Here is a 72,089-nt window from a genome sequence, read left to right as displayed (position 1 = left end):
TATCAAAATAATAATAACTATCAAGGAGGAAATCCAGGTTACCAAAATAACCGGAATTTCCCAAATCAAAATCAAAGAAATCCGCCACCAGGTTATAATAACCGAAATCAACCTCAACGAAATTATCAAAATAATTTCCAACACAATCAACCACAACCACTAGCACTTATGCAACCACAACCATTAGCAATTATGCAACCTCAACCTGAGAGGAAATCTGGTTGAGAAGATCTCTTAAGATATTTTATGGTTAAGCACGAGCAAAATGCAGAGCTCCAAACTCAGCAAATCCGAAATCAACAAGCCACAATACAAAAATTAGAAAGGGATGTTGGAAGGATATCACAGTTACTATCAGAGAGACCACCAGGTACTCTCCCCTCAAATACTCAAGTGAATCCCAACAACCCCCAAACAAGGAACGAGCATGTAAATGCTATAACTACTAGAAGTGGTTTAACTACTAAACCGGAGACTCTTAAGTCCCCGGAAGTTCCTTTATGTCCTTCTGTTTTACAAATACCGGTTGATGATGAGCAAGTTGACAAAGAACAAGAGAAAGATGATCCACCTGAGGTCATACCAAAGAAAAGTGAAGAACCAACAGTAAAGGTGCATAAGGAACCCATTCCATACCCAAAAGCATTAAAGAAAGACAGACTCGCAAGGCGGTATGAGAAATTTACGGACATGATTAAGCAAATTAGCATTAACATGCCACTCGCGGAGGTTCTTAGGGATATGCCCAATTACGGGAAGTTTTTAAAGGATCTCATATCCTCGAAGGGTAAATACCATGACGTTTCTGCCACATTCCTCCATGAGGAATGTTCGGCCATTTTAAAGAAACAAAATGTACCTCCAAAATTAGGAGACCCTGGTAGTTTTATCATACCATGTATGATGGGTGATTCGGTGGTGTACGATGCACTAGCCGACCTAGGTGCAAGTGTTAACCTAATGCCTTACTCATTATATTTAAAACTTGACTTAGGAGACTTAAAACCAACCCGGATGGGTATTCGATTAGCAAACCAATCATTTGATACTCCCATAGGTATAGCCGAGGATATACTTGTAAAAGTTGGCTCACTTATCTTTCCCGTCGACTTTGTTATTCTAGAAATGCAAGAGGACACAAAAGTTCCTATCATTTTAGGACGTCCTTTCCTAAATACCGCAGATGCTATCATTAATGTTCAAAAAGAACAATTGAGTCTAGGTGTGGGAAACGAGAGAATAATTTGTCACATTGACAAAGCCATGAAAAGACCCACTTCTACCGATGACTCTTGTTTTCAAATTGATGTTATAGATCTTTGTGTCGAGAATGAATTGAAGGAGCTACTTGAAATTGATATCCCGGGGTTAGCCCCGGTAAGTGAGAATGAATACTTCAATATTGATAAAGATTTTGATGAGTTGATGAAGGTGGTCACGGATGACGAGACCATAATAGAAGAAATTCCCATGGAAGAGGAATCGTTTGAGGAAATCAAAAATGAAGATAGATTTCGTATAAAAAATTCCTTAGAAGAACCACCCGTACTAGAGCTTAAAGAGCTACCCAAACACTTGGAGTATGCTTATCTCGAAGGTACATCTCAATTACCAGTAATTATTGCTTCACATCTTTCAGATAATGAGAAGGATAAGCTAATTTTTGTATTAAAAACCCATAAAAAGGCTATAGCCTGGAAAACAACTGACATTCCGGGAATAAACCCGTCTTATTGTACACATAAAATTCTCCTTGAGAATGACTACAAACCCGTAGTACAAAGACAACGCAGGCTAAATCCCAACATGAAAGAGGTTGTTAAAAAGGAGGTCGTCAAGCTTCTTGACGCCGGGTTAATCTACCCCATCTCCGATAGTCCATGGGTTAGTCCAGTACAAGTAGTACCCAAAAAGGGGGGTACAACCGTTATATTAAATGAAAAGGACGAACTCGTCCCAACTAGAACAGTTACCGGCTGGAGAGTCTGTATTGATTACAGACGTCTAAATGATGCCACTAGAAAGGATCATTTCCCGTTACCTTTTATTGATCAAATGCTTGAACGATTAGTGGGAAAAGAATATTATTGCTTTCTAGACGGTTTCTCCGGTTACTTCCAAATTCTAATTGATCCCAACGACCAAGAAAATACCACATTCACTTGTCCTTTCGGTACCTTTGCCTATCGCCGCATGCCGTTTGGTTTATGCAATGCACCCGGAACCTTTCAAAGGTGCATGATGGAAATCTTTGATGATATGGTAGAGGATTGTATGGAAGTCTTCATGGATGACTTTTCCGTGTTTGGAGACTCCTTTGAATCGTGTCTTTTCCATCTAGAACGTATGCTTATCCGATGTGAGAAAGCAAACTTAGTCCTAAATTGGGAAAAATGCCACTTCATGGTGAAGGAGGGCATTGTACTTGGTCACAAAATATCTCGTGCGGGAATAGAGGTAGATAAAGCTAAAATTGAAGTTATCTCTAAGCTACCTAAACCATCAAATGTTAAAGCAATTAGAAGCTTTCTTGGTCACGCAGGATTCTATAGGCGATTTATCAAAGATTTTTCTAAAATCGCCCGCCCATTGACCAAACTTCTTGAAAAGGATGCTCCATTTGACTTCGATTCTAATTGCGAGAATGCATTCTCGATTCTAAAGTCAAAACTCACACAAGCTCCAATTATGGTATCTCCGGATTGGAGTATGCCATTTGAGCTAATGTGTGACGCAAGCGACTATGCTTTAGGTGCTGTTTTAGGACAACGTCCCGATAATCATTTTCTTCCGATTTATTATGCTAGTAAAACTCTAACGGGAGCCCAAATTAATTATACCACCACGGAAAAAGAACTCCTAGCGGTTGTTTATGCATTTGATAAATTTCGGTCATATTTGGTGTTGTCCAAGACCATTGTTTACATGGACCATTCGGCACTTAGGTATTTATTCTCGAAACTAGATGCAAAACATCGTCTCATACGTTGGGTTCTTTTACTTCAAGAATTTGACATTGAGATACGTGACAAGAAAGGAGCTGAGAATCTAGCTGCCGATCATTTATCCTGACTTGAAAACCCCGAATTAGATAAACTTGATGATACAATCATCAAAGATACATTTCCTGATGAATCTCTAATGAGGGTTGAAAAAGAATCTGAAATCCCATGGTTTGCCCATTTTGCAAACTATCTTGCTTCAGACATTCTACAAAAAGGACTTACTTATCAGCAAAAGAAGAAATTCTTTGCAGATTTGAAGTCATATTTCTGGGAATACCCAGACCTATTTCGTGTTGGTGCGGATCAAATAATTCGCTGTTGTGTGTACGGACAAGAAGCTCAACAAATTCTTGAGCATTGCCATCAAGGGCCAACCGGCGGTCATTTCGGACCAAACCACACTGCAAGAAAAATCCTTGAATCGGGCTTTTATTGGCCCACGATCTTTAAAGATGCCCATGATTTCGTTCGGACTTGTAACGCATGCCAACGAACGGGTAACATCACGAAAAAGGATGAGTTGCCTCAAACCGGCATCCAAGTTTGTGAAATCTTTGACATTTGGGGAATCGATTTCATGGGACCCTTTCCAAGTTCACATAAGTGCAAGTACATACTAGTAGCCGTTGACTATGTATCCAAGTGGGCTGAAGCAAAAGCTTTACCTACAAATGATGCTAGGGTGGTGGTAAACTTCTTGAAAAATCTCTTCTCACGCTTCGGAATCCCAAAAGCGCTCATATCCGACCGAGGAACACATTTTACCAACAACCTTCTTGAAAAGGTGTTGAAGAAGTATGGCGTAACTCATCGTTTCTCTACTCCGTACCACCCGCAAACAAGTGGTCAAGTAGAGAACACAAATCGTGCCTTAAAACGCATACTTGAGAAGACGGTTAATAACAACCCTAAAATCTGGCAACGCAAGTTAGATGACACGTTGTGGTCTTTTAGGACTGCATATAAAACACCAATAGGTACCACACCATTTAGACTTGTATACGGTAAAGCGTGTTATCTACCTGTTGAAGTTGAACACAAGGCATACTGGGCTATGAGAGAATGTAATACTGACCTTGTACAAGCCGGAGAAAATAGGTTATTACAACTTAACGAACTAGATGAATTAAGATTACAAGCCTACAAAAATTCTAAAACATATAAAGAAAAAACTAAAGTATGGCACGATGCACGATTAAAAAAGAAAGAATTTGAACAAGGGGATAAAGTATTGGTATTCCAATCACGTTTCAAGTTTTCACCTGGTAAACTTAGATCCCGATGGACTGGGCCATATATAATAAAACAGGTTTTTCCATCTGGATATGCAGAGTTGTATGGTAAAGACGGTGGAACTTTCAAAGTGAACGGACACAGACTCAAGTTATACTTTGAAGAAATCAATACTACGGAAAGAGACGAAATCACCTTCTACCCTAAGGACAAATAAATTCAGGGTAACTCTAAGGTTTTAAACTCCATTCTCGATTTTTATTCTTATCTTTAAGAGTGGGGTTAGATTGGTCTTTCCCTAGCAGACCCTAAAGAACTAGTCTTCTCCCTCCATTCTACCTTTTTAATTTCTTTTTGTTTTTATTGTGTAATTTCAAGATGCGCAGTCAGTATATCTACAACCATTTCATTTTAAAGTGCGATAAGATTTTACCGAGGGATGTGGTGTTAGATATAAAGAAAAGATGCGATAAGGCGAGGAAAGAAGAAAGACAGAAACTAAATGAGACAAACTATGCAAGAGGAAAATCTAAATCAGCTAAAAGGCGTCGAGCACGTCATTTGGGTAAATGTGTGAAATGTGGAAAACCGACTCACTCCGGAGATTGCCCAAAGAACCAAACGGACTCTAATTACGAGTACGTAACCTTATGCCGAGAAGGGCCTTTAAAATGTGCAGAAGAAAACCTCTTAAACCAGTGAGGTTACACCTACGAAGCAATGGGGAGCGAAATAATGCGACTCCACTACGAGGCGAGCCAACGAGGCTTCACTCTTTAAATCTTTTTCTCGCCAATTGTGTGTTTGTGCATTTTTGTGTGTAATGTTTTGGTGTGTTTGGTTTGTTTTTGTTTGTTGTATGTTCTATTAAAACGGTCTACCATTTAAAAGTGATGAACCTTGAGTTCAATATGTTTTCATTGAAAACGATAAATGTTAAGTGTTACAACTGAATTATCGTTTTTCAAATTGCACGAAATTTCTTGTTGGATTCATAAGATATCTGTTAAATAGTAAACCACGAAAACAAAATAAAAATTAAAAAAAAAATACTTTCTACTAAATTGAAGGTGAAACGCCTTGAGTTTAACTTGTTTCTTTGAAAATGAAAATGTTTAGGTGTCACAACTGAATTTTCATTCTTCAAATTGCACAAAATTTTTTGTTAAATTCTAAAAGTCTACAGTAGATTGCAAAATATACCTTTTTATCAATAACCGTAAAAATATATAACTTGTAAATCTTTGTCGTGGATAATGATAGGTTTGACGACCGAATTTATCTCTACCTAATCGATAGGAAACAAAGTTTTAAGTTTGAAAATTAGTTGATTTAAGGGTATAAACAAAAAACAGAGTGTCTTTATAATTATTTGTTTTCGAAAAACTTTTAAAACTTGAACTTTTAATGAATTGAATTTTATAAATTGAAATTAAAAATTTATAAACGGATTAAGATCAGGTGTAACAACCGAATTTCCGTTACAAATATAAATAAAAGATATTTTAAAATTCAATTGATTTTAAGTTATATAAACAAAAATAGAGTGTATTTTAACTTGTGTAAATTTTTATTTTTCATGCACTTGTTTTTAAATTTAAAAATGTTAATATTTTTAACACAAAAAAAAAAAACAGAGTGATTTAATAATAAAAAGAGTAAGTTTATTTTATTTTTAAACTTGTTTTTGAAGAATTTTTAGTAAAAAAAAAAATATATATTTAAGCCTTACGCGAATCGTGTTGACCTACACGAAACGCGTAAGGTCAAAAATAGCTGAACATAACAGACGGGCAGCAGTCTGTTCTTTACACACTCTTTTCATTATTTAGGCTGCTGTAAACGAGAGGAAACCCCAAAAATCGCCAAAATCACACCCAAAACTTAAATTAACACTTCCAATCTTCTCCAATTCTTCAATCTTTCAACATGCCTAGATTGGTAAGGGTCCTAAACCCATTTTACCTAGTGTTCTTCCAATTTTTCATTATATTTCTTTATAGCTTTAATCCGAAGTATATACATGTTCTTGTTGATTTTTGCTTGATTATTGCTATATTATTGTTGTTAGTATGATATTAAACCCGATTAGCATGAAAAATTGATGTTTAATTGGTTATTAAAAAATTAGGGTTTATACAAATTGGGGATAATTGTGAAATTGCTACTGAGGTGTGTTATTTTGGTTGTAATTAAATGTTTTTAAGTGTTTTGTCAGTAGTTATAACTCTTGAACATGATTTTGTTTGTTTGATTTTGTAATTTTTAATTTTAGTATGATTTTGATAGTTTTTGTCATTTTAATGAATCAAGTATGAACTTTAATGCTATTAAGGATTGTTTAGAAGCTGAAATACACGCAATGTGATTGAATTGAATTAGATACACTTAGATAAATTACGTGTTTTCACTTGTGAATTAAACTTTGCATATGAAACTTGATTTTTGATTTATGATTTTTGGTTTGTTTCTGTTTTGTTTTGAATCATAGAACTAAAACTTCCAAAGTTGTTGAAATAAATTGATTCATGTGGTGTTGAAAACAAGTTTGTAGGTTGAATTTAGACTCTTTGCTAACATTAACACATCCTATTGGGATGAGTTTCTTGTTTTAAAATGTTATGCAGGGACCATTTAGAATGATGGCATTTAACCAACAACAAGCACAAGATCAAGTTACCCCCGAAATGGAACAACAACTCTTGAACCTACACCCGATCCTGCAATTTCCTAACGAATTACATCAAAGGGTGCAAAAAGTTAAGGATTTACTCATTCTGGTAAATCGAACCATCTCTCCAGTTTACGTTGTTGATTGGGATCCCCTAGGAGACCCAGTCAACTTAGATACACTGATAAGGGAAATTTTAACCCAAAGTTTCACGAATGAATTTGGGGAAATTAGGTATTATAATGACTTTGAGAGATTGTTTAGATTGAATTCTCCTGTATATAGAGAATTGTGTTTGGAATTTTACTCTACCGTTAGGATGAATATAAACCCAGAAAATATCGAAGATACTAGATTTCTACAATTTCGACTGGGTGGGGTAGATAGAGTAATGTCCCTAGGTGACATGACTTTGGCTTTAGGGATTTACGACGGTAATGAGATAAATGCTCCAGGTTTTTGGGAATATATTTTTACAGGAGCTAGGTATACAGGAGATTATGATTCTTTGAGCGTCTGGCGTTCTTTTTCCCAAAAGAATACATATGTAGCAGGCCAAGAATCATACCTTAAGATCACTGATGTTCGCTATCGAATAATTCATAAATTTATAGCGAACACAATTAACCAAAGGGCATTCCTTAATACAGATAAGATTAATTATGTTGACCTTTGGTATTTGGATGCAATCAGAGATAGGGATACATTTATTAGTATACCCTATGGAGTGGCCTACTTTTTGGCCCATATAGGTAAGGGTGCTCGAGGATCCAGTGACATGTCGGGAGGTCACTATGTCACGTGTTTGGCAGCCTGGTTCGGTCTCAACCCGAACGAATTAGATCCTCCAATCCAGCCGATAGATCAACGGATTCGTACTTTAGGATTGGAGGTGTATAAGACAGCTAAGGCTATACGTGTGAGGGGTGGGGTACGTAGTTTAAGGCAACAAGAAGTTGCTGCTCACGCACCTATGGAAGAGGATGATGAACCCGTGAGGGAAGCTAGGAGGAGACGCAGAGAGACAGATCAGGCTAGCTCGTCTCATACAGGTACTTCTGATTTCGATATGCTCCAAAATTCTTTTAACGCATTGAGTTTAGATGTACGTAACTCATATCAAAACTGGGGAGTGAGATCAGAAGACCAGTATACTGCTTTGTCTCGGCAATTGGGGGATATTAGGCATACCCAACTAGATCAGTATAATATTCTGTCTAACATCCGATACGATCAGAGGGGTCAGGGAGCACAATTAGAGTGGGCGCATCATCAGGCATATTTATACGCGTCTAACCCGCAGAATTACTATCATAACCCGACCTTAACCATAAGGACGAATACAATAATATATGATTTCATCGCGAGGTATTGACCTCTATATGCGACATTTTTCAAAAACTGCATTCGTTTTTACAATACAAACCATAACTTTTATTACAAATACAAGGTTTAAACAACTTAATAAGGATTATCGTTTAGCGATAATCTTAGACTTACAAACATTACATGTGATAATAACAATACGACCTCCAACATATTTTACATTACAAATCCTCCGATATGCAGTTTTATTTTTGACACAAATATGCATACTCAAGATCTTGCTTAAATTCAACATGTTGCAGCGGAAGCTTTTAGTTATCACCTGAGAATAAACATGCTTAAAACGTCAACATAAAGTTTGTGAGATATAGGTTTAATGCCGGCAGCGTTATAAATATAGACCACAAGATTTCATATATAAACGTTTCAATAAAAATATTCTAAGTTGTTGAGCACTTGATAACCATACTTAACATTTAATCAACGTCGCATATTCCCTTTATTATGAAATCTTACTACACCGTACCAAGTGTAGTCACCGAAACGAAGTACTGTGCAACCGTTGAATACTGGTCGTCCAGTCCGGTTGGGGTTGTCAGGCCCGATAGATCTATCAACAGGATTCGCGTTTACAATACCGCATGTAAATAGTAGTTACCAAGTTACAGGGAAGTATGCCAGTGGTACAACTCAACGTAGAATATATTTTTAAGTACTTGTGTCTATAACGTAAATCATAAAATGCATGTATTCTCATCCCGAAATATTTAGAGTTTAAAAGTGGGACTATATACTCACTTTTGCCTTGAAGATATATATATTTTGACTTGGTCTCCGGTTGATATCACGAACCTATCCATATATAATATATCAATATATTTTCATTTTAAACAATCGTCACATATATATACTTATTATACTTTTAATAGTTTTAATAATTTCTTAGTCCGTAGTTAGCAGTCCGATGTTAGTAATTCAATTTTAATGGTTCATATTTAGGTGTTTAATAAATAAAACCCCCATCGAAATAAATAAAACCCCATCGTATTTGTATTGGTCGGGATTAATCTTGACCCACGGTACCGGTGTTGTCAAATGACGTGTTGCGTACATAAAGTACCGGTGTTGTCAAATGACGTGTTGCGTACAATCATGGGATCTTATGATTAATCTTCTCGTATTGTTTACGGGTGGTCCTGAAATATATAAAATTAAATTATGAGTACATATATATAAAATATCATGTTATTTTAGAAAGATGTGATTTATTTAATTTTTCTTCAATTATTTTCGTGGCTAAACTAGTTGTGGATATCCGATCTTGTTTTGGTCATAGTTTCTTCGTTACAACTCCGTTTTCGTTGGTTCAACTTGCCACTTCCTTGGATCGAGTCCTTCTTTAAGAATATGAACTGTAAATACCTTAGTTTGTATTCGAAATCACAGGTCATAGGTCAAACTTTGGTGAAACTTATGAAGTTAATCATTTTCCCTTATGCAAACAACATTAAATGATTATTTTTCTAAAAATACTTATACTTTGAGTTAAATCATGAAATTTTTATGTGTTATCATATTCATAGTAAATATCATTTTTCCAGAAAATAAACCTCCAATTCAAGGTTCAAAATAGTTTTTAATTATCCAACCCAAAACAGCCCCCGGTTGCACTCCGACGTCGTAAATTCAGTTTTTTAAGGTGTTCTTTGAAAAACCAAGTTATACCTTGTTAAATTAGCATATATTTATGATATATTACAGGTCTTGAAGTATTTTAAAAGTTAATTTAGAAGGATCTATTTAGTTTGCAAACAAGTTTGAAAACATTCAAACTATGTTCTTGTTGTTAAAATTTTATACCATAAAATAAGATAACTATATATATATGAATCGAATAAGGTTATGAACAAAGTTACTACCTCAAGTTACTTGGACAAGATTGCTGTAAAAGAGGAGTAAAAACCTAGAACCAAAAGAGTGATGGAGTTGGATGAAAGATTGGAAGCAACTTAAGACATAAACTTGAATTGAAAGTTGTATTTTTGTAGTGTTTTTGTTTGATCTTGTTATGGTGGTGTTTAAGGTGATTCTTGAGAGGATTTTTGCTGGAGTTCTTAGAGATACATGAGGCTAGTAAGTGTGTGTGTTTAGCTAGAGAAATGATGTATCAAAAATTGAAAATGGATGCATGTATAAATGATGGTGGTGGCGTGATTTATGATGAACAAAGACAAGATTTTAGGTTGTTTTCTTGTATAATTAGTCATACTAGATAACAAAGTAGTTACCTTATACATAAGGCATGAACAAGGGCTGGTTGGTGGTGATTTGATGTGTATATACCAATAGTAAATATGTATAGAAGCTAGGTATGATACGAGTACATATACTCTAGATATACGTATAGAAATCTTGTGAAAACGGAACGAGGATTCAAATATAGCTATCTTTTGTGAATACACTTATATTGTTTTATGTATTTAAGTCCTTAAAAGTGATTAAATACATTACATATACGATATATGTATAAACATTATATGTCATAAGTATTTATGTCAAATAACGTTACGTATGGTTATTGTTTTGAAAACTTAAGTTAGTAGTTTCAAAATATACTTATAACTTATTGTTATTAATACAAAATGAGGTATTACAACATCCTTAGATCATGTTAAATATGTATATATACATATATATACACAAACGTATAATTATCATATGTTATATAGTTCGTGATATCATCGGTCAACTAGACGGTCAAACGTTGTGTAAAACTCTTTTCAAAAACATAAGTCTCAACAATTTGGATTGCTTATCATGTTGGTAAGGTTTAATTTATGTAAATATTAATCTTATAAGTATAGATCGATCGAAAAAGTCCGGGTCATTACAGTACCTACCCGTTAAATAAATTTCGTCCCGAAATTTTAAAATCGTACCTATTTTGCGTCATCGGGAAACAAATGCGGGTATTTTTGTTTCATTTGATCCTCCCATTCCCATGTAAACTCGGGACCCCTTCGAGCATTCCAACGAACCTTAACGATCGGTATATTGCTCTGCTTGAGCCGTTTAACTTCACGATCCATGATTTCGATTGGTTCTTCGATGAATTGTAGTTTCTCGTCGACATGGATTTCTTCAAGAGGAATGGTGAGGTCTTCCTTTGTAAGACACTTTTTAAGGTTTGAGACGTGAAAGGTATTATGTACTCCGGCGAGTTGTTGCGGTAACTCGAGTCGATAAGCTACCGGTCCAATGCGTTCGATGATCTTGAACGGGCCTACATATCTTGGGTTTAGTTTACCCCTTTTTCCGAAGCGTATTACACCTTTCCACGGTGACACCTTTAACATAACCATGTCCCCGATCTGAAACTCTAATGGTTTCCTTCAGACATCGGCGTAGCTCTTTTGGCGACTACGGGCTGTTTTCAATCTCTCCTTGATTTGTACTATCTTCTCAGTCGTTTCGTGTATGATCTCGGGACCAGTTAATTGTCGATCTCCTACTTCATTCCAACAAATAGGAGATCTACACTTCCTTCCGTACAATGCTTCGAATGGCGCAGCTTTAATGCTCGCATGATAACTATTATTATGCGAGAATTCTGCTAATGGTAGATATTTATCCCATCCGTTTCCAAAATCGATCACACATGCCCTGAGCATGTCTTCAAGAGTCTGAATTGTTCTTTCACTCTGCCCGTCGGTTTGCGGATGATATGCGGTACTCATATCCAAACGAGTTCCTAGGGCCTCCTGTAGTGATTGCCAGAACTTTGATGTAAATCTACTATCACGATCGGATATAATGGAAATAGGTATTCCATGCCTTGAAACTATTTCCTTTATATATAATCGTAATAATTTCTCCATTCTATCCATTTCCTTTATAGGTAAGAAATGTGCAGATTTGGTAAGACGATCAACAATTACCCAAATGGTGTCGTATCCCCAGGCAGTCTTTGGTAACTTCGTGATGAAATCCATGGTAATACCATCCCATTTCCATTCTGGAATTTCTGGTTGTTGAAGTAACCCTGACGGCTTCTGGTGTTCTGCTTTGACTTTGGAACAAGTTAAACATTCCCCAACATATGTTGCAACGTCTGTCTTTAAATTAGGCCACCAATAATGCGTCTTAAGATCTTGATACATCTTTCCAACTCCAGGATGTATCGAGTATCTTGTCTTATGTGCCTCATTCAATATTAACTTCCTTAATCCACCCAACTTTGGTACCCAAATACGGTTTGTAAAATATCGAATTCCATCTTCCCGCATAATGAGTTGTTTCCCATACTTCTTCATTATTTCATTTCCTATGTTTTCTTTAGTAAGAGCTTCTCGTTGAGCCTCTTTGATTTGTGAGTTGAGATTCATGCGAATTTTTATGTTCATTGCTCGTACTCGAATTGGTTCTCGTTCCTTTCTGCTTAAAGCATCGGCCACCACGTTCGCCTTCCCGGGATGATAACGAATCTCACAATCATAGTCGTTTATCAGCTCGACCCACCTACGTTGCCTCATGTTCAACTGTTTCTGATCAAAAATATGTTGAAGACTTTTATGATCAGTAAACACAGTGCATCTAACCCCATATAAGTAGTGTCTCCATATCTTCAACGCAAACACGACTGCTCCCAGTTCTAGATCATGCGTCGTATAATTCCGCTCGTGAATCTTCAATTGTCGGGATGCGTATGCAATAACTTTCTTTCGTTGCATAAGAACACAACCAAAACCTTGTCGCGAAGCGTCACAATATATTTCAAAATCATCGTTCCCTTCAGGTAACGATAAAATAGGCGCCGTAGTTAACTTCTTCTTTAGTAATTGAAATGCATTCTCCTGCTCCGAGGTCCATTCGTATTTCTTCCCTTTTTGCGTTAATGCTGTCAACGGCTTAGCTATTCGGGAAAAATCTTGAATAAACCTTCTATAATAACCGGCTAAACCCAAAAATTGGCGTATCTGCATTGGTGTTTTAGGAGTCTCCCATTTTTCAATGGCCTCAATTTTAGCTGGATCAACCTGAATTCCTTTGCTACAAACAACGTGACCAAGAAATTGCACTTCTTTCAACCAGAAAGCACACTTAGAAAATTTAGCGTATAGCTGTTCTTTTCTCAACAACTCTAATATTAAACTTAAATGCTGCTCATGCTCTTGCTCACTCTTGGAATAAATAAGAATGTCATCAATGAAAACAATAACAAACTTATCTAAATATGGACTACAAACTCGATTCATGAGGTCCATGAATACAGCTGGCGCATTCGTCAATCCAAACGGCATGACCAAAAATTCGTAATGACCGTAACGTGTCCGAAAAGCAGTTTTCGGTATATCTTCTTCTTTGACGCGTAATTGATGATAGCCCGATCTTAGGTCAATTTTTGAGTACACACATGATCCTTGCAGTTGATCAAATAAGTTGTCAATTCTCGGTAGTGGATACCGATTCTTGATAGTTAACTTATTTAATTCACGATAATCTATACACATCCTAAAAGATCCATCTTTCTTCTTAACAAACAAAATTGGAGCTCCCCACGGTGAAGTACTTGGTCGTATGAATCCACGGTCTAGTAATTCTTTTAACTGACTTTGAAGTTCTTTTAATTCGGACGGTGCAAGTCTATATGGCGCACGAGCCACTGGCGCAGCTCCTGGTACTAAATCTATTTGAAATTCTACAGATCTAAATGGAGGTAATCCTGGCAACTCTTCCGGAAAAACTTCAGGATAATCTCTTGCCACAGGCACGTCGTTGATGCACTTCTCTTTTTCTTTCTTTTCGACTTTATTAACATGTGCTAGAATAGCATAACATCCCTTTTCTAAACACTTCTTGGCTTTCAAACAGCTAATGAGTTTTAACTTTGAGTTCCCTTCTCTCCATAAATCATCACCGGCATTTTATCCTTACAAGGAATGCGAATTGCCTTCTTGGCACACACAACTTCAGCTCCTACTTTGGACATCCAGTCCATGCCGACTATTACATCAAAACTTCCTAATTCTACGGGTATTAAGTCAATTTTAAATGTTTCTCCGGCTAAATTTATTTTACAATCACGGCAAATTTTATCGGCTTTAATTAGTTTACCATTAGCTAACTCAATCATGTACTTAGAATCTAGAGGTAATGATGAACAATTCAATTTAGCGTAAAAGCCTCTACTCACGTAACTTCTATCGGCACCAGTATCAAATATAATAGATGCGGATAAGTTATTAATGGTAAACGTACCCGTAACAAGCTACGGGTCTTCACACGCCTCTCTAGCATTAATAACAAATGCTCTTCCACGTGCAGATCCATTATTCTTCTCTGGATTCGGACACTGGCTCTTATAGTGACCTTGTTTTCCACACCCATAACAAGTAATGGTAGCCAAAGCAGTTCTATTTGCATTGGTGGCAGGAGTCTTGGTACCATTTGTATTTGTAACGAGAGCCCTACAATCTTCCGCAAGATGACCCTTTCGATTACATTTGTTGCATACCACATTACAGTAGCCAGAGTGATGTTTGTGGCATCGGTTACATAAAGGATTTTGTCCTTTGTAACCAAAGCTTAAACCACTACCCGCACCTTGCGTGATTTCTTGTTTCTTAAAAGATTGTTGTTGGTTACCTCGATCATAATTTCCATTCCACTTTCTTTTGTTACCTGATACCTTCACATCAGTATTGGATACTTTCTTATCCATGATGACCTGATCCATTAGCTCGTTTGCCATGGTTATAGCTTCATGAATTGTCTTAGGTTTCGATGCTGTAACATTTACCTTGACCTTTTTGGGCAAACCATCTTTGTACATTTCAATCTTCCGTTCTTCGGTTGAAACCAATTCAGGACATAGCAAAACTAATTCCATGAATCGCTGATTGTAGTTGGTGATTTCAGTACCAACAACCTTCAGACTTCGTAATTCATCTTCCAACTTCCTAACCTCGTTCCTTGGACAATATTCGTTGATTAACATTGTTTTCAATTCTTCCCATGGAGTATCATAAGCTACATCTCCTCCTACAGCCTTCACAAAATTTTTCCACCACGTGAGTGCACTATCTTGTAAAGTGCACGATGCATACTTGGTCATGTCCTTTTCAACACAACCACTGATTTTAAACACAGTCTCCATCTTTTCTATCCACCGGGTTAAACCGATCGGTCCTTCCGTTCCACTGAATGATGAGGGCTTGCAAGCTTGAAAAGTTTTGTAAGTGCACCCCACACGAGGATTTGGGTTAACTGCAGCACCTCTTGCAGCCTCGACCCATAACATTCTGTCGTTCACTCGCTGATTGATGAGTTCCTGGATTTCTTGTTCCGTCATTCGGTTCAATCGCGCCATAATCTTCAATAAGAATGAAAAAAAAAAATAATTATTCACATGGAATATTATAGATGTACTGTATATTTACAGTACATTATAGCTTGTTAATAATATGAACCAAGTATTATTATAAAAGCCTTTTCTTCTTATTAGCATTTTATAATTATATCTAGGGTAGTACCTACCCGTTAATGTTCATACTTAATAGCTTAGTACAGAACCAATTACTACAATCTAAATAATACTTAACCATGGAAAATTATTGCATTTCATACTTCACTATTTTACATATGCTTATCTTACATTAAACATTAAGCAAACCACACTAATAATATTATACAAAACATTATATGATCCCATGGTTTAATACGGCAGCGAATCGTTTGTTCTATTTTCTAGGACGTTTAGGTTCAAAGAATCGCTTAACGCTTATCCTGGCTGTCTGCCTATATTTTGGCGGTGGGGCTGAAGAACTGGATGCCGGGATAGAACGAATAGGAATAGCAGGAATAGGGGTGGTAGTGTCTAGTGGAGTTGGTGCCACATCATCCTTACTAAAATCGGGATTTGAATTTTCTAATTCATTAGCCTTTCGTTTCTTTCCTAGTTCAAACTTGTCTTTTGTAATTTCCTGTATTTCTTCCTCGGGTTCACTTTCCTCCTCGGGTTCACTTTCCTCCTCGGGTTCACTTTCCTCCTCGGGTTCACTTTCCTCCTCGGGTTCACTTTCCTCCTCGGGTTCACTCTCCGGGTTCTCTATAGTCGGTTCATCCGAAATTTGTGAGTCTTCCCCAAAGATATTATTTTCGTCATCGGATAGGTTAATGACTGGAACACCATCTGAAGATTCTGGTTCGGAGTCGCTGAATGTGATAACAAGTTCTAAGCCAGACATCTATCACATAACAACTAGCACGTTAATACTACATAATATTTACATATTAATTTTTAACCAACAAGGATAAGCAATAGTTTTCGAAATCAAACACGGTCAAAGTCCAGACTCACTAATGCATCCTAACAAACTCGATAAGACACACTAATGCAAATTCTCTGGTTCTCTAAGACCAACGCTCTGATACCACATGTCATAACCCGACCTTAACCATAAGGACGAATACAATAATATATGATTTCATCGCGAGGTATTGACCTCTATATGCGACATTTTTCAAAAACTGCATTCGTTTTTACAATACAAACCATAGCTTTTATTACAAATACAAGGTTTAAACAACTTAATAAGGATTATCGTTTAGCGATAATCTTAGACTTACAAACTTTACATGTGATAATAACAATACGACCTCCAACATATTTTACATTACAAATCCTCCGATATGCAGTTTTATTTTTGACACAAATATGCATACTCAAGATCTTGCTTAAATTCAACATGTTGCAGCGGAAGCTTTTAGTTATCACCTGAGAATAAACATGCTTAAAACGTCAACATAAAGTTTGTGAGATATAGGTTTAATGCCGGCAGCGTTATAAATATAGACCACAAGATTTCATATATAAACGTTTCAATAAAAATATTCTAAGTTGTTGAGCACTTGATAACCATACTTAACATTTAATCAACGTCGCATATTCCCTTTATTATGAAATCTTACTACACCGTACCAAGTGTAGTCACCGAAACGAAGTACTGTGCAACCGTTGAATACTGGTCGTCCAGTCCGGTTGGGGTTGTCAGGCCCGATAGATCTATCAACAGGATTCGCGTTTACAATACCGCATGTAAATAGTAGTTACCAAGTTACAGGGAAGTATGCCAGTGGTACAACTCAACGTAGAATATATTTTTAAGTACTTGTGTCTATAACGTAAATCATAAAATGCATGTATTCTCATCCCGAAATATTTAGAGTTTAAAAGTGGGACTATATACTCACTTTTGCCTTGAAGATATATATATTTTGACTTGGTCTCCGGTTGATATCACGAACCTATCCATATATAATATATCAATATATTTTCATTTTAAACAATCGTCACATATATATACTTATTATACTTTTAATAGTTTTAATAATTTCTTAGTCCGTAGTTAGCAGTCCGATGTTAGTAATTCATTTTTAATGGTTCATATTTAGGTGTTTAATAAATAAAACCCCCATCGAAATAAATAAAACCCCATCGTATTTGTATTGGTCGGGATTAATCTTGACCCACGGTACCGGTGTTGTCAAATGACGTGTTGCGTACATAAAGTACCGGTGTTGTCAAATGACGTGTTGCGTACAATCATGGGATCTTATGATTAATCTTCTCGTATTGTTTACGGGTGGTCCTGAAATATATAAAATTAAATTATGAGTACATATATATAAAATATCATGTTATTTTAGAAAGATGTGATTTATTTAATTTTTCTCCAATTATTTTCGTGGCTAAACTAGTTGTGGATATCCGATCTTGTTTTGGTCATAGTTTCTTCGTTACAACTCCGTTTTCGTTGGTTTAACTTGCCACTTCCTTGGATCGAGTCCTTCTTTAAGAATATGAACTGTAAATACCTTAGTTTGTATTCGAAATCACAGGTCATAGGTCAAACTTTGGTGAAACTTATGAAGTTAATCATTTTCCCTTATGCAAACAACATTAAATGATTATTTTTCTAAAAATACTTATACTTTGAGTTAAATCATGAAATTTTTATGTGTTATCATATTCATAGTAAATATCATTTTTCCAGAAAATAAACCTCCAATTCAAGGTTCAAAATAGTTTTTAATTATCCAACCCAAAACAGCCCCCGGTTGCACTCCGACGTCGTAAATTCAGTTTTTTAAGGTGTTCTTTGAAAAACCAAGTTATACCTTGTTAAATTAGCATATATTTATGATATATTACAGGTCTTGAAGTATTTTAAAAGTTAAGTTAGAAGGATCTATTTAGTTTGCAAACAAGTTTGAAAACATTCAAACTATGTTCTTGTTGTTAAAATTTTATACCATAAAATAAGATAACTATATATATATGAATCGAATAAGGTTATGAACAAAGTTACTACCTCAAGTTACTTGGACAAGATTGCTGTAAAAGAGGAGTAAAAACCTAGAACCAAAAGAGTGATGGAGTTGGATGAAAGATTGGAAGCAACTTAAGACATAAACTTGAATTGAAAGTTGTATTTTTGTAGTGTTTTTGTTTGATCTTGTTATGGTGGTGTTTAAGGTGATTCTTGAGAGGATTTTTGCTGGAGTTCTTAGAGATACATGAGGCTAGTAAGTGTGTGTGTTTAGCTAGAGAAATGATGTATCAAAAATTGAAAATGGATGCATGTATAAATGATGGTGGTGGCGTGATTTATGATGAACAAAGACAAGATTTTAGGTTGTTTTCTTGTATAATTAGTCATACTAGATAACAAAGTAGTTACCTTATACATAAGGCATGAACAAGGGCTGGTTGGTGGTGATTTGATGTGTATATACCAATAGTAAATATGTATAGAAGCTAGGTATGATACGAATACATATACTCTAGATATACGTATAGAAATCTTGTGAAAACGGAACGAGGATTCAAATATAGCTATCTTTTGTGAATACACTTATATTGTTTTATGTATTTAAGTCCTTAAAAGTGATTAAATACATTACATATACGATATATGTATAAACATTATATGTCATAAGTATTTATGTCAAATAACGTTACGTATGGTTATTGTTTTGAAAACTTAAGTTAGTAGTTTCAAAATATACTTATAACTTATTGTTATTAATACAAAATGAGGTATTACAACATCCTTAGATCATGTTAAATATGTATATATACATATATATACACAAACGTATAATTATCATATGTTATATAGTTCGTGATATCATCGGTCAACTAGACGGTCAAACGTTGTGTAAAACTCTTTTCAAAAACATAAGTCTCAACAATTTGAATTGCTTATCATGTTGGTAAGGTTTAATTTATGTAAATATTAATCTTATAAGAATAGATCGATCGAAAAAGTCCGGGTCATTACAATTACGCACCCTCAGCCTATCCTTCATATCCCCAATGGCAGACACCCAATGACCCTCTACCTCCACCATATGACCATAACGCCGCCATAGCCGCGAGTCAGGATGCATATAGGCGTTTCTACGAGGAAAAACGCCTAAACGAACAACGGCAGCGACAGCAATAGGAAGAAGGCGAACAGGGAGGCCCATTTTGGAATCCATTTAACTAGTTCTATTCTTTAAAACATTTTTATTTTTATGGTTTGTAATAACATAATAGTATGGTGTGTATTGATACTTTTAATGTTTCTTATGTTTTATTATATATTAGCAAGAAAGTAGTGTGGGATAAAATTGTTCTGTACGATTGAAGTACAACCCCATGTTTTGTATGTTTTTAACATGGTTTTGACAGGTACAGAAGAAAATGCAATTAGACGAAACGAAACATCGAATTACATTGTGATACAAACATTGGATATAATCATAGGTAAAACAATTTGAAAATCCAAAATGGTTAACAAAGGAAGTTCCAAATACTTCACACTTTTTGTACTCTCAATTTATACATTATTATCTAATTTTATGTAATGAGGGCATTACATAATCTTAAGTATCGGGTGGGAATATATAAATTCTCGAGAACTTATAAGTTATTGATTTTTATGAAAATTTGAAAATCTTTAAACAAATATAACAAATAAATTTTTAAGGTAACTACGAGCAATTAAAGATCAGGTGTCAAAAACCGAAATTGTTGTCTCAATACATTAAAAACGCATAAGTTTATTTGTTTAAAACCTATAAAAGAAAAACCATTTATAACAAGAATTTATAAATACTTATGTTGAGAACCATTTATCACATGTTTCTTTCAAGTTATTGCAGATATTATTGCTTCGGAATGTAAAAACCTGAATATTCCATAATTACGAGTAATAGAGGATGAATCAAGTCCATCCCGTAAGGAAGTAAAGTCTTCCAAATTGACACACTTGCTAACTTATGTTAGAAGATGTAGTCCAGAACAGCTGTAGGTTGACGAAAAATCTTGAAAAGTCATCCCTAAAATCGGCTGGAAATCCACCTAACCTCAGCATCAAACAGGGTTTTTGGTGGTCAGACTTATCCTAACCATGAGATGGATCTGTCTCGTACAATGGGGGGCACAATGCAAATTAGCTTTTAAGACTAATGAATCTAATCCCCAGATGGATGATCTCCGTAAAGATCAACTGCATCTATGTTTAACCGCGGTCAACATACATATGCCATAACAAATTGAGGTGTACAAACTCATGGTTCACCGATGATATTTGGACACGATATAATTTTGTTCTAAAACTTATGCTATTTTATGAATTATATTGTGTAAAACTATTTTTTGGACATTCGGCTTCAAGTTCCATGATACTACAATCATGGGGGCGAATAGCTTGCTAATCGCCGACTGAGACTTCGGTTTTTAGTTACCCTCAACCGGAATTTGAGGTTAAAACCGGAAAACGTGTCTAGTGTAAAAACTAGCATGACATTTTATAAAATCATAAAACGTTTTCACAAGGTCCAATTTTCCCTAAGGATCCAAATTTTTAAACCTTAATCACGAGTTTCATGTTTGTTTCTGTTGTCAGAATTTCGTTTCGTGTGGTGTGCGTGTGATTCAATAAAAATTGTGTAGTGTGCAAAACTTATTCCATATAGCGTGTGTTTCATTTCGTGTAGTGTGTGTTGTGTGATCTAATATTCAATAAGGAAAAATATGTAATGTTCTAATTCTGTTCAAAGATGTAATTGCTTGAGGACAAGCAACGTTCCAGTGTGGGGTATTTTGATATTGCTCTAAACATACATATTATTCGACGCAATATCAGTTATATTTCATCAGCTTTTATCATTTAAAAAGACATTCAACGTATAATATTCAAGAAAAATGACAAAAGTGGACAAGAGCTTGCTATTTGAAGAAACGACGATAAAACGATAGTTTTAACCAAATTTATATCAAGAAAAGTTTATCCGAATGAAAGTACAAGATAGATGAAGAAAAGAGTTCAAATGGAAAGTGCCAAGTCAGTACACGTCGATACGAGGTCAACAAAGAACAAAAGAGAAAATAAAAATATGAAAACTGCCATTTACTCCTACGCGAATCGTGTGAGTTTACACGAAACGCGTAGTAATTTGTTCTTACACGAATCGTGTAGCCTCTACACGAAACGCGTAATGTTAGGCCGAGTTTAATCATGGATCAGAAATGGGGCGGCTGCTTTTGAGATTAAAAACTATTCTTTTTCCTAGTGCTACAGCAAATGGGATGGCTTTTTGACCAACTATATCACTAATCCTCAATGTTAAATACGGAGTAGCAGTCAGTGTACAGGGTGAGAGTACAACAACACATACAACATATTATTACTATACACATACTATTGTCATTATTATTATCTGTATTATTTTCATTTCAGTTTCAAAGTTCAAATATTAGGATTAGTTTCAAATAGTAAAGGTGTACTGTTCGTGATTAAGGGTGTTATTGTACGCGTGAAAAGGGTGTTATTATTGTAATTTTCTACCATTTGAAGTTAATGAAAGTGAAGAATTTTTAGTAAGTTTACCCTGTTAAAATTATCGTTGTTATTATGTTTGCATATCTATATTTTTATGTTTACCTTAGTGTAATGAATAGCTAAATTACATTAGTGTTTGCTTAGATGTAGAGCCCCTAGTGAAATGGATTGTTATCATTTGTAAAAGTTAAAATGTAACTTTAGTATTTTTAATATTGAGCCTAGTTAAAAGAACCATTATTGTGTAATTAGGTATTTAACCCTTGCCACTTAATTTATTAAATTTAAATAACGAAAGTTGTTTTTATTTACATAAATTAAGCTTCAACATTAAAATGATCTAGACGAATTTATGGATAAGTTATTAACACCAATTTAGAAATAAACTTCGGTGGTTTGGGTAATATCAATAATTATATGACAGTGAAATTGTAAAAAGGGAAACCGTTACGATTTGGGTATTGGCGAAAGTCAAAACTAGGCTAGGTCTCAATTTAAATACTTAGGGAATAGTAGCTATCTAAAAAGAATCCGATGAAAATTAGATTTATTTTAGTTAGTTGTAACCTTATATTTATTCGAAAGAAAAATATAAAGTTTATTACTAAAACATTTTAAATAGGGCTTAAAACTCAAAACAATCCATGAACCTAGGGGTGACACATTTAAGTAAATACTCCCATTTATCCCATTTATATTTTTTATAAAAGTATTAATATTATTATTTACGAATTATTATTATAAAATATAAAAGATTACATAAAAATACTTAAAATTCGTACCAGACATTATTTATACCATACGCGAAACGTGTATGATTACACGAAACGCGTAAGCCTGTTTATCAAACTGTACGATCAGATCTACACAATTCGTGTAAGGTTTAAGATATATGCGATACGCGTATAAATACGCGAAACGCGTAGATAGCAGTTAGGGCAAAATTAGGGTTTTAGTTATTTAATTATTTATATTTAGGTTATTACTATATAATTTGTATTAGTTATTATAAAATACTTTAATACATGTTAAATCCTAATAATTAGTGTTAATTATAATACTTTATAATTAGAAATTAGTTTACAATTAGTTAATTATTTTAATTCCTTTTAATTTGTATTAATCTTTTTAAACATGTCATTTAGTTAATTTAAATAAGTTTATATTATAATTGCTCAAAACAAAATTCTAAACATATAGTTTTATTAAAAGTTACTATTTTACTAATTACCATTTAGTAATATAATTAATGCATCATAATTAGTGTAATTTCATTTAGTTCCTTTTTAAGTTAATTATTGTAATCTTGTAATTTTATTTAGTAAATTAGTTTAACTTATTTTCTTTTACTGGTATTTTATAAATTCCTAATCCAAAACCCCCTTTAATTAAGTTTGACATCAAAGACTATTAAAAACCATTAAACACTCCATCTCCCTGTGGAACGAATCGGATTTACCGACAAACTAAACTACACGGATAGGACTAGTTGCCTATATATGTGTGAAATCAACCTGAATTCAATAAAATACCACATATACAATAAATCAGTTCGTGTAACAAAACAACTCAAATCCGTTCAAAATAAAGGTTACGTTTCACCATCATCATCATATATATATATATATATATATATATATATATATATATATATATATATATATATATATATATATATATATATATGTATGTATATATCATAAATGGAGATAATGAGACATAAATAATTAAGTTGTTATTAATCTACAAATATAACATATGATTTCTGTACATATTTATTATTAGGTGTATGATAAATTGTAAAATTTATACTATTAACCTAACTTTAATTATAAATGTTAATCTTAATATTTGTATTATTAAAATATATAATATAGGAAACTTGTGATGTACAAGTATTGTTATTAATAATATTATTATCATTATTATAAACATCATTTTTATTAGTAATATTTGATAATATTAATATTATTATTATTAATTCTATTATTATTATTATTATTATTAATGTTTTAATATTATTAATATAATTATATCTATTATTTATTAATAAAAATTTATGTATATATTAAATTAGATTAGATTCAGTTACACGTTCCAATCAGATTTTATTTGATTTTTGTCTATGTCTCTAAAAATCACTTTACATCAATTCGATCGTACCAATCAATTTCATTCTTTTTATTATTTGTATTTGTTTTCTTCCTGAGTGATTGATTCCCTGTCAAGCCTCTTTGCTAAAATACAATCAATGTACTCATGAGTTTAGTCATAAAACCAATTTCTTGAATCTCCAAATCCATAAACAAACCACTGCAACGATCACCTCAATCACACCCTCTATCCTCTTTTCTTCAATTCATGACCATTACCATTAAACCACCATCTCCACCACAACCCCCACATCTTCAAACACACACTTAAATATGTTATCTTACAAACTAAATAAATATTGGCCCTAACTACTATTTTGTTACGGGTTGAGAACACACCACGAACCATCATTAAACCATCTTCGTTTGTATTTTGCTCTCGCTCATATGCAAAAATATAAACTATTATCATCACTGTTTTCTTGGACTGTGGCTATCGATTCAAACACTCACCCAACTGCATTTTTTTTTGTTTTGAGCACAATACCAAACCAAACAATCACAACTACTTGTTTCGCATATGTTAAAACGAAAACCAAACAGACCACCATCCTTGCTGCTCACTTCTGGTTACCGTACAGTCACCACCGCCACCTTACTAACGTCACCCACACCACCATATCATCCTCACACCACCACCTTCACTCTCCTCATCATCTTCCATAAAAATCGACACCAACAATCATCACGTTTCTTTCTTCTTTCTATTTAATACCGTTTCTGTTTGAAAACATACAAGGCAGACAAGGTGATATATTAATATATCACTTATTCAACCTTTTAGAAAAGAGTATGCAAGTGGAATGGCCGAAATTTTCAAACATTTAACCCCACAATCTATTTTTAAATGATAAAGGATATATGATAATGTAATGGTAGGACTAGGATGACGGTAAAGTTGATGGTGGCTATTTTGGATCGTTGAGACATATGTGTTGTGTATATATTTTTTTTTATTTTGGACTTGCAATTTGGATTTATTAAATCGCTAGTTGGGTCAAAAACTATTAGTTGGGCCGTGTAACTGGATCATGACACCACTTATGTTGCTGTTGGTGAACGTAGCATTTTTTTTTTTGTGATAAAGATGATAGATTAATTGATGAAGAAGAACATACGGGAGCTTGTTTGTTCTTGCTGCTACTGGTGCTTTCTGTTCTTGTTTCCATTAAATCACGATTAAATTATGAAAATGATGATATACGGTGGCTACAAGATAATTAAGAGATGATGATTAGGAAACATGTTTATGTTATTGATGATAACATGATACATGAAATCATGAAAGTAAGATTTATTGGTGATGACAAAATTATAATTTTGATTAGGATCAATCGATGTATGATGGCTGTGAAAGAACTCGATGGTGATTAGGTTAGTGAAGTAGAAGATGATAAAGGGAAACAGATAGAGTATAGATAAATATAACTCAGATGCTTTATAATTGAGAAAAACAGAATGGATCAGTTGGTTGGGAGGATGTGTTGGTTTTCGAGAGGTCTCGGGTTCAATCCATTCTTGGTGCAATTCTTTTTAAATGGGCTTTCTAAGGTAGTAACATTGTTAATTGTATTATTATTATTATTATTATTATTATTATTATTATTATTATTATTATTATTATTATTATTATTATTATTATTATTATTATTATTATTATTATTATTGTTATTAATCTGATTATTATTAATGATATTATTATTAGAATCATGAATATTAGTATTGTTATCAATATTATTATTATTAATATTATCATTTGTAACAAAGTTATGATTATTAGTAAATCGTTAATATCAAAACTAATATTTTTAAACAAATAAATATTTGGTACATAAAATATATTTATTATATATACTATACTTATATTAAAACTTCACATAACTATATATATAAAACCTACTAAAATTATTTATATAAACACTTGCAAACAACAAATTTTTGATTTTAAATATAATATTAAACAAGTATATATATGAATATGTTAATATAACTATAAAAATATTAACCATTTGAATGAACATACAAATTAAAAATATATGTTATTAATTTAAAAATAATGTAATTAATAAATTTATATGTATATTCATTCGAATACGATTATGTGTATTAATAAACATACAAATGATATAGGTTCGTGAATCTGAGGCCAACCCTGCATTGTCCAGTTGTTCAATATAGTCATATGTATTTTTACTACAAAATACATTAGGTGAGTTTCATTTTCCCTTTTTACTCTTTACATTTTTGAGCTAAGAATACATGCAATGTTTTAATAACTGTTTTGCATTATTTATATGCGTGAGTTTCATTTGCTCCCATTTTAAATGCTTTTGCGATATATATATTTTTGGGACTGAGAATGCATGCGCTTTTATAAATGTTTTACGGAATAGACACAAGTAATCGAAACTACATTATATGATTGAATGATCGAAATCGAATATGCCCCTTTTTATTAAGTCTGGTAATCTAAGAATTAGGGAACAGACACCCTAATTGACGCGAACTCTAAAGATAGATCTATCGGGCCCAACAAGCCCCATCCAAAGTACCGGATGCTTTAGTACTTTGAAATTTATATCATGTTCGAAGGAGGATCCCGGAATGATGGGGATATTCTTATATGCATCTTGTTAAGGTCGGTTACCAGGTGTTCAATCCATATGAATGATATTTTTGTCTCTATGCATGGGACGTATGTTTATGAGAAATGGAAATATGAAATCTTGTGGTCTATTAAAATTATGAAATGATTATTTATGTTAAACTAATGAACTCACCAACCTTTTGGTTGACATTTTAAATCATGTTTATTCTCATGTAAGAAAGAAATCTTTCACTGTGTAATTGCTCATTTTAAAGATATTACTTGGAGTTATTCATGAGATATTTCAAAAGTCGTTGCATTCGAGTCGTTGAGATCATCAAGATTATTATTAAATCAGTTATAGTTAGATATATTATAAAATGGTATGTATGCCGTCAACTTTCGTTGTAATGAAAGATTGTCTTTTCAAAAACGAATGCAATGTTTGTAAAAATGTATCATATAGAGGTCAAATACCTCGCGATGTAATCAACTGTTGTGAATCATTTATAATCGATATGGACTTCGTCCGGATGGATTAGGACGGGTCTCTACAGTTGGTATCATAGCGGTGGTCTTAGCGAACCAGGTCTGCATTAGTGTGTATAACTGATAAGTCGTTAGGATACATTAGTGAGTCTGGACTTCGATCGTGTCTGCATGTCAAAAATTTTGCTTATCATCTTTGTCAGAAATCATCAGTTTATCATCCTTAGGAAATTACCTGCTTATCATTCTTAGTCTAGACACATTTTACTGCAATGATTGCATGAATAGTGTATAGATAAAATCCATATCTTAGCGTATCTATCACTGTAGACCTTATCTGACACGTTTCCTTAATTTTCTCCGTAATTCACGGGATCTTTGGAAGTATGTATAGATATTCTATATATAATTAGAATATCATTCGATACTCAAAAATCATTTCATATCAAAATCCTTTAACTGATCGTGAGAGATGGATCCTACACCTAGCTTGGATTCCATTAGTTCCGGAAGCGATTTCGAGATGTATATTGAAGCAAACTCCGAAGTCAATGAACCAGAAGTGCCTCAACCATTTAGTTATTTTTCTTTCTGGAGGAGATGGGGGTGGGTCTGAGACTTACTCACTCGATGGAGAAATGAAGAAGGCGAGCCCTACCGCGAACCAAACTTACCTCCTAACATCGGTGAAAGCGATGTACTCACCGGTGAACCTATGCGCAACAATGTATTCACCCTTCTTGCTAAAATATTCCGCCTTGAAGGTCGCATTACTGCAATCTCAGAAAATATTCAACCTCTACTTCCGAATACCAATCGAAGGGGAATATTAGAAGAAGTTAGGGAACTTCGAATTTATAATCAAGATCTATCGAATCAGATGAGTGGATGGATAGAAATGATAGAGGGTAGGATAGAAACCCTGACAAGAATGGTGCGTGATCTACAAGCTATATTTACTACACCAACCTCAGCACCAACCACACTTGTAACACCGACAGCAACAGTACCACCATCAGCAACATCAACAGCATCAACAATACCACCAGCAACAACATAAACCACAACAACACACGCCTCAACATCACAATCTATACCTCGAACTTAATCATCATTCTACGTATCGTTCTACATCAATTATCTTCGTTCAGTATGGTGATTATGTAATCTCTAATGTTTTAGAGATTATATATTCTTGTTCTAACAATAAATCAAATGAGTTTAATATCATATTGACTCATTAAATCCATGATTATATCTGAAGAAAATATATATGTATATATATTTTCATAAAGATTGTAATTAAAAACTCTTTCGTACAAACTGTTAATGATGAAAATATTTTAACGGGTAGGTAATACCCTAGAAATATTTGGATTTCGCATTAATAAGTTACACTGTACATTCTTCGAATTTGATTCAACGATCATTTACTATCCTATTTACAACCACCGATATACGTATCCGTTCACCAAAGAATAACTATTTTCATTTAAATTCAATTTCATATTTGGATTTTGACCTATCAGAATCTAACAAGTGGCATAATGAAGAAATAATGGACACAATAAAAATTGATTAGAAACAGACTAATTAACAATATGAAATTTTGTTAAGAAACCACGCTAACAAGATCCTAGCTAACTGTTCCTAGCTAAATGTTAATTCCGTATTACATTTTATTTTATCGCAATTTATTTATAGCAATTTAATTATCGCAATTTATTTATCGCAGTTTATTTATCGCAATTTATATTCTCGCAATTTTATTTATCGTCATTTAATTTCTGTTATTTATTTTACGCACTTTAAATATCGGGACACGTATACAAGGTTTTGACATATCATATCGACCCATCTATATATATTATTTGGAATAACCATAGACACTCTATATGCAGTAATGCGGGAGTTAGCTATACAGGGTTGAGGTTGATTCTACAATAACATATATAGTTTGAGTTGTGATCGAGTCTGAGACGAATACGGGTCACGATACGTATTAATTAATTCGAATATTATATATATTAAGCTATATATGAATTATTGGACTGTCAACTGTGGACTATCGACTGTGGAATAAAAACATTGGATAATTAAAATGAATTAAAATATTGATTATAACATATGAAACTAAACATTTCTTCAAGTTTGCCACTTGATTTCATCTTAAACCTCATTTGTATCTTGACGATTACAATCCGCGTTCAAACCTTTCATGATTTTTGAAAACACCTCAAACGAGAGGATGAACCAACCACACTTCATCTACAGAAGGAAAGATTTATGCATATAGTATTGCACCTGAAAAACTCTCAGAAACTGAGTAAACGTTTAATGCGTAGCTGTGCTCATTCCTTTGGCATTACTAATGCCGAAAATAACTTTGCGATCCCTTTTCAAAGTAGCCAATTTTGTCACAGCTCCAGCAGGTCAACTTAAACTTTTCATTCGAAGTAGCCTTATTATAAATCCTGATATATACGATTACCCTTTTTATACCGGAGAATTCTTTTATATTCCACCATATTACCAGCAGACGTACCAGCAACCTCGTTGCTTCTTGGCTTAAATCTCTCTGACAAATCATTATATTTATTCATTGAAACCCTATCACATACTCATCCGCATCTTGTAACGAGAACTGCCATACCAATTACCGGGAATCAGCAATCAGTACTTTGAAAACTCACTGCATATCTACATCAACAGTTATATGTATGACATCTATCTCTTAGAATTATGATCTCTCATTCTGAAATTCTGAAAAGCACTCAGTCACAAATCAATACTCTGAATGTTGAAAAAGCTAAATGAAGCAGCAGAAACCATAGACAACCATAAACGCCCTTAATCATCGAAAGTTTGATGATAAAGAATAGTATGTTGGAAAAGCTCAGAAAAGTTGGAACTGGAAAACAGATTGAGCTAACCACGAAGGAGACCAAGGACAAATACAAGGACCATACCATATATTCAAAGAATCCAGGTAATTCTGGATCCGATGAAACCTTCAACGAATATCTTGCTCCGTACTCATGTTAAAATCTTGCGGAAAATCTTCCTCATCAACCATCGAACTTAGAAATTCCAAAGTATCATCATCAATATCTTCGATATTTCTGAGGATATTTTCAAAAATATTCTCGTCCGAAATTATATACCTCTTCGTGCTTCCTGTGTATCATTATATTGGGAACATTCAAGAGAAAATTTAGTACCGAAAAGCAGATTATGCGAAACTATGAAGAAAGCCGTGAACAAATCACAAAGAATATGTTTGACTTCAAAGAATCTAAATGATTCAATGGCTGCTGAAGTCTTTAGCGAATATCTTGCTCGTTACTCTAAACCCTTACAGACAATAGTCTCCATCATTCTCTGATCTTAGATATTCAAAGATATTATCATATCTTTCATTATAAATATCCTCCATATTTCTGAAGATATTTTTATAATTATTCTTATCTGAAATCATTAATCTCTTCGTGCTATCAGTGTTACATCATATAGAAACTGTTAGTTTCTATATTCTGTAAACTTTCTAGTCTAAAATATGAATGTTTTTGAAGTAGTGTTGGGAACTGATGCACGAGTTAGTATAATATAATAACACTTGATCAACATGATTATATTACATTAAGTCATGCTGAGTTTTTAAATGGAACGTGATGATTCACAGATCATAACATTATCATGTGCCATGTTACACGACTCTTACGTTCTGTCTAATCTATAAACATATCAAGAAAATATTTTCTTGATAGTTCTATCTTTTCTTGAATTCTGGTAATTTGACAAGTCAAATTGTGCTATTACCGTCTCTTTCTTAGAACATTAACAATATTCATTCTGAAATTTATATCTACGACTTCTGGACCATTACAAGAGATGCCCAATCGCTAGAAGAAGAAACGAAGGGACAAAGCTCTAAAATAGAAATTGGAGTATAAATCGCAGCAAATAGGGGGAGTATTAACTGGGAATGACAATGATTATAGAAAAATAGAAGCAAGGACTTCGAAGTATAAGAGAAAATATAAAGCCCAATGACAACACCGAAATTACAAACTGTGGATATCAGTGCGCATAGCAATATAAAGACACGGGAGGATTATAAATACAATAATCCCTAGAGCATAGTAGAAATAAACAGATTCTTCCGGTGAGAATTGGAAAAGAAGAAAGATCATTGCGATAGTCAGAATAAGAACAAGGATTAGAACCAAATTAAGCATTATTATAATCCTTTTGGATATATGAACTGAGAAAGAAGGTATAGAAGCGGTGGAAACTAATGGAACGGAAAAGGTAAATTTATAATGGAAATATCAGACAAAGTAATCGAGGCAGATCACCGTATTCAATTATAGAGATCTTAATTCCCTTATTCGCCGAAGAATCAAATCTTTTAGATTTTGAAAAATTTTCTTTAAATCCCTTGAATTCCGGAATTCAACCCTGACTCTGTCAAAAGTTAAGACGAATCTTTACTTTTCCTATTTCAATCTTTTGCGATAACTTCGTTCGTATTCTTAGAATAATCTAATTATTTTAGCATTATTATTCAATGCTGATAAAACTCTATTTATCAATTCATATTCGTCATGAAAACATTTTTATTGATAACCATGACCACCTCACTCAAATTTCGGGACGAAATTTCTTTAACGGGTAGGTACTGTGATGACCCGGGAATTTCCAACTAAATTTAAACTTTAATCTTTATATGTTTCCGACACGATAAGCAAAAGTTTGTAATGTTGAAGTCTCATAAACTTTGAACTGTGTTTGTGCATACATTTGACCTTTGAACTAATTATATGGATTCAGTTGACCTTTGATTATGCCCGACGATTCACGAACCATAATTTGCAAATAAATAGGTATATATATAAGTATATATATATATATATATATATATATATATATATATATATATATATATATATATATATATATATATATGTATTTATATATCATAAATGGAGATAATGAGACATAAATAATTAAGTTGTTATTAATCTATAAATATAACATATGATTTCTGTACATATTTATTATTAGGTGTATGATAAAATGTAAAAGTTATACTATTAACCTAACTTTAATTATAAATGTTAATCTTAATATTTGTATTATTAAAATATATAATATAGGAAACTTGTGATGTACAAGTATTGTTATTAATAATATTATTATCATTATTATAAACATCATTTTTATTAGTAATATTTGATAATATTAATATTATTATTATTAATTCTATTATTATTATTATTATTAATGTTTTAATATTATTAATATAATTATATCTATTATTTATTAATAAAAATTTATGTATATATTAAATTAGATTAGATTCAGTTACACGTTCCAATCAGATTTTATTTGATTTTTGTCTATGTCTCTAAAAATCACTTTACATCAAATCGATCGTACCAATCAATTTCATTCTTTTTATTATTTGTATTTGTTTTCTTCCTGAGTGATTGATTCCCTGTCAAGCCTTTTTGCTAAAATACAATCAATGTACTCATGAGTTTAGTCATAAAACCAATTTCTTGAATCTCCAAATCCATAAACAACCACTGCAACGATCACCTCAATCACACCCTCTATCCTCTTTTCTTCAATTCATGACCATTACCATTAAACCACCATCTCCACCACAACCCCCACATCTTCAAACACACACTTAAATATGTTATCTTACAAACTAAATAAATATTGGCCCTAACTACTATTTTGTTACGGGTTGAGAACACACCACGAACCATCATTAAACCATCTTCGTTTGTATTTTTCTCTCGCTCATATGCAAATTATAAACTATTATCATCACTGTTTTCTTGGACTGTGGCTATCGATTCAAACACTCACCCAACTGCATTTTTTTTTGTTTTGTTTTGAGCACAATACCAAACCAAACAATCTAAACTACTTGTTTCGCATATGTTAAAACGAAAACCAAACAGACCACCATCCTTGCTGCTCACTTCTAGTTACCGTACAGTCACCACCGCCACCTTACTAACGTCACCCACACCACCATATCATCCTCACACCACCACCTTCACTCTCCTCATCATCTTCCATAAAAAACGACACCAACAATCATCACGTTTCTTTCTTCTTTCTATTTAATACCGTTTCTGTTTGAAAACATACAAGGGAGATAAGGTGATATATTAATATATCACTTATTCAACCTTTTAGAAAAGAGTATGCAAGTGGAATGGCTGAAAGTTTCCAACATTTAACCCCACAATCTATTTTTAAATGATAAAGGATATATGAAAATGTAATGGTGGGACTAGGATGACGGTAAAGTTGATGGTGGCTATTTTGGATCGTTGAGACATATGTGCCGTGTATATATATTTTTTTTATTTTGGACTTGCAATTTGGATTTATTAAATCGCTAGTTGGGTCAAAAACTGTTATTTGGGCCGTGTAATTGGATCATGACACCACTTATGTTGCTGTTGGTGAACGTAGCATTTTTTGTGTGTGATAAAGATGATAGATTAATTGATGAAGAAGAACATACAGGAGCTTGTTTGTTCTTGCTGCTACTGGTGCTTTCTATTCTTGTTTCCATTAAATCACGATTAAATTATGAAAATGATGATATACGGTGGCTACAAGATAATTAACAGATGATGATTAGGAAACATGTTTATGTTATTAATGATAACATGATACCTGAAATCATGAAAGTAAGATTTATTGGTGATGACAAAATTATAATTTTGATTAGGATCAATCGATGTACGATGGCTGTGAAAGAACTCGATGGTGATTAGGTTAGTGAAGTAGAAGATGATAAAGGGAAACAGATAGAGAATAGATAAATATAACTCAGATGCTTTATAATTGAGAAAAACAGAATGGATCAGTTGGTTGGGAGGATGTGTTGGTTTTCGAGAGGTCTCGGGTTCAATCCATTCTTGGTGCAATTCTTTTTAAATGGGCTTTCTAAGGTAGTTACATTGTTAATTCTATTATTATTATTATTATTATTATTATTATTATTAATATTATTATTATTGTTATCATTATTATTATTGTTATTAATCTGATTATTATTAATGATATTATTATTAGAATCATGAATATTAGTATTGTTATCAATATTATTATTATTATTATTAATATTACCATTTGTAACAAAGTTATGATTATTAATAAATCGTTAATATCAAAACTAATATTTTTAAACAAATAAATATTTGGTACATAAAATATATTTATTATATATACTATACTTATATTAAAACTTCACATAACTATATATATAAAACCTACTAAAATTATTTATATAAACAATTGCAAACAACAAATTTTTGATTTTAAATATAATTATAAACAAGTATATATATGAATATGTTAATATAACTATAAAAATATTAACCATTTTAATGAACATACAAATTAAAAATATATGTTATTAATTTAAAAATAATGTAATTAATAAATTTATATGTATATTCATTCGAATACGATTATGTGTATTAATAAACATACAAATGATATAGGTTCGTGAATCTGAGGCCAACCCTGCATTGTCCAGTTGTTCAATATAGTCATATGTATTTTTACTACAAAATACATTAGGTGAGTTTCATTTGCCCTTTTTACTCTTTACATTTTTGGGCTGAGAATACATGCAATGTTTTAATAACTATTTTGCAATATTTATATGCGTGAGTTTCATTTGCTCCCATTTTAAATGCTTTTGCGATATATATATTTTTGGGACTGAGAATGCATGCGCTTTTATAAATGTTTTACGGAATAGACACAAGTAATCGAAACTACATTATATGGTTGAATGATCGAAATCGAATATGCCCCTTTTTATTAAGTCTGGTAATCTAAGAATTAGGGAACAGACACCCTAATTGACGTGAACTCTAAAGATAGATCTATCGGGTCCAACAAGCCCCATCCAAAGTACCGGATGCTTTAGTACTTCGAAATTTATATCATGTCCGAAGGAGGATCCCGGAATGATAGGGATATTCTTATATGCATCTTGTTAAGGTCGGTTACCAGGTGTTCAATCCATATGAATGATATTTTTGTCTCTATGCATGGGACGTATGTTTATGAGAAATGGAAATATGAAATCTTGTGGTCTATTAAAATTATGAAATAATTATTTATGTTAAACTAATGAACTCACCAACCTTTTGGTTGACACTTTAAAGCATGTTTATTCTCAGGTACGAAAGAAATCTTCCGCTGTGTAATTGCTCATTTTAAAGATATTACTTGGAGTCATTCATGAGATATTTCAAAAGTCGTTGCATTCGAGTCGTTGAGATCATCAAGATTATTATTAAATCAGTTATAGTTAGATATATTATAAAATGGTATGCATGCCGTCAACTTTCGTTGTAATGAAAGATTGTCTTTTCAAAAATGAATGCAATGTTTGTAAAAATGTTTCATATAGAGGTCAAATACCTCGCGATGCAATCAACTGTTGTGAATCGTTTATAATCGATATGGACTTCGTCCGGATGGATTAGGACGGGTCTCTACAGTATTAAGTAGCTGACACGCTACTTGTTCAGACTCTTTATATTATGTTTATGTTCAGTATGATTACCATGCGTAGTTAGATATTGCCATGCTAGTTAGGACGATTGCATGACTGTTTATCTATGATATTATGTGCGCACTGTTAGTTGGACACCAACCGAGGCGGTAAGGTTGGGAACTCACTGAGGCGGCACGGTAGGGTTGATGTGAGGTCGACCGTGGCAGCCTGGTCGGGTCATGATGTTACTGATTGTTCAGTATAGCATAGAAGGATGCATGTGTTGCATCTGGATAGTTATGCAGTGGAATCAGTAAAGCGGACTATCGGTAGACTGTAGCTTAATCAACTAAGTCGTGTGCTCGTACAAGCCGCCGATCCTCATATTGTCAGTTGTTGTAGTATGCTAGTTCAGGACGTTAGCATTTTTGTGACCCCTTGCATGTTCAGTTGCTTATGCTTGGTCTGTTAGATAGTATCCATTCACCTAGCATTGTGCTAATTCTCTCACATTTTCACCCCTTGCAAGTTTAGGTACTGCTGGTTAGGACGGGTGTTGCGGAAGGGTTGAAGACATGTTTGACTATGCGTTGACTCTGATGTTTTCTAATTTAAATATGTTTTCATGTAACACTGTTGTTGTATAAAGTTGGTTTGTAAACAATGTTATGTAAACATTAACTAAGGTTACTTTGGTAATTAAATATTTACTTCCGATGTGTTTAAAAATAAAAATAAAAATCAGGGTGTCACAGTTTATGTCTAATCTGTGTAAGGAGCATTGGGAAGGAATAAAGTGGCTTTTGCGTCACTTGAAAGGTACATCTAAGATGTGGTTTCATTACACTAAATTTTATTCCTTGTTGAGAGATTACGTTGATGCTGATTTAGGTGGATGTGACTTCGGGTAAAAGCATTACGGGTTTTGTTTTTGGGGTTGAAAATACCGCGGTGAGTTAGATGTCTAAACTTCAAAAAAGTGTCGCGTTGTCAACATGGAAACCGGATATATGGCTTTTGCCGAAGCTAGTTGTTAAGTCGATACAATGATGCACGTTTGACTAGACATTTGACCCGAATATGAGACGTAAGGTAAAATGATATGGCATATAAATACCATTTACTCAATAGAATGGCCAAGCCTTTTGTCATAACTCACATTCATCTTAGTGTGTTTTTAGGTCTTTTCTCTCAAAATGTATTTTCTCCAATTATTGTAAATCGATCAAAAATCTCAACGAAATCATGAATTTGTTCTTAAATCTGTGATTATCACTAGAAAGGAACTTATTTGGTTGAAGAAAATATGGTGGAGTTAGGGCGAGTACAACAAAATTGCATATTGTACCGTGATAACATAGCTAATCATCTAGGTAAGAATCCGGTGTTTCATGGTCGTACGAAACACATTAAACTTAGGTATCATTTTATTTGCGAATTCACAAATGATACTACCTCCGTCCCATTACAAGTGTCCACTTACTTTTTGCACACAGTTTTAGGAAATCCCACTAACTTCATTCTCCACCAATCAGAAATCTTCTCTCTCCAGAATAACCTCTTCTCATTGGTTAATATACAAAGTGGACATTTGATATGGGACGTCCCAAAATAGAAAGGTGGACATTTGAAGTGGGACGGAGGGAGTAGTACTTTAGTCGTTGCAAAAATTCCTGGTATGGAGAGTCCCGCTGACATGTGTACCAAGGTGGTTACGATCGGTAAGTTAAAGCTTTGAATAACTTCAACTGGTCTTCTTATGACTTGAAGAGATAACACACCAACTATAGAGTTAGAGGGTTATTAATTCAATTTCAACACACCAGTGTTGGAGACCTTATATCGAATGTATGCTCTTCTAGAGATGTTGAGTTTGTGTGTCCCATGTTTAATTGACGCTATGTATGGTGGTTCGACGTTCTTGATTGGAATGGTTGGGCTTGATATTTTGGTTTCTCAAAGTCTTAAGTGTGTTGAAGTGTGAAGAAATTGATCAAAAGAAAGAAGAATATGGGTCGGACATTGGCTCGAAGATCGCGATCCAAGTCTCATGGATCGCGAGGCTAGCAAAATGCTAAAGGGATGTTTAAAACGCAAGAATGTTGTTTGAGGATTGATCTTGGTCCTGTTTGCGATTGGGTATGTTGGATCGCAATTGGGCACTCTCTCGCAGAATCCAAGGCCACCATTGCAAGGGGCGAGATTTTACTTGGGCCAGCAAGATGTCGAATTTTGTTTCCTTATCTGTTTTGCACTATAAATATAACTCTCATACGCTGTAACCATAAGCACGAAAAATCAATAAAAACACTCTTTAGTTGATCGTGGACTTAATCAACCAACTGATTGGATATAACACGTAATATCTAGCGCCGTTTGTTTTTCGTACGATTATTTATTTTGTTTGTCGTGTGTGGGATACTATTATTCGTTGTTTGGGCTCTAAATTTTCTAACAGCTCTATTGTCTCGTTTGTTGTTTTAGTTGGTTTATGGAGTTAGGTTTGTTGTTTGTTAGGACTCCGGTAATTCAATATGTAAAGACTAACTCCATGTTTCTTGCTAAACTAATCTTTAATGAAATCTATTGGTCAAAGTTTTTTTGAAGCTTTTATTCCTTTATATTTGTTTCTTGCTAAACTAATTTTTAATGAAATCTATTGGTCAAAAATTTTCTGAAGCTTTTATTCCTTTGCATTTGTATAGCATGCGTGTTGCTTATGTTATTTGACCTCAAGTTTGTATAGCATGTGTTTAATGTTTAAGACTATATATATATATATATATATATATATATATATATATATATATATATATATATATATATATATATATATATATATATATATATATATATATATATATATATATTAACAGCCAAAGAATGATTATATTATAATAAAACGATCCCTAGCAATGCGCTAAGGGATAATTACAACGGCATAGAAAGCCATAAGTTCCAATTAGAAACTAAATGACCTCTATGTTTAATCCAACAAAAAGTAATTAATCTAATGAAATCAAATAAACTACTTTTGTTACAAAAAGAATCTAAGAAAACAACGCCGTTCCTGAATCGCCATAAAGTCCATAAACAAGTCACCGTCACCGGAATGATCCGATATTTAGACAATGGGTGTAACCGAATACCTTCCAACCATGCCATAAAAGAATCCCATGAAGACAAATGAGGCATTCCACAATCGAGCCAAACATGTATTTTATGCCATAAGTCCCGAGCAACTTCACACTCGAAAAACAAATGATCTCTAGTCTCCACCCCATTATTACAAGACGGACAAACTATAGAAGAAACATCAATCCCCTTCGCGGCTAGGTTCCAATGAACAGGAAGAGAATCAAAACGAAAACGCCGTAAGAAAATATTAATTTTCTATGGACAAAAACGTACCAAAGTGTATTAATTTGTGAAGCCGGAAGCAACATACTATCGATAAGATCTCTAGCTTTTTTAACCTTGTAACAACCATCATTATTCAACGAACAAGTCCACGAATCCGGACGATCACACACAACAGGCTTACCAATAATCTCAAAAAGACTATTTTCATTTCTTCCACCCACATTATCTCTAACCCAAGCCAATTGCCATCGACCCATTTATCAGAGATGAACACATTCGAGTTTGAGTCCAAGTGGAATAATCTGTTAAAACGGTGCGAGAGAGGTTCGTTTCCAACCCATAAGTCGTGCCAAAAACGAATACTGCGACCATCCCCTATCAACATACGAAAGGAATCAGTAGGTAACATGTTTCTGTTCGTGGTCTTGGAACAGGCCGCAACAATTGAAGTCCAAACAAACGAGTAGCTGGAATTAGAAAGAAACACGTAACCATGTATCGACTTAACAACTTTAGTCCACAAATCGTTCGGTTTTGTTTAAGAAATGACACCACCATTTAAACACTAAGGCCATATTAAAAGCTTTAAGACTTCCAATATTAAGCCCGCCTTTGTCAAACGAAGATAAAACTTTCTCCCATTTAACCCATGACATCTTTTTGTTTAAATTACTTCCACCCCAAAAAAGGTAGCTCGTATCGATGTAAGACGTTTAAGAACTGTTTCGGGACATTTAAAGATAGAGAACCAAAAAATCCCTAAACTCCCCATAAAGGCTTTAATAAGAGTCAATCTACCACCGGCCGAATTAAGACTCGCCTTCCATGTCGAAAGTTTAGACTGAAACTTCTCACATAAAGAGTTCCAATTCGACACAATTTTCATATTCGAACCAATAGGAATACCCAAGTAAGAAGTAGGAAAAGAACCAACTCGGGTGCCGGTGGCACTCGCAAATGATTCTACCTCCACTCGGTCCACCCCAATACCAAAAACATGGGACTTATTTATATTGAGTTTTAAACCCGAGGCCATATAAAACACTTCTAAAATAAGAAGAATACACCTTAATTCAATAACATTCCAATCCGAGAATATAATAACATCATCCGCATAAATAAAATGAGAGAGATTAATATTCTCCGCCCCCACTTTAATCCCACGAATAATATTTCTTTCCATGGCCTGATTGAAAGCTAAATGAAGGTCTTCCATGACAATAATAAAAAGAAATGGGCTAAGAGGATCACCTTGTCTCAAACCCCGTTTCAAGGGAAATTCACGTGTAGGGGAGCCATTAACAAGGACAGACGTGCAAGCTAAATAAAGACAACCCCTAATCCATGAACACCATTTTTGGCCAAACCCCAAAATCGATAACATAGATAAAAGATACTCCCAATTAACCGAATCGTACGCCTTCTCAAAATCAACTTTAAACATAAGCATCTTTTTATTTTTTCTTTTGTACCATTCGATAATATCACTCAACATGAGTGGGCCATCTAGAATCTGTCGTCCAGCAATGAACGTTGTTTGAACTGGACTAATAATTTTATCGATGATACCTTGAAGACGATTCATAAGAATCTTAGTGACTGTCTTATTGAAGGGACCCGTTCATATACATTATAAACGATTCACAATAGTTGATTACATCGCGAGGTATTTGACATCTATATGATACATTTTACAAACATTGCATTCGTTTTTAAAAGACAAACTTTCTTTACATCAAAAATTGATGGCATGCATACCATTTCATATTACATCCAAATATAATTGACTTAATATTAATCTTGATGAACTCAATGACTCGAATGCAACATCTTTCAAAGTATATCATGAATGACTCCAATTAATATCCTTAAAATGAGCTAATGCACAGCGGAAGATTTCTTTAATACCTGAGAATAAACATGCTTTAAAGTGTCAACCAAAAGGTTGGTGAGTTCATTAGTTTATCATAATCAATCATTTTCGTAATAGTAATAGACCACAAGATTTCAGTTTCCATAAATATCCGTACACTCGCAAGTGTATAAAAGTATTCTATAAGTTGTTGAGCGCCTCGGTAACCATACCTAACAATTAATGTAGCATATTCCCTTTATTATGAAATCTCCCTACACTGTACCAAGTGTAGTAAACAAGAAGTACTATGCAACCGTTTACGATACTAGAGCGACTAGCCCGGTTGGGGTTGTCAAACCCGATAGATCTATCAATAGGATTCGCGCTTATATGCTCTTACAACATGTAAATATTAGTTACCAAGCTATTAGGGAAAAATATGCAAAGTGGTACAACTCAACGTAAAATATGTTTCTAGTACTTGTGTCCATTTCGTAAAACAGTTATAAAACAGTGCATGTATTCTCAGCCCAAAAATATATATAAAAAGGGAGTAATGAAACTCATAATACTGTATTTCGTAGCAATTATGTATATGACGGCACAGAACAAGTGCAGGGTTTGTCTCGGATTCACGAACCTATATCATATATATATATTTATTAACATATAATATTGATAAAAGAAGTTTATATATTAATTATATAATATTTTTACTTGTTTAAGTTAGTAATTAGTTGTTAGTCTTATTTTAAATCTTATATAGATTTTCTGATTTTAAATAGTCAACTCCCGATAGGTATATCTCATAGTGTGTTCGACTTCTATAGGTGTAAGAGCCGTTATTGGAAAGGTATTTGAGTCCTATAACCAGCCATAATTGGCATATGTTCTGAATCGGAGTATAGGTTAGTTAAAATTTCATTTTGTCACAGGTGCGTAAATCTGTCCGCACAGTTCAATAATTCGTCATAGGAACAGTCCGTAGGCTATGAAAAATAGCTAAACTCAATATTTTTAATATTCCTTCTATATTTTAGTTATTAACATATACACTAACAGGTGTTATCAAGGAAAATAGCCCAGGTCTTATTTAGCATAGTTTTCTAGTAAGATTGATTAAGCATACAAGATTAATCTTAGCCAAATCTTTCGGTTCATAAATTATTTGTTAAAACATGGTTTTTAATGAATCAAGTTGCTGGAGACTCCTTAATATGTTGTGTTTTCAGAACATAATTGAAAAGTTTTGGTTTCATAGTCGAAGTTAGGCTTATGCCATTAACTTGTAACGGTGGACAGATTCGGATAAAATCTGTCATCAGTCAACTAATGAATTTTTGAAAAATACTTTCACTTCGTCTAAAATCATGAAAAATTATAGAATTCTTGATTCATATATATTAACATATATCCAGAGTTATATGCTCTAAAACAAAGTTTAAGATAGCTTTTAAATTCGTGTGTCAAAACAGTTTTCAAGAACCGAAAGAGACCAATTGTTGTATATTAAGTTCTAAGGTGTTATACATATATACAAGTTATAAATTCTTATAATAACTTAATATAATGTCATAATACATATAAATAAGTGTTTTTAAAGTCAAGTTAGTAAGGTTACATTAGTTTATAAACATGCTTGGTTTCCACCAAAACAAGTTCTAGTTTTTTTACAAGTTTTATAAACTTATTAAGATAGCAATAGAGTAGGAATTTAACAAGAGTTTTAAGAAGTGTTCTACCTTGATTTTGAAGCTAGATGATGAAAAAAATGCTTGGTGATGATCTAGTATGAAGATAGAAGTATTTTGAGAGAGTAATTTAGAGTAAAGAATGAGAAAATGGAATGGAAAAATGGGGTGGTACATATGGATGAATTTTAAGTTAATAATGGAGTCATATGTTGCCAAAATGGTTAGTAAACTTGTGAGTTTTTGTCTCATGAATCATTAACAAGACAAAAGATGCTAGGATCCAAAAATGGGGCTGCTAAGGAGTGTATTTTTCAATAGTTATACATCTATAAGCTGCGTATTAGACGGGTAAAAATACTGTAAAAATACGAATAGAGTTCATGAGGAAATAGAATGCGAATACGAGTATAGCTATCTTTGTTGAATATACTTATGTTAATATATGTATTTAAGTCTTTCAATAGTGTATTAATACATCTTAATACAATACATATATATTCATTTTAATAAGGGTTATTACGTCGTTAAATGTTACATATATATATTGTTTTCGAAACCCTTAAGTTAGTAGTCTCAATTTATATATATATAACCCATTATTAATATACTTAATGAGATACTTAACTATCATATATTCAAGTTAGATATAATCCATATATCCATATATATACATAAGTATATATTTAATACAAGTTATGACGTTCGTGAATCATCGAACAAATGGTTGGTCAATTGTTTGTATGAAACTCATTTCAAAAGTTTTAAAACTTGTCAAAATTTATTGCTTATCATGTCGAAATAATTTCATCATATAAAGATTAAGTTTAAATTTTGGTCGAAAATTTCTGGGTCGTCACAGTTCCTACCCGTTAAAGAAATTTCGTCCCAAAATTTGATTGGGATCATCATGGCTGACAATAAGGATGTTTTCATGACGCATAAGAGCTGAAAATTAGAGTTTTATTATCATTGGGTAATATAGATAAATCAATTTGATTTTGTGAAGAGTACGAGTGAAGCTATCGCAAAAAAGTAAAAATGAGTAAATACATGTTCGTCTTATCCGGTGACGTAGCCACGGTTGATTTCTGAATTCAAGGAATTTTAGAGGAAAATCTTCGAAAACTAAATAAGATATGATTCTTCGGAAATTAAGGAAATTAGGATCCTCTTTGGTTAAATGCGATAATCTGTTTTGATTGCCCTGTCGGATATTTCAGTATAAATCCACCCTCTTCATTTCCTTATTTCCACAGCTCATACCTTCTATTCTTCCTCCCTCAATTCATACTTTAAAGCATTCGTCAATATACTCCATCCAGTTCTGATTCTTGATATAATCCTAACTTTCATATCTGTCATTCTTCTTTTTCATCTGTCGCCGGAAGAATCTATTTACTTCTACTATACTCTTGGTTTTCTAGTGTTTTTAGTTCTCCCATGTCTTTATATTACTATATGTATCGATATACACGGTTTGTAATTCCTGAGTTGTTGTTGTTGGGCTTTATTTCTTCCCTTATATTTCGAAATCCCTGCTTCTGTCTTTCTATAATCATTGACATCCACAGTTAATGCTTTCTCATATTTGCTGTGATTTATACTCCTATTTCTATTTCAGAGCTTCATGCTTTTGTTTTCTCTTCGCAAGTAATGGTCCAGAATTTGTAGGTATGGAGTTTCGAATGAACAATGACTAATGTTCTAAGAGAGAAATTGAAATGACACGATCTTGATTTGTCAAATTACCAGAATATCCTGGTAAAGACTGAATTATCAAGAAAATATTTTCTTGATAATTTTAGAGGTTTAATAGAATACCAGAGTCATGTAACATGGCACATGATGACGATATGGTTTGTGAATCGTCATGTCCCATTAGAAACTCAGCATGACTTACTGTAATATAATCACGTTGATCAAGTGCCATTATATTATACTAACTCATGCTTCAGTTCCCAACACTACTTCAAAAACATTCATATTTTACACTCGAAGGTTTCAGAATTTAGAAACTAAAACAGTTTCCTTTATGATGTAATACTGATATCGCGGAAAAATAAAAGATTTCAGTTTAGAATAGTTATGAAAATATCTTCAGAAATATGGAGGATATTTATAATGAAAGATACGATGATATCTTAGAATATTTAAGATAAGAGGATGATGAAGAATATCGTCCGCAAGGGTTTTAGAGTAAAGAGCAAGGTAATTGCTAAGGATTTCAGCTGACACTGAATCATTTGGATTCTTTGAAGGTAGATTTCATCTTTGTAATTGGTCCACAGTCTCCTTCATAGTTTGCTCAATCCGTTTTCCAGTTTCAAACCTTCTCTTTTTCTGAGCTTTGCCAACACACTATTCTTTATCATCAAACTTTTGACTGTTAAGGTCGTTTATAGTTTTTGCTGCTTCATCAGCATTTTTCAAAATTTCGAGAACTAGTTCGCAGTTTAGGGTGTTTTTTAGAAACTTCACATTCGCAATCTGTAAGTCTTGGAGGTAGACGTACACATATAATTGTTGGCATAGATATGCTGCGAGATTTCAAAATACTGATTGCTGATTCTCAATAATTGGTATGGCAATTCTTGTTATAAGGTGCGGATGAGGAAATGATGGAGTTTTGATAAATATAATGATTCTTCGGAAGGTCAAAGATCAGTGAAGTTGTGGATAAGTTTATTGCTAATGTAGTGGACATAAACGGTGCCCCGGTAACGTTGGCGAAAGGGCAACGTATATATCGAGGTTATAATAAGACTGTTTTGACTGAGAAGTCGAAGTTGACTTGCTGGAGCTGTGACAAAACTGTCTATTTTGAACCGGAATTGAAAAGTTATTTTAGCTAATAAATGCCAAAGGGTCTGATACGGATACGTGTTAAACTATGACTTTGCTTTCAAGAGTTTTTCAGGTACATAACTGTGGGTAACATGTGGTTGGATCATCATCTCGATTGTTCATTGTTTGAAGTGTCTTCAGAAATTTCAGAAGGTTTGAACACAGATTGTAATCGTTAATATACATATGATGTTCTAGCACAGTTTTGAAGTCAAAGTCTAGCTTTGAAAGATGTAGGAATCTAAGAGTGATGATACCGGTTATATCTTGAATTGAATTTGGCGATTTCAAAATCAGAATATGTAATTAGATTTTGAATGAGTATGGTTGTTTTGATTTCTATAAAAGAATGTATATTGTTGTGAAAGTAGGGAGTATAATGGATAATTTGCTGAATCAGATTCGAAGAATGTAACATATTAATTGTGAATTTATATATCTCTCGGGTATTACCTACCCGTTAAAAAAAAAATTTCACAATTAATATTTTGTACAACAGAATTTTTTTACAGTCTTTATGGAAATATATATGTGTATATTTCTTCAGATGTAATATAGATTTAATGAGTTAATATTAAATTAAACTCATTTGATTTATGGTTAAGGCTAGGATAGATAATTTCTAAACTTTATAAATTACATAATCTCCGTAGAATGTTTCCCCAATGAAGTTATGAATCAATACTTCATCGTTGTGGTATTTCTTGATATCTCCAGGGCATATGACGTCGATGCTCGTGGGACAGATTGTGAAGTTGAGGTTTGCGATGTGGTTGTTGTTGTTGGTGGTAATGGTACTGTTGATGTTGTTGATGGTGGTACTGGTTATGCTGCTGGTGCTGCTGCTGGTGTTCGTAACCTTTGCACCATATTCTTCAAAGCCATTACCCGAGCGCGAAGCTCGTTGACTTCTTCTATTACACCGGGGTGATTGTCGGTTCGGATGATCGGATAAATAAGATCTAGAATTTGGTGTAGTATATAATCATGACGAGATACTCTGGAAATGAGAGAGAAAATGGTGTTTCAGACAGGTTCGCCGGTAAGTGCTTCAGGTTCTTCGCCAAGAGGGCAATGTGGTGGATGGAAAGGATTGCCTTCTTCTTGTCTCCAATGATTAAGGAGGCTACGAACCCATCCCAGTTCATCCAGAATAGATGATGGCTAATTGGTTGATCCATTCTAGTCACACTACTTTCAGAGATTGAGTGGGATTCCATTTCAGAATCCGAGGGACTTGAACTAATGACGAAGTCCATTTCGTACAATTGAATAAAGGATTTTTCGATATGAAATGATTTTCTGGCTATCGGGTGGTATTCTAATTACATAGAATATATATATATATATATATATATATATATATATATATATATATATATATATATATATATATATATATATATATATATATATATATATATATATATATATATATAAAGCAAAAGGTTTCGTAGATTACGGAGGAATTTACGGATTATGTCATGCAAAGTTTACAGTAACAGATACGCTAAAATATGAATTAGCAGATACGCTAAGATATGAATTTTGTCTATACACTATTCATGCAATCATTGCAATAAGATGTGTCTAGACTAAGAATGATAAGCAGGTAATTTTCGACAAAAATGATGAGCAAAATTTTTGACATGCTGACACGGTCGAAGTCCAGACTTACTAATGCATCCTAACGACTATCAGTTAGACACACTAATGCAGACCTGGTTCGCTAAGACCACCGCTCTGATACCAACTAAAGGGACCCGTTCATATACATTATAAACGATTCACAATAGTTGATTACATCGCCAGGTATTTGACCTCTATATGATACATTTTACAAACATTGCATTCGTTTTTAAAAGACAAACTTTCTTTACATCAAAAATTGACTGCATGCATACCATTTCATATTACATCCAACTATAATTGACTTAATATTAATCTTGATGAACTCAATGACTCGAATGCAACGTCTTTCAAAGTATATCATGAATGACTCCAATTAATATCCTTAAAATGAGCTAATGCACAGCGAAATATTTCTTTAATACCTGAGAATAAACATGCTTTAAAGTGTCAACCAAAAGGTTGGTGAGTTCATTAGTTTATCATAATCAATCATTTTCGTAATAGTAATAGACATCAAGATTTCAGTTTCCATAAATATCCGTACACTCGCAAGTGTATAAAAGTATTCTATAAGTTGTTGAGCGCTTCGGTAACCATACTTAACAATTAATGTGGCATATTCCATTTATTATGAAATCTCCCTACACTGTACCAAGTGTAGTAAAAACGAAGTACTATGCAACCGTTTACGATACTAGAGCGACTAGCCCGGTTGGGGTTGTCAAACCCGATAGATCTATCAATAGGATTCTCGCTTACATGCTCTTACAACATGTAAATATTAGTTACCAAGCTATTAGGGAAAAATATGCAAAGTGGTACAACTCAACGTAGAATATGTTTCTAGTACTTGTGTCCATTTCGTAAAATAGTTATAAAATAGTGCATGTATTCTCAGCCCAAAAATATATATAAAAAAGGAGTAATTAAACTCACAATACTGTATTTCGTAGCAATTATGTATATGACGGCACTGAACAAGTGCAGGGTTTGTCTCGGATTCACGAACCTATATCATATATATATATATAATATATATATATATATATATATATATATATATATATATATATATATATATATATATATATATATATATATATATATATATATATATATATATATATATATATATATATATATATATATTAACATATAATATTGATAAAACAAGTTTATATATTAATTATATAATATTTTTACTTGTTTAAGTTAGTAATTAGTTGTTAGTCTTATTTTAAATCTTATATAGATTTCCTAATTTTAAATAGTCAACTCCCGATAGGTATATCTCATAGTGTGTTCGACTTCTATAGGTGTAAGAGCCATTATTGGAAAGGTATTTGAGTCCTATAACCAGCCATAATCGGCATATGTTCTGAATCGGAGTATAGGTTAGTTAAAATTTCATTTTTTCACAGGTGCGTAAATCTGTCCGCACAGTTCAATAATTCGTCATAGGAACAGTCCGTAAGCTATGAAAAATAGCTAAACTCAATATTTTTAATTTTCCTTATATATTTTAGTTATTAACATATACAGTAACAGGTGTTATCAAGGAAAATAGCTCAGGTCTTAGTTAGCATAGTTTTCTAGTAAGATTGATTAAGCATACAAGATTAATCTTAGCCAAATCTTTTGGTTCATAAATTATTTGTTACTACATGGTTTTTAATGAATCAAGTTGCTGGAGACTCCTTAATATGTTGTGTTTTCAGAACATAATTGAAAAGTTTTGGTTTCATAGTCGAAGTTAGGCTTATGCCATTAACTTGTAACGGTGGACATATTCGGATAAAATCTGTCATCAGTCAACTAATGAATTTTTGAAAAATACTTTCACTTCGTCTAAAATCATGAAAAATTACAGAAATCTTGATTCATATATATTAACATATATCCAGAGTTATATGCTCTAAAACAAAGATTAAGATAGCTTTTAAATTCGTGTGTCAAAACAGTTTTCAAGAACCGAAAGAGACCAATTGTTGTATATTAAGTTCTAAGGTGTTATACATATATACAAGTTATAAATTCTTATAATAACTTACTATAATGTCATAATACATATAAATAAGTGCTTTTAAATTCAAGTTAGTAAGGTTACATTAGTTTATAAACATGCTTGGTTTCCACCAAAACAAGTTCTAGTTTTTTTACAAGTTTTATAAACTTATTAAGATAGCAATAGAGTAGGAATTTAACAAGAGTTTTAAGAAGTGTTCTACCTTGATTTTGAAGCTAGATGATGAGGAAAATGCTTGGTGATGATCTAGTATGAAGATAGAAGTATTTTGAGAGAGTAATTTGGAGTAAAGAATGAGAAAATAGAATGGAAAAATGGGGTGGTACATATGGACGAATTTTAAGTTAATAATGGAGTCATATGTTGCGAAAATGGTTAGTAAACTTGTGAGTTTTTATCTCATGACTCATTAACAAGACAAAAGATGCTAGGATCCAAAAATGGGGCTGCTAAGAAGTGTATTTTTCAATAGTTATACATCTATAAGCTGCGTATTAGACTGGTAAAAATACCGTAAAAATACGAATAGAGTTCATGAAGAAATAGAATGAGAATATGAGTATAGCTATCTTTGTTGAATATACTTATGTTAATATATGTATTTAAGTCTTTCAAAAGTGTATTAATACATCTTAATACAATACATATATATTCATTTTAATAAGGGTTATTACGTCGTTAAATGTTACATATATATATTGTTTTCGAAACCCTTAAGTTAGTAGTCTCAATTTATATATATAAAACCCATTATTAATATTCTTTATGAGATACTTAACTATCATATATTCAAGTTAGATATAATCCATATATCCATATATATACATAAGTATATATTTAATACAAGTTATGACGTTCGTGAATCGTCGAACAAATGGTTGGTCAATTGTTTGTATGAAACTCATTCCAAAAGTTTTAAAACTTGTCAAAATTTATTGCTTATCATGTCGGAATAATGTTATCATATAAAGATTAAGTTTAATTTTTGGTCGAAAATTTTCGGCCGTCACACTTATAAAAATAACCAACCAAAGAAATAGGACAAAAATCGGTAATCAACAACGGGTTATGAATCTTCGGGATAAGAGAAAAGAAAGCTGAATTTGCACCTCGAGGCATGGAACATGAAGAGAAAAAACTTCGAATGTCCCTGCAAAAATCAAACTTTAATAAATCCCAAAAGTGTTTAGTGAAACGAAAAGAGATATCGTCTGGTCCGGGGGATTTTGAACTACCACAACTCCACACCGCTCGTTTAATTTCCTCATCGTCAACATCAGCTTCTAGTGTCGAAGATTTTGTTTCCGTGAGCATATGAGCAGGCCTCAAATCTGAACAAACCAGTTCGGCTTCGTGAATATCAAATATGGATTTATAATAATCGAAAAATCTTTCTTTAATAACATTGGGATCATCTAACCAAATCCCGTCAACAAGGAGGCCCTGAATATGTTGAATACGACGTGTACGCTTTAAGGAAGAGTGAAAAAATTTAAAATTTTCATCACCCTCCACGTCCCATTTAACTCTAGCTTTCTTAAGAGAATCAAGATCAATAAATTTAAGTAATTCGTTTTTTTTCGGATGCTAATGAGTTAAGTGTATCAACTTAGATATTGGTAGCATATCCCGAATCTATAATAATATCTAACTCATCAATCTTACTCGTGATATCTTTCAATCTCTTCGCTTCATTTGATCGTGTATTATGAAACCAATTTTTTAAATGACCTTTTAATAGTTGAAATTTGGCCGCGATATCAAGATTGGAATCAACATTAATCAAATCCTACGCTATTTTAACCGTATCATCGAAGTCAAGACAGTCGAACCAAGAATCAAAAATCTTAAAATACGATGGTCCGAAAAACCAAGAGGAAGAACAAGCCCTTTAAGATCGTGGATGATGTAAAGCACATTCTCGGTGATTAAAATCTATCGATCTTACTAAACTTGCTTCCCGACTTGTTACGCCAAGTGAAGTTCAAACCACCTAACGGGACATCAAATAATTCATTTTATTCTATGAATTCATTATAAAAGTAATTATCTTGAGAACAAAAAACCAATCCACATCTTTCAACCGAATTTCTAACCGAGTTCCAATCTCCCATACAAATATAATCACCCGGATGAGAAGAAATAAAATGGGAGAGTTTCTCCCATAGACTACGTTTTTCTGCTAACAGTTGAGGCGCATACACATTCACCATAAAAATATCCAAATCAAACCTAAGCCATTTACCTTTAACAATTACAAAGTTATCATCGTACCAAATGTCGCTTCTAACAAAAACTTTCGGGTCCCAAATTGATATGATACCACCAGAAAAACCTCGAGCCAAACTCAAAGCATAATCGAAATTTGGATTACCAAAAAGATTTAAGACAAAACTTCTGTAAACGAGACAATTTAGATTCTTGTATGGCGAGAAATTCAATATTATGCGTAACACAAAGATTTTTAATCCATTTTCTTTTTTCGAATAACAACGACCCGCAACTATTAATGGATAGAATCTTCATGATAAACCTAATTTTTCATGATCACGGTTCAAAAATTTCTTACTACCTTTAGAGGAAAATCCAAGAAGCTCACCAATACCAAAAATATCGTCACTTTGATCATTACTAAAGTCAGCTACTCGGTCATGATTAAGTAAAATAAACGGGGTATGACAATTAACTGAAGGAACGAAAATTCGTCACATAGAAGGATTGATTAGAAGGTTCCTCGAATTTCTAAAAATTGACATCGATCCTTCTGAAAATCGATTTTCCAGACTTCCGTTGTTTAAGAAACCATCCATCGTTAATCGGTACGTTACGAGTGTTGCCGATCATGGTGAGGTGGCGTATGAACCCGCCGAAGATCACCGGAAAAAAGTAACAATCAGTCGGCGGCGGTGTAGGTTGTTTATATATATAATTATATATTTTAATGTGATGTAGCTCAACTTCACAAGGTAAAAAAGTAAATCACTTTTTGCTATTTATATACGGGGTACAAAGCTCAACAACAACAATACAGAATTCCATTGATGTGGAGTATGGGTGAAGTGAGATGCAAATAATATTTTCTCTATCTTAAAGTAAAATGTGAAGTCGTTCCTTCACCCACAAATAAAAAAATCGATTCTCTATCTATGGATAGAAAAAGTCATCTCTCCTTGAACTAGAGAGAAGAGAGAGTGCATCCTGTTAATATACAAAGTTCCATTAGATAAATGAGGTATAGTTTTTTTTTTTTTGAAAGGCAAGCTTGCATCAGTCCGGACCGAAGCCTAGTCATCATTTGCACACACACACACACGCGCTTTCGAGCAGGAAACCCGAACCACACTCTGAGGATCCGACCCTTAAACCATCCCGAGGGGCAGGCGGGCCGGACCTTAGTCCCGGAGCAGGTCGGTAAAACATTCCCTTTGGGCCACCTTCAAGGAATATATTTCAATTCCTAGAGCGGGTGACAAGGTTCGAACCCGAGACCTCTAGCCCTGCGAGTACACAAGTGTAACCGCGGTACCGCTGGACCGAAGATCCGTTGGTATAAATGAGGTATAGTTAAGATGTTAAATCCACATGACCCGAAAAAATTGACAGGACATAAGTTTCTATAAAAGGTGAGGTAATTTGTTGCAATTGGTTGAGCCTTTGTGTGGTATGCTGCATGGCTGGAAATGAGTCTAGTGGGGATTCAGTTGCAGTTTAATTTGCTGGTGATTAAAACATGTCATTCTGTTTGTCCTTTGATGATACTGTACTACAGCTACTACTTTTTCCTTTTCAGCTAGCTAAATATATACTACCACATATAGGTTTATTGGTACATATATACTTGTTCCAAAATCATTTGACTATTGGAGTATTTATCATGTTAGCCTAATAACTTTTCATGCTTATGTGTCATGTTGCATTTGGTGATTCATTGGTATGTAGCCAATTGACCTCATTCATGCATGTTAATATATACTAGCTTTGTGGATGAGGTTTCTTGAAATTCCAAATTGTATTTATACATACACAAATCACTTGTTATTCATATAGTCTTCCCGTCTTAAAATAACTGTTTTATTTAATTTAAAAAAAAAATCTTTTACAACCTTAATTTTAATATTTTTATTTGTGATAGATAATATATGATAAACTTGATATGAATATAGTAGATTGTAATTGTGATTTCATTGGTATAATTTTTTTCATATATTATATAACATATATAAAGATAAAGATATATATTTAAAGTTAACGTTAAATAAAAAATAGTTCAAAAGTCAAATTGAAACAATAATTTTTGAAACGATATGTATTAATCTTTTGTTCTTTTGTTTTCTTACCATTATTGAGTTGGTCTTCAAAATGTCTTTTTCTTCCAAAACAATCATATGCCTCTCATTTGCCTCATACCCTACGGTTAGGATTATAGTTTTTGGTCAAGCTAAAACATTGATTAAAACATTGATTATATTATATCATATAGTATAAAACAGTCTACATAACATATTCTGGGTCCAACTTTCTTAGTTCCAAATTTAAATTTTGACATGAAGGAATGAAACAAATATTAAAAAATATGGTCCCATGAATGTGAAGATGAATAGAATTGCAAGTGCATTGCCTTACACTCTATCTACTTATTTATCTTATATAAAAATCTATAAATCTATATAATCTATAAATCCATCTCATTACACATTACATGACAAAGTCACAACTCCCACATACATACAAACTCATGGCCGGCCACCATCACATGCAACCAAATTCCAACACCACAACTTACCCCCCCTCCTCCTCTCCTTTATATGACACAAATCTCTTTAAATCAGACACAAAATCACCATTCAAAAAGTTCTCTGCAAAACTTTACTTCTAAACACTCATTTGTAGCCTAGCTTCCCTCTTTATAAGGCCACTCAGCCTATTTATACATACACATACATTATTATGCACACATCATTTTCTCATATATAACTAAAGCTGTTTTGCCCTAAACCAACATACCTATTTTTTCCCTTTTGAATCTTCATCAACAAACACACAATGATCAGTCTTTTTTACTTAGATTTTTTACCTGATTTCACCCTACAAATAATGTTTCATATCCCAATATACTCAGTACCCAGAGGTACCACTTCCTAGTAGAGTCACCATCTCCCTTTATTTAGTTTCTCTCTCTTTTTTTATTTATTTCATTATATCATATAGTTAAGTTTCTTCATGATGCAATTTAATGAAACATTATCAGCACCAACACTTTATCAAACCACTAAACCATGCCAAAGTTTCACTCCAATGAATCCAAACCAAATTCACCGAACGCATCCCTGGCCAGGGTTCCCAGCACCTAATAAGGCGTTGGGAACCTTCGGGGACGCAAACTGCATGGAGCAGTTGCTTGTTCGTTGCGCTAACGCAATCGAAAGCAACGACGCAACTCTGTCACAACAAATTTTATGGGTTCTTAATAACATCGCACCGTCTGATGGCGACTCAAATCAACGTCTCACGTGTGGCTTCCTACGTGCATTAATCGCTCGAGCTGCTAAAACCGGAACATGTAAGATGCTTACAGCCGCCCTTTCTAATTCAAATATCACCGTTCAAACACATAAGTTTTCGATTATCGAACTTGCAAGCTTTGTTGATTTAACACCGTGGCATCGATTTGGGTTTACGGCTGCAAACGCGGCCATACTTGAAGCAATCGAAGGGTACTCGAGTGTTCATATAATCGATTTAAGCCTCACACATTGCATGCAAATCCCTACATTAATTGATGCGATGGCGGGTAAATCAGAAACTCCACCTATGGTTAAACTAACCATAGCTGGAGCTACTGAAGATGTCCCGCCTATGCTAGATCTTTCATACGATGAATTAGGCGTAAAATTAGTTAATTTCGCGCGTTCAAGAAACATAATCTTGGAATTTTCTGTAATTCCTTCGAGTTCTTCTAATGGATTCTCGTCGTTAATCGAACATCTAAAGATTCAAACTTTAGTTAATGGAAATGAAAATAATGAAGCACTCATAATAAATTGTCATATGATGCTTCATTACATACCTGAAGAATTAAATCCAACTAGTCCGTTTTCATTCGAAGATGTAACCCCAAGGGCTTTATTCTTGAAACAAATCAGAAGTTTAAATCCTACACTTGTTGTATTAGTAGATGAAGATGCTGATTTCACATCAACTAATTTGGTTACTAGATTAAGAGCAGCTTTTAATTACTTATGGATACCATACGATATAGTCGACACGTTTTTACCTAAAGGAAGTAATCAAAGGCAGTGGTACGAAGCGGATATATGTTGGAAAATAGAGAATGTGATAGCACAAGAAGGGTTACATCGAGTAGAACGATTGGAGCCACGAGGGCGGTGGGCCAAACGAATGAGAAATACGGGGTTTCGTGGGGTCGGGTTTGGAGATGATATAGTAAGTGAGGTTAAAGGGATGCTTGATGAACATGCTGCTGGATGGGGATTAAAGAAAGAAGAAGATGATTTAGTTCTTACTTGGAAAGGACATAATGTGGTTTTTGCAACTACTTGGGTACCAACTTAATTTGAATTTGATTTATATGACTCATAATGATGATCATATGATTATATGATATGATGTGATATCATCTTCTTTTTATCATTTTGGTAAGTAGATTTAAAATAATCTTGTTAATTAGGTAGATCGATCATCGTTTTTTTTAGGTGGTGTTGGTAGAATGTTGATTAATTTAAGAAGGTTGACGACTGTTTTAGGCTAATAATTAACATATTTAATGATCATATATCAGAAACTTATGTCTTTTTGTTCTTCCCTAATATATAACTATATATTATATATTATGATCGTCGAATGCAATGTTTAGAGCAATGTAACACCATCAAAAGTTTTTGTGAGATGCTCATGAAGCCATAACATTAACATCAGCTATATATTAGCCAAAACTGATAATGAAAAGCTTATATATACTATAAACACCTAAGACGAATGCTTAGCATAAATAACGCTAGTTTTGGGTGTAAGGATATTAGGACCCAAAACAACGCAAGTGATTCAACAAGATCACTCACCGATAGTAATTCTACAAGATTACTAACCCACTTAATGAACGAAAGATTATAAAAGCAAGAAATGTAAATCGACACAAGAGATAACGTGGTTATATGCAATCGTTGTGATTGCTTTAGTCCACGGACCAACTAGAGAATGTATTACTGAATATTTGTGGTGTGTTTACAATGAGTTACAAGAGGGTCTATTTATAGAATGATTTAAGAAGTAAGCTAAAAACAATTCCTTGAAGCTTCATGTGAGTTTCCTGACAGCTTCATGGAGGCTACATGTGAGTTTTCTAACAACTTCGTGGAAGCTTCGTGTGAGTTTCCTGGAATCTTCCCTCTAATTGTTTAAAGTTCTCCATATCTCCAACAATCTCCCACTTGGAGACTTTGAACAAACCCAACCTTCGTCAACCCAAAATATCAACGATCTAACCAAGAACGTTAAACCACCATTATACCGCCAAACTCCATTTGGGACACGCACACTCAACACATACTTCGGATGAGCAGACTTTCGATACAAGGTCTTCAACACTACTTGTTAGAATTGAAACATTAACTCTCTAATTCTCTAGTTGGGGTCTTCTCTCATCAATTCATTAGAAGACCAATTGAGGTAATGCAAAATCTCAATTTCTCTGTCGTAACAACCTTAGTAAACATATCAGCAGGATTCTTCGTACCAATGATTTTCTCCAATAATAAAGTACCATCATTTATATGTTGTCGAATAAAATGATACCTTATATTGATGTGTTTCGTATGACTATGAAACACCAGATTCTTCCCAAGATGTATTGCACTTTGATTATCACAATACAAGACGCAATAGTCTTGTCTTTTACCCAACTCACCTAAGAAGTTCTTCAACCAAACAAGCTCTTTAGAAGCTTCTGCAATAGCCATATATTCGGCCTCGGTAGTTGACAAAGCAACACTCTTTTGTAGTCGAGAGATCCAACTAACCGCCGTCTTCCCTATTGTGAAAACATAACCCGTAGTGCTTTTCCCCGAATCATCACATCCACCCAAATTAGCATCCGCATAACCCCTAAGTATGAGATTGTTTTTGGAGAAACACGATCCCATATTAGAAGTACCTTTCAAATAACGAAGCAACCATTTGACCGCTTCCCAATGCTCTTTCCCCGGATTAGACATATAACGACTTATAACTCCCACTGCTTGAGCAATATCGGGTCTTGTACAAACCATGGCATACATAATACTACCCACGGCCGATGTATATGGAACCTTTTCCATATTCGTTTTGTCTTTTACCGTCTTTGGTGATTGACTTTTTGATAACTTAATCGTGCTACCCAAAGGCATAGAACGAGCCTTTGAATTCTCCATATTAAACCTCTCTACTACTTTCTCAATATATTTGGATTAAGACAAGTATAGAGTACCTTTCACATGATCACGCACAATACTCATGCCAAGTATTTGCCTAGCACCACCAAGATCTTTCATCTCGAATTTACGGGAAAGTAATCCCTTCAACTTGTTAATTTCGGACATGTTGGAACCTGCAAGTAACATGTCATCAACATACAATAATAAGATTATATAAGAAGACTTGAGTTTCTTCAAGTAGCAACAGTGATCCGCTTCACATCTTCATAAAATCCTCAAACTTCAAGTACCATTGCCGAGGTGCTTGCTTCAATCCATACAAACTTTTCTTTAGCTTACAAACCCACTTCTCTTTACCCTTTACCTCAAAGCCCTCGGGTTGCCTCATATAGATCTATTCATCAAGGTTACCATGTAAGAATGCGGTCTTCACATCTAGTTGCTCTAGATGTAAGTCCTCGGATGCAACCATAGAAAGTACCAAACGAATAGTAGTCATCTTCACCACCGGTGAAAATATCTCTTGGTAGTCAACTCCTTTCTTTTGTTGAAAGCCTTTAACCACCAAACGAGCTTTGTACCTTTTCTTGCCATCCAACTCATTCTTGATTCGATACACCCATTTACTTTTCAATGCCCTTTTATCATGAGGTAACTTCACTAGTGACCAAGTTTTATTCTTCTCAAGTGACCCCATATCTTCTTTCATGGCAAGCTCCCATTGTATGGATTCTTTTGTCTTCCTTGCCTCAAAGTAACTTTCGGGTTCACCATTCTCGGTATAGAGCAAGTAGTTTGCTGATGGAGAATACCTAGGATTAGGTTTGAGCACTCTAGTCGAGCGTCTTAGTGTAGGAGCAATCGAAATGGTTGGACCGGTTTCATTTATGTCATCCTCATCACTAGAACTCGCACTATGTTCGGAATCATCACCGCTTTCTGAATCATTTCCATCATTAGCATTTTCTGACGCCTCACCGTTAATTGGCAATTCATTGTTACCCGTACTCCCACTAGAACCTGCAAGATCATCAATAGAAACATCGTCAAAAGTAACATGACCCGGTTTAGGACTCCCCGTTTCCGGTTTGCCATAGACCGAATCTTCATCAAAAGTAAAATCGCAAGAACGAATTACTTTTCTAGCCTCGTTATCCCAACAACGATAGCCCATTTCATCCGACCCGTAGCCTACGAAAATACACTTCTTTGACTTAGCTTCAAGCTTGTCTCTATCCGCATCTTTGGTGTTTACATATGCATTACACCCAAAGATCCTAAGGTGACCATAACTCACCTTCTTACCTTGTCATTCTTCCTCGGGAATTTGAAAACTCAACGGTGTTGAGGGTCCCCTATTTATCAAATAAGCCGCCGTGTTAACCGCATCTGCCCAAAACATTTTAGGCAAACCGGCATGTAGTCTCATACTCTTTGCCCTTTCATTTAACGTACGATTCATACGTTCGGAGACCCCATTGTGTTGCGGTGTCTCCGGTACCGTTTTCAACATTCTAATATCGATCTTTGCACAATGGTCTTTAAACTCAAGACTACCATATTTCCCTCCATTATTCGACTTCAAGCACTTGACCTTCAAGTTAGTCTCATTTTCTACCATAGCTTTCCACTTCACAAATGTATTATATACATCAGATTTAGCTTTAAGAAAATAAACCCATACCTTTCGAGTGGAGTCGTCAATGAAGGTGACATAATAGCGAGAACCTCCATGTGATTCTACATTCGTTGGACCAAATACATCCGTATGAACAAGCTCCAATTTCTCCAACTTAGGAGCATTCCCCGATTTCCCAAAAGTCACCTTCTTTTGCTTCCCATATACACATGGTTCGCAAAACCCAATGTAACGACCCGGAAAGTTCCGACCAAATTTAAACCTTATTCTCTATATGTTTCCGACACGATAAGCAAAAACCCTAATATTGAGTCTAGAAAGTTTGAAATCTCTATTCGAATAATCAGTTACCCTTTGACCATTCTCGGTGATTCACGAACCTTAAACAAAAATGTTGATGTAATTAACTATACATGTAATTACTTATTTATATTATGAAATAAATATATTAATGAAAAATTTAGTGAGTAGTTATTATGATAATGTTTGCCATTATTACTTTTATAAGTATCCATAGTTATAATAATATCAGTTATATTTATAAATAATATTCTGACATAAAATTCAAAACAAGTAAATTGTTATATCTTTATCCTTAAGAATCATTATTACCAAAATTTAGTATTATTAAGGTATAACTTATTATTATTATGATATTTATTATTAAGATTACTAATTTGTTAGTATTAGTATTAATATTAATAACAGTGGTAATTATATTGTTATTTTCGATAACTGAAACATAAATACGTAAACTAGTACATTTAAATTGATATTAGAATTATTATTAATATCATTTTATTATAAATGGTTATTATCATTATTGTTATTTATAATATTAAATGTATTATTATTACAATATTATTATTTCGGTATATAAACAAACAGTTATATATATTTACGCATTGATATTTATTGATTAAAGGAAACAAATATTTTAGGCATCGTTATCTGCTGTTTCTACTCCTATTAAGCCCGTGATTTGATGTCAATATCTCTCCAGCTTTTTATTTATTTTGTCCTCTGGTTGAATCCATTTGACATATTCACTTTATATACCCATCAATTTACTAAATCTTGTGGACATACATCCTTCAATATCCATTATCCTCATCTTATACGATTACCTTAACAGTTTTTAACTAATAATTCGAAGTATGAACATAAACCCAGCTCGACACCTTGTCTTCGCTACTTCGTGACCACAACCACTACCGCCATAACCATGTTCTATTATCACCACCACCATGAACACCGTATCACCACCATGATATCATCATCGAAGACCACTATCACCACCACCCTTTCAATCTCCTCCACCTTCATCCATTTCACCACCACCGTAAGCATTACCAAAACAGCCACCACCACCGGCACAAACCACCAAAATAGTCACCACCATTTTAAAAGATGCTATTGCTGCATACCCGCTAATTCTTTTCTTTCCTTTCTATTCCTTTTCGAAACCATAGCAAACCGTTACACCTGCTATCGCTAGTTCACGTTTCTGTTATAATATATGATGATGATTGGGTGAGGTGATGATACCGTACACAATCACCACCTCAAAACACTTTTGACAACCCCTATCGTCTAAAAATTCGTTTCTGTACAACCAACTACCACTCGTAAAACCTGCTATTACTTTATAAACCTAATTGTTTATAAACCCAGCTCAAATCGATCTCAAAAACTCGAAACCCATACCGTTTGAATGAAGATGAACTTTAAATACCGATGAAAACGTGATTGCTATTATTTAATGATGCTAATACGGTGGCAGACAAACCCCACAAAGAGAACCTCCCACTTGTTCGGTTTTAAAAAAAAATATATATAAAATAAAGAAAAAGCAAGCGACTTTTCCTCTATGGCTGCTGCAAAGTCGCCTTTTCATATTTTTTTTAAAAAAAAAAAAACGAATCCCTTAATATAAATTGAGCAGTTGAATTGTTGGGCCGTTTTATGGATTGCAGAAAGGTTTGAGCTGTTGGGCCAGACATGGATTGTGTAGTTGGGCCGAATTGTTGAGGAGAGTAAAAGGAAACGAATAGCTACATAGGTTATATGGTTTAATTCGGCCCTATATATTCGAAAAACGTAAACACTTAAGTGGTTAAGAGTGTTGATTGTTGAGCGGGAGGTCGGGGGTTCGAGTCTTGTCTTGGACAATTCTTTTTATCACGATTTTAAAGGGTATACACTCATTTTTATTATTATTACTAATATTATCATTATTATTATTAAAAATGTAAATATAAAGATTATAAATAAGAATATTAATATGAAAATGATAAAAATTACAATTAAGTTAAAACTTAAATGAATTATTAATATTATCATTGTTATCATTATTATTATTATTGTCATGAAAAATTTATCATTCTTATTTTTAATGTTGATAAAATTATTATTATTAAAAATATTATTAAAATTATCATTTTATTAAAATTAACATTATTATTATTATTATTGTTATTGTTATTATTAATATTATTAATAATATCTTATCAAATAACTATTAAGTTATATAAAACTTATATTTATTACCTATAACATAACTATATTAATGTTTTTATAATAAATATTAATATAAATAATTAAGTAGATTATTAACGAAGCACATAATTTAAAATAACAATTAAACCACTAATAATATATAAATTTTGTTCGATTACCATTATATATGTGTTAATATATAAATAAATGATATAGGTTCGTGAATCCGAGGCCAACCCTGCATTTGTCCAATATCGTAATATGTATTTTTACTACAAAATACAATAGGTGAGTTTCATTTGCTCCCTTTTTATTTGCTTTTGCAATATATTTTTGGGCTGAGAATACATGCGCTGTTTTATAAATGTTTTACGAAATAGGCACAAGTACTAACACTAATTCTACGTAGGTTTAAACCAGAAATATACCCTTAGCTTGGTAACATTAAACTACTTGTCTATGTACGGTAGGCGCGAATCCTAAAGATAGATCTATTGGGCCTGACAAACCCCATCCTGAGTATGGGATGCTTTAGTACTTCGAGATTATTTTAAACACACCTAATCTGGTGTACTTCAGAGGGTAAAACATGAACGTTAAGGCTTGTTACCAGGTGCCTACAACTTAGAATGCTTTTCATACACTTGCGAGTGTATTATGTTTATAAACGGAAATCTTGTGGTCTATTAATATATTGAAATTATTGTTATGATAAACCTATGAACTCACCAACCTTTTTGGTTGACACTTTTAAGCATGTTTATTCTCAGGTACGATTTAAGTCTTCTGCTGTGCATTTGCTCATTTTAAAGACGTTACTTGGAGTCGACCATCGCAATGGAACCAGATATTGATGATTTCGTCCAGGGGGACTTGGACGGGGTTTGACAGAATGGTATCAGAGCGTTGGTCTTAGTGAACCAGGCCTTGCATTAGTGTGTCTAACTGGTAGTTGTTAGGATACATTAGTAAGTCTGGACTTTGACCGTGTCTATCTGTCAAAAGGTTTTGCTTATCATTTCTAGTCGGAAACCATCTGCTTATCATCCTTAGGGAATTGCCTACTTATCATTCTTTAGTCTAGACACGTCTTACTGCATTTAGTGCATCGATAGTGTATAGACAAAAATTCATATCTTAGCTCATCTGTAGACTTGCTTGTCATATGCCGTAAGTTCCTCTGTAGGCTACGAAATCTTTAGTATTATAGATATTCTATGAAGTTAGAATATCATCCTATATTCGAAAATCATTTCACGTCAAAGATCCTTCTCAAATTGCCCTCTTGGTGATGAACCTGAAAGCACTTACCGGCGAACCTGTTCGAGAAACCATTTACCCTCTCATTTCTAGAATATCTCGTCACGATTATATATTATCCTATATTTGAATCTTACTCACCCGCTCGTTTCAATCGTCAATCATTTCGACATAATATAAGAAGTTAACGAACTACGTGCTCGAGTAATGGCTTTGGAAAATCTGGTGCGGAGGTTACAAACACCAGCAGCAGCACCAGCAGCATATACCGTACCACCATCATCAACGCTGACAATACTCTTAACACCCCAACCACAATCACGTCATAAATCTCAACGTTACGATCTGTATCTTGGATACCAACATCACACGCCTCAATATTACCATCTGTACATCGAGTATGAATTTCGTTCTACATATTGTTCTACATCAATTAATTTCGTTCTACGTATTGTTATACCTCATTTACCTTCGTTCGACGTGGCAATTCTGTAATCCCTAAAGTTTTAGAGATCATGTAATCAAGTGCTAACGATAAATCAAATGAGTATAAAATCTTATTGACTCATTAAATCCATAATTACATCTGGAGAAAATATATATGCAAGTATATTTTCATAAAGATCGTAATTAAAAATTCTTTCGTACAAACTGTTAATGATGAAAATATTTTAACGGGTGGGTAGTACCCAAGGAATATTTAAAATTCACTTTAACAAGTTATACTGCACATTCTTCAAATCTGATTCAACGGTCATTTACTATCCTACTTACAATCACCGATATACGTAGCAATTCATCACAGAATAACCATTTCCATTCAAATTTCATATTTGGATTTTTACCTATCCGAATCCAACAAGTGGCATAAAGAAGAAACATTGGACAGATTAAAAATTGTTAGAAACACCCGAATTAACTAATTGAAAATCTGTTAAGGATTCCACGCTAACTGTTCCGGCTAACTGTTCCCAGCTAACTGATTAACATTTAATTTATCGCAATTTACATTCTCGCAATTTTATTTATTGTTATCTAATTTCCGCACTTAAATAACGGGACACATATACAAGGTTTTGACCTATCATATTGACCCATCTATATATATATTTCGGAACAACCGTAGACACTCTATATGTGAAGGTGGGAGTTGGCTATACAGGGTTGAAGTTGATTCCGAAATATATATATACTTTGAGTTGTGATCGACACCGAGACCGGTACACGGGTCACGATACGTATTATTTAATTCGAATATTATATATTAAATTATATATGAATCATTGAACCATCGGACTATTGGACTGCTAACTTTGGACAATTAAAATGAATTAAATTAAAATATTGATTATAACATATGAAACTAAATAATTCTTCAAGATCGCCACTTGATTTCATCTTAAACCTCATTTGTACCTCGACAATTACAATGCGTGTTCAAATCTTTCATGATTCTTGAAATCACCTCGATCGAGAAGTTGAACCAGCCGTACCTCGTATATGGAAGAAGGATTCATACATACAGTTACGCACCTGAAAAATCCTCGAACTCGAAGTTACAGTTAAAACGTATTCGCATCGAATTCCTTATCATTCAAAAACAATCACGTGATTCCTTTTCAATCAGCTAATTTTGTCACAGCTTCACTTCGATATCTCAATGTAACAGCAGATCTTCATCCCTTTGGCGAAAGCAGCAATCAGTATTTTGAAAATCTCGCAAAACTTCGCCAGTTATATCTACAATGTCTATCCCTAAGAATTTCATACATTGAATGTGAAGTTTCTAAAAAAAAAAAAAAACAACCTGAACTGCGAAATAGTTCTTGAAATGCTGATGAAGCAGCAAAAACTGTAAACGACTTTAACAAGTCAAAAGTTTACTAAAAGTACAGTGTGTTGGAAAAGCTCAGAAAAAGGAGAAGGTTGAGAAGTGGAAAACGAATTGAGTAAAGTATGAAGGAGGTTGTGGACAAATCACAAAGAATAAGTTTGACTTCAAAGAATTCAAACGATTCAGTACCTGCTGAAACCGTTAGTAAGAACCCTACTTGATATTCTAAACCTTTTTGGATGATATTCTTCATCATCAACTTATCTTGGATATTATAAGATATCTTCATACCTTCCGTTATACATATTCTCCATATTTCTGGAGATCTTTTCACAATTATTCCTATCTGCAATCATGTATCTCTTCGTAATATCTGCGTTATAAAATAAAAGAAACTATGTAGTTTCTAAATTCGGAAACCTTCAAAATTAAAATATGAATATTTAGAAGTAGTGCTGGAAACTGATGCATGAATTAGTATAATATAATGAAACTTGATCAACTTCATTATATTACAGTAAGTCATGTTAAGTTTCTAATGGAATATGATGATTCACAGTACCGTCACCATGTGCTATGTTACACGGCTCTTACATTCTAATCAATCTCCAAACGTATTAGGAACATATCATCTTGATAGTTCTATTTTCCAGGGTATTCTGGTAAATTAACGAATCAAAATCGTACCAATACCATTCCTTTCTAATAGCATTAGCTATGTCCATTTCAAATTTCATACCTACGAATTACGGACCATTATTCGCTTGACTCGAAGTTGGGAAGAGAAAACGAAAACATGAAGTTCCGAAAAATAAGGAAACGAAGGGGTAGATTTATAGTGATATATCCGACAGAGAAATCAAAACAGATTTGCCGCATTAAATTAAAGGAGATCCTGTTTCCCAAATCGTCGAAGAACCAAATCTTATTACATAAGATTTTCTTTAATTCCTTTAAATTCCGGAAATCAATTCTAATCACGTCATCGGTTAAAATAATTCCATATCTACTCATTTCACTCTTTTGTGATAGCTTCACTCGTGCGCTTCACATGATCGAATTATTTTATCTATATCTTTCAATACTGATAAAACTCCATTAATACCTCATATTTGTCATGCAAACATTCCTATTGTTTCTATGACAACCTTTACCAAATTTCGGGGACGAAATTTCTTTAACAGGTGGGTACTGTAACGACCCGGAAAGTTCCGACCAAATTTAAACCTTATTCTCTATATGTTTCCGACACGATAAGCAAAAACCCTAATATTGAGTCTAGAAAGTTTGAAATCTCTATTCGAATAATCAGTTACCCTTTGACCATTCTCGGTGATTCACGAACCTTAAACAAAAATGTTGATGTAATTAACTATACATGTAATTACTTATTTATATTATGAAATAAATATATTAATGAAAAATTTAGTGAGTAGTTATTATGATAATGTTTGCCATTATTACTTTTATAAGTATCCATAGTTATAATAATATCAGTTATATTTATAAATAATATTCTGACATAAAATTCAAAACAAGTAAATTGTTATATCTTTATCCTTAAGAATCATTATTACCAAAATTTAGTATTATTAAGGTATAACTTATTATTATTATGATATTTATTATTAAGATTACTAATTTGTTAGTATTAGTATTAATATTAATAACAGTGGTAATTATATTGTTATTTTCGATAACTGAAACATAAATACGTAAACTAGTACATTTAAATTGATATTAGAATTATTATTAATATCATTTTATTATAAATGGTTATTATCATTATTGTTATTTATAATATTAAATGTATTATTATTACAATATTATTATTTCGGTATATAAACAAACAGTTATATATATTTACGCATTGATATTTATTGATTAAAGGAAACAAATATTTTAGGCATCGTTATCTGCTGTTTCTACTCCTATTAAGCCCGTGATTTGATGTCAATATCTCTCCAGCTTTTTATTTATTTTGTCCTCTGGTTGAATCCATTTGACATATTCACTTTATATACCCATCAATTTACTAAATCTTGTGGACATACATCCTTCAATATCCATTATCCTCATCTTATACGATTACCTTAACAGTTTTTAACTAATAATTCGAAGTATGAACATAAACCCAGCTCGACACCTTGTCTTCGCTACTTCGTGACCACAACCACTACCGCCATAACCATGTTCTATTATCACCACCACCATGAACACCGTATCACCACCATGATATCATCATCGAAGACCACTATCACCACCACCCTTTCAATCTCCTCCACCTTCATCCATTTCACCACCACCGTAAGCATTACCAAAACAGCCACCACCACCGGCACAAACCACCAAAATAGTCACCACCATTTTAAAAGATGCTATTGCTGCATACCCGCTAATTCTTTTCTTTCCTTTCTATTCCTTTTCGAAACCATAGCAAACCGTTACACCTGCTATCGCTAGTTCACGTTTCTGTTATAATATATGATGATGATTGGGTGAGGTGATGATACCGTACACAATCACCACCTCAAAACACTTTTGACAACCCCTATCGTCTAAAAATTCGTTTCTGTACAACCAACTACCACTCGTAAAACCTGCTATTACTTTATAAACCTAATTGTTTATAAACCCAGCTCAAATCGATCTCAAAAACTCGAAACCCATACCGTTTGAATGAAGATGAACTTTAAATACCGATGAAAACGTGATTGCTATTATTTAATGATGCTAATACGGTGGCAGACAAACCCCACAAAGAGAACCTCCCACTTGTTCGGTTTTAAAAAAAAATATATATAAAATAAAGAAAAAGCAAGCGACTTTTCCTCTATGGCTGCTGCAAAGTCGCCTTTTCATATTTTTTTTAAAAAAAAAAAAAAACGAATCCCTTAATATAAATTGAGCAGTTGAATTGTTGGGCCGTTTTATGGATTGCAGAAAGGTTTGAGCTGTTGGGCCAGACATGGATTGTGTAGTTGGGCCGAATTGTTGAGGAGAGTAAAAGGAAACGAATAGCTACATAGGTTATATGGTTTAATTCGGCCCTATATATTCGAAAAACGTAAACACTTAAGTGGTTAAGAGTGTTGATTGTTGAGCGGGAGGTCGGGGGTTCGAGCCTTGTCTTGGACAATTCTTTTTATCACGATTTTAAAGGGTATACACTCATTTTTATTATTATTACTAATATTATCATTATTATTATTAAAAATGTAAATATAAAGATTATAAATAAGAATATTAATATGAAAATGATAAAAATTACAATTAAGTTAAAACTTAAATGAATTATTAATATTATCATTGTTATCATTATTATTATTATTGTCATGAAAAATTTATCATTCTTATTTTTAATGTTGATAAAATTATTATTATTAAAAATATTATTAAAATTATCATTTTATTAAAATTAACATTATTATTATTATTATTGTTATTGTTATTATTAATATTATTAATAATATCTTATCAAATAACTATTAAGTTATATAAAACTTATATTTATTACCTATAACATAACTATATTAATGTTTTTATAATAAATATTAATATAAATAATTAAGTAGATTATTAACGAAGCACATAATTTAAAATAACAATTAAACCACTAATAATATATAAATTTTGTTCGATTACCATTATATATGTGTTAATATATAAATAAATGATATAGGTTCGTGAATTCGAGGCCAACCCTGCATTTGTCCAATATCGTAATATGTATTTTTACTACAAAATACAATAGGTGAGTTTCATTTGCTCCCTTTTTATTTGCTTTTGCAATATATTTTTGGGCTGAGAATACATGCGCTGTTTTATAAATGTTTTACGAAATAGGCACAAGTACTAACACTAATTCTACGTAGGTTTAAACCAGAAATATACCCTTAGCTTGGTAACATTAAACTACTTGTCTATGTACGGTAGGCGCGAATCCTAAAGATAGATCTATTGGGCCTGACAAACCCCATCCTGAGTATGGGATGCTTTAGTACTTCGAGGTTATTTTAAACACACCTAATCTGGTGTACTTCAGAGGGTAAAACATGAACGTTAAGGCTTGTTACCAGGTGCCTACAACTTAGAATGCTTTTCATACACTTGCGAGTGTATTATGTTTATAAACGGAAATCTTGTGGTCTATTAATATATTGAAATTATTGTTATGATAAACCTATGAACTCACCAACCTTTTTGGTTGACACTTTTAAGCATGTTTATTCTCAGGTACGATTTAAGTCTTCTGCTGTGCATTTGCTCATTTTAAAGACGTTACTTGGAGTCGACCATCGCAATGGAACCAGATATTGATGATTTCGTCCAGGGGGACTTGGACGGGGTTTGACACCCAAGTTCTACCTTTTTCAAATCCGGAATTCTCCCACTCGAAACAAGCATCTTCATACCGTTCTCACTCATATGCCCGAGTCTTCGGTGCCATAGAGTTGATTCAGACTCAACATTAACCGTAGCAACCACCGTGTCTTCATCAAACACTTCAACCATATAAAGAGTTCCCCTTTTATGTCCACGAGCCACAATACAACTACCCTTAACCACCTTCCATTGGCGGTTTTCAAAAGTAACCGCGTTACCTTCATCATCTAATTGACCAACCGAAATAAGTTTTCTTTTTAATTTAGGAATGTACCTTACGTTTTTCAAGGTCCAATTAGAGCCTAATACAACATCTCCAATGCCCTCTATATTGAGTTGCTTGTTGTCTGCCAATCTCACCTTGCCTTGATATGATCGAAAATTCTTCATCATGCTTTTGACATGAGTAGCATGAAACGAAGCTCCCGAATCCAAAATCCAAGACTCCATAGAATTTTCAACACTACACAAAAGTGCATCATCACTTTCATCTGCGGTCAAGTTCACACCTTTCACCGGACCATTTTTACAATTCCTTTGAAAGTGCCCTTTTTGATTGCAACCCCAACAAACAGCTTCACTTCTATCTTTCGATGGATACCTCTTCTTAGACTTCTTTCTACCCTTCTTTTCACCGCGATCAAATTTCCTACCACGGTTGTCGGTACTTAACAAGGAACCGGATGTCGATTCCCCTGAGTTTCTCCTACGAGTATCTTCACCAAAAATCAAATACCTTATTCCTTCAAACGCTAGCTTAGTAGTTCCTGTAGAGCTACTAACTGCGGTAACCGTACCCGACCAACTTTTCGATAATGATGAAAGCAAGATTAGTGCCTTTAACTAATCATCAAACACAATATCTACCGATGCTAACCTCGATATGATGTTGTTGAACTCGTTGATATGATCCGTTGCACTCGTACCTTCCTTCATCTTCGTATTGAACAATTGTCGCATGAGAAAAACCTTATTAGAAGCGGTAGGTTTCTCATACATGTTAGAGAGTGCTTTCAAGCAAGCAAACGTCGTCTTCTCATTCACAACGTTGTATGCAACGTTCTTAGCAAGTGAAAGAAGAATAGCGCCCAAAGCTTGACGATCCAAAAGCGACCAATCGGCATCGCTCATGCTTTCGGGTTTGGTCTCTAACAGAGGTTGATGTAGCTTCTTTTGATACAAGTAATCTTCAATTTGCATCTTCCAAAAGCCGAAGTCTCTCCCATCGAATCGGTCGATTCTAAACTTTCCGTCTTCCACCATCGTTCCCTTAACGAAACCTTCTCCTCTGATACCAGTTGTAAGGATATTAGGACCCAAAACAACGCAAGTGATTCAACAAGATCACTCACCGATAGTAATTCTACAAGATTACTAACCCACTTAATGAACGAAAGATTATAAAAGCAAGAAATGTAAATCGACACAAGAGATAACGTGGTTATATGCAATCGTTGTGATTGCTTTAGTCCACGGACCAACTAGAGAATGTATTACTGAATATTTGTGGTGTCTTTACAATGAGTTACAAGAGGGTCTATTTATAGAATGATTTAAGGAGTAAGCTAAAAACAATTCCTTGAAGCTTCATATGAGTTTCCTGACAGCTTCATGGAGGCTACATGTGAGTTTCCTAACAACTTCGTGGAAGCTTCGTGTGAGTTTCCTGGAATCTTCTCTCTAATTGTTTAAAGTTCTCCATATCTCCAACATTGGGATCAAGTCAATCGCTATCAGGTTCCAAGTTTAATTAACCTAATAATTTCACCAATTTAAAATTATAAATATACAGTTTTCGTGCATATAACAATGTGAAAATTTTGGAAATCCATATCATTTTCAACAAGTTATTGTGTGTCTAAATGGATGCTTCAAGAACAAAGAAATTACAAAGTTGACATAAGTAGACATAAGTAAACAAACGGATTTATAAAGTTGATCAATTGACCTTTTCTCTCTATGCTATTTTTCCAAAGAAGTTTCGCTCTTCCTTTCAGCCGCCATTCATCTTTCTTCCTTCTTATGAACCCTATATTATTGTGGCTCTTCCTATACTGCTTGTTTTTCCTTCTTTCCTTTGCCATATCTAGTTTGTAATCTCTCTCCATTTGCAAACTCCGGCCACCGATCTCTCACCGGTGGTCCGGTAAGGTCCTCTTTTTTGCAATGCCTTCCTTCTTTCTCTCCTTCGGGTTTTTCTCATTCTTCTTATTCTTCATCTTGTTTCACACTTAACAAGGAGGAAGCTAGATTTACTAGTTTTAATTGACATCATCAAGATGTATATAAGCTAGGTATGAATTTGAGGCACTATAGTACATAAACTTCTGTTGTTTTTAAACGAACATAGATGAAGTAATTATTTTTTGATGTATTAGGTTAGACTCAAGTCTGATAGTGGGTTTGGATCCAATAGGATTTAGTTAGATGTTTAGGCTTTCATGTAATTTATATTTGCAGTCGATGAATAAACACAATCATCTTACGCGGTTCTATTGTCTTACATAGTATCATAGAGGGTCTGATCTCGAAACCTAATTGACCGTCGTGTGTCGATGTCTCTATACCGCCCCGTCAATTCTTCCACCTAACTATCCTCTCAAAACTATTATCTTCTCTAAAAAATTATAAATAAACATAAAAAACACAGAGAACTTGTTATGTTCGTACAACCTATTCTCTTGTTTCCTTTTCTTAAGTTTTTGGCATTAACCTTTC

At 33.5% G+C, this 72,089-nt stretch overlaps 1 protein-coding gene across 1 annotated transcript; it reads left to right on the top strand.

The window, feature by feature from the left end:
• The first annotated feature begins 54,144 nt into the window (after window positions 1-54,144).
• On the top strand, window positions 54,145-56,074 carry LOC139848053 (scarecrow-like protein 32). The gene has a single exon (XM_071837786.1). The coding sequence runs from the start codon at window positions 54,545-54,547 to the stop codon at window positions 55,895-55,897; it is 1,353 nt and encodes a 450-aa protein (XP_071693887.1). The 5' UTR covers window positions 54,145-54,544; the 3' UTR covers window positions 55,898-56,074.
• The last annotated feature ends 16,015 nt before the right edge of the window (window positions 56,075-72,089 follow it).

This window comes from Rutidosis leptorrhynchoides, chromosome 5, assembly GCF_046630445.1.
Source record: "Rutidosis leptorrhynchoides isolate AG116_Rl617_1_P2 chromosome 5, CSIRO_AGI_Rlap_v1, whole genome shotgun sequence".
Lineage (NCBI taxonomy): Eukaryota > Viridiplantae > Streptophyta > Magnoliopsida > Asterales > Asteraceae > Rutidosis > Rutidosis leptorrhynchoides.
This window is presented reverse-complemented; position numbering and strand designations above follow the sequence as displayed.

Coding starts and splice junctions, on each gene's coding strand:
- LOC139848053 (XM_071837786.1), top strand. CDS start 54,545: ATGATGCAATTTAATGAAACATTATCAGCACCAACACTTTATCAAACC.